At 46.9% G+C, this 54666-nt stretch overlaps 3 protein-coding genes across 3 annotated transcripts; 1 reads left to right on the top strand and 2 right to left on the bottom strand.

Annotated features, from left to right (window-relative positions):
- The first annotated feature begins 6500 nt into the window (after window positions 1-6500).
- On the top strand, window positions 6501-7453 carry LOC135400535 (metalloendopeptidase OMA1, mitochondrial-like). Its single transcript, XM_064632367.1, has 2 exons — window positions 6501-7331; window positions 7427-7453. Exons 1-2 carry the CDS (start codon window positions 6501-6503, stop codon window positions 7451-7453), a joined length of 858 nt encoding a protein of 285 aa, XP_064488437.1.
- Window positions 7454-24018: 16565 nt separating this feature from the next.
- LOC135400534 (glucose dehydrogenase [FAD, quinone]-like) lies at window positions 24019-37005 on the bottom strand. The gene is made up of 4 exons (XM_064632366.1): window positions 36859-37005; window positions 35744-35921; window positions 33078-33297; window positions 24019-24163 (listed from the first exon to the last, which is right to left on the bottom strand). The coding sequence occupies exons 1-4, from the start codon at window positions 37003-37005 to the stop codon at window positions 24019-24021; spliced, it is 690 nt and encodes a 229-aa protein (XP_064488436.1).
- A 1050-nt stretch (window positions 37006-38055) lies between these two features.
- On the bottom strand, window positions 38056-54036 carry LOC135400533 (oxygen-dependent choline dehydrogenase-like; the record flags this gene model as incomplete). The annotated part of the gene is made up of 6 exons (XM_064632365.1): window positions 54025-54036; window positions 49012-49201; window positions 46654-46785; window positions 45806-45930; window positions 44165-44332; window positions 38056-38118 (listed from the first exon to the last, which is right to left on the bottom strand). Coding segments are annotated over exons 1-6 (690 nt in total), but the record flags the coding sequence as incomplete, so codon positions are not given.
- Window positions 54037-54666: the final 630 nt, after the last annotated feature.

Raw genomic sequence — 54666 nt, 5'->3', positions numbered from 1 at the left:
GCATAGAAAAATGAGACGTTGTTAGTATTGCGAGGAAAATGCGTACTGTATTGCGAGATACAGTTGGGGCCGACGACGAATCTTCGATACACGGTTCATAGCGGCTGACATGTTAGTCCTAAGCTTTAGTGCGGTAGTTTAGGGTGCTCCTAGGACCCTTGGCCAGCGTCCTAAATTGCGCGGAGCGAGCGCCACCACTTTAGTGTTGTAAAAGTTTCGTGCAAGCCACTTACGGCTCCGGCACTACACTAAGTGGGAACTCGTTAAGTTTTACACTCAGTTCGTTTCGTGCAAGCGGGCCCTGGCTGGCAGGCACAGTAGGTGCATTCTTTTCGCTTGCACCTCCTGCACCAGATCTGAACTGGGTTATTTGCGTGCTGCACTTTCCTGTTGAAAAGAAAGGCATTACTAATAAAGTTCCTTTCAGCTGGAAAGTGCAGCTCCCGGAAACCGGTCTCGCGTGGAATCCAAGGTAGTGCAGTCCAGTGCAAGTGAAAAGAATGGGCTTAGTGGCGCGCGCCAGCTGAGGCACGTCTTCGTCATCGCGTACGGGTCGTCACATCACTGCCCCCCTCAGACGCGGAGCGGTGTAGAGCTAGCGGTTGAGGTCCGCGTCGATACGTGAAGAGGGGGAAGACGGGCGACACGTGGAACAGGGAGGGCTGGTCTTGCGTCTTGTGCTGAATTGGCAGAAGTGGCGGGATCAATGGTGCGGACAAGAGCTGGCCGGGAGTGTTCCAGGGGCGGGCGGGCCGAACCGGAGAACAGGCAGGTTAGCCGATGTGATGCAGAGAGGGCGGCGACAGAACCGCGACCGGTTCCTGAACAGTGAGCTAATGTCGCCAAGGAGAGTGCCGGGGAGGACCATCGCGAAGCACGGGGAGACCGGGAGTAGAACTCAGTGGCCTCCGTGCGGGTCCCCGGTGGAATGGTGGTCCCGTGCCTCTTGACAGCAATTGGAGGGGCTGCCAGCATCTTGTACAGAAGCCTGGTGGGAAGGCGAGGCGGGCAGGGTTCTTTGACCGCTGGCGTAGCAGATGCGGGTGGTGCGGTCGACAGCGACGTACCGCGACCGGTCAAGGAGCGTGATGCTCGGGAAGGTGCCGCTGGTGGTAGTCCGAGAAGTGCCATCGCGAAGCGTGTGGCGACGTGACGCAGAGTGCGAGACCATGGCGACGTGAGCTGTGTAGATGGGTAAGGTGGGTAGAACCATGGTGTTGCGCGGTCGGGCGTTGCGATGAGTGGAGCCGCGGTGAATTGACGTCGTCGTCTAGTGGTTCCTCGGTAGAACGATGCACCGTACGTTCGGAGATGGCTTCGGAGGTGGGCTTGAAGAAATTTGGGATGGTATTGCGCCGAATTGCGCCGAACATGGTGTTCGTTGTTCGGGTCACCAAATGTAGAGGACGATGGTATTCCTCTACATGAGTCCTGACCGGCGATGATGGAATGTCCCAGCGGGAAGGTGGACGTGGCCTCACGCTAGGCCGATGCCGGTAGAACTGGCTGGCAAGCGCAGTGGCGCGCGCCAGCGGAGGCACGTCTTCGTCATCGCCCACGGGCCGTTAAGTCCCCACAAGTCCATTAAATTGTTGAAAGTGAGTGCTCTGTGTTGTTTCGTCTGTGTTCGTCAGCGCTTTTACCGTCAAAGGTACCACCAAGAAATAAGTAGACCTCATAGCGTCAGAGAAATAATGGAGGAAGGCATTGACGTTACAAAGTATTCATATTATAAATAACGAATGTAAATATTATGAGTGCAAATAAAACAAACATGAATATATTGATAATAAATGTAGATAAAAGTAAACAATAAAGTGTAAAGATGTGAACGTTACAAACTTGAGGGTAACCATAATGCTGAATATGCTACACATATTTCAATAAAACGTTCTGCGATGGATTGAGGCCAACAGTCACTTCACACATGTCACTTACGTTCGGGTTATCCCTCGTTGTAGTTATTCAATACTGAGTACTCTGTCTTCTGTGCAGCTGTTGTGCACTCCAAGCAAATTGAGAAAAATGCTATTAGAAAACGTGCCAGATCTATATATAGGGCAAACCAATTTAGCCTTATTTCACATCTGTTGCTCACCCCAGGTTAACGACCTTAGGTGACATGGGGCATGCATCTGGATATGTACAGCTTCCATCAAAGTTAATAACAACACTGAAAAAATGTGGTCTCGTTCCCGAGCGCGATTACAGCAACCATGAGAAAATCTTAATTGAAGAAAACTATCCTTGTTAGTTTAACGCAAGGATTTTGTTCATTTAACATTCCTGAAGTGCCCCCAGGGTGGCTGTTATCACACTCAGAAATGAGACTTTTTTTTAAGGTTTATTATTAATAACAAAGACGGTTAAGAGCATCAACTGTTTACTATATACATAAAAACAAGACTTTCGTGCAGTAGGCTGCACTTCTTCAGGTTTGAGGACCTGTTACAACAGGTTGTTGTAACAGGAACAGCGGTTTGCAACTTGTTGACATGTCGTCTGCCTTATTGTTGCTCATGTTACACCGTGACCCCATACTGGCTCAGATTTTGATTCGATATCAGGTGTTGCACACTGGATGTCCAGCATGTTGAATATAAAAGATATGGAAATGTTTGAGAAATTTCAAAAATAGGGAGGCGTACGCATTTTTGTGACACTTATGCAGTTATCTTAATGGTCACAAAGCGGTGTACGCTCCCTCGCTTTCCACAAATGGGGAGTGAAAACGGTATCATTATGTGCAATCGTGCCTTCCCCGCGCTACACTCTTAGAAACTAACTTCACCGCATAGCACGCTCCTAGCCGACCATCTCGAATGATATCGTTATCAGCCCCGATTTGTTGAAAGCGGGAGGCGTTGTCCTCTTTTGTGACAATTATGAACAGCACAAGTGTCACAAAAAAAGGCGTACGCCTTCCGTTTTCAACAAATCAGGGCAGATAACGATATCATTCGAGGTGATGGTTGGCTAGGAGCGTGCTATGCGCTGAAATTCATTTTTAAGGGTGTAGCGCTTACTGGCCACCAGGAGAAGCATGGACAATCGTGGCTGCCCTTTTCCGCCCATCCAGCTATCGAAACGATCTTGCCTTTGTAGTACAGATCATATCCGCAGTACGCAACAGTATTGAATTAAACGGGATGTTCCGTACTCTATAGATGGCAATGGTTCCTACTTGCGCGCGTTAGGTCACTTACGTCCGTGTTGTCCCTCTTCTTCAATCCTGGGTCCGATTTGTTGTGTGCCGCTCTTCCGCACTGCAAGCAACCACAACGCGTACAGTTTGGAAAGCGATACAACATGTGACATCCATGTGCGCGCAACAGCTAACCTTATCACACATCTAACCTCATTTAACAGCTGTCACGTACTCCATGGGTAACAGCCTTAGGGGGCGTTCACACGGGCCGATTTTCAGCACCAACTCAGACCAACTCGAAGCAACGTCTTTGGACGAACTTCAAGACGGTACCGTCTCCACGTTCACACGTACCAACTCGTTAGCTCCGCCCACAACCACACTCTTAAAAATGAGTTTCACCGCATAGCACGTTCTTAGCCAACCATTATCTCGAATGATATCGTTATCTGCCCTGATTTGTTGAAAACGGTAGGCGTACGCCTTTTCTGTGACACTTATGCTGTTCATAATTGTCACAGAAAAGGCGTACGCCTCCCGTTTTCGACAAATCAGGGCACATAACGATATCATTCGAGATTATGGTTGGCTAAGATCGTGCTATGCGGTGAAACTCATTTTTAAGAGTGCAACCTTACGGCAATCGAGGTGTATGGGTTCAAGTCAAAAGTCAAAGTCAAAGTAAAAAAAAACAGAGGTTCCGTAAGTGTGCGAAGTAAAAGTTAAAAGTTAAGATGCTTATCTAATTAGTGAGCGTGTGCAAATGAGCCGCTCACTACTCAGTTCATGATCGATGTCCCAAGGATCTTTACCGAAAAGAAATTTCTTCGATAGCGCCACCTGTTCACGAATAATTCAGCCGGGGGATTGTCGTGAAACACCCTGTATAGGTGTCACCAACTAAGCACCTAGATTAGAGGGAACACAGTGCGCAACCGCTTTGGCGGTGTATACTGGTGGCAGTACAGAAGCTTGTAGCAACACTGCGGAGCTCGTTATACATCGAACTTTTTTTCAAATTCGTTCCATTTTTAGGGGTGCGCATTATACACCGGAGAATACGGTAGTTCTACGTCAACGTGTCGTTAACGTCCAATAATTTTTTTCACTCACTATGAATAGGTAACGAAATAATGAAAATAGACTCAAATAGACGCGGCAAATAGGACGCAAGTCCTTGCGCATTGCGGCATGCCTTGAAGTGGCATAGCCTTATCACACGGGCAGTCTTCAATTATAATTGAAATCAACGGCCACTGACCATACGCGGTGCGGCATCAAGCGTGCACACGTTTTGACACCAACCGTGGACACGTTAGACGCTAGATAGCGCTACGCTGATTTTCAGTGGTCATGGGTTTCAATGTTCATTGAAGTCGGCTGGTGTGGCGATCGCGAGGGTATTAGCACAGTCGTAGTCCGTCGCGAAATACTCACATTCTATAACGTAACGAGAGATTCTTCATCAGGTTCAGGAGAAAAGGGGAGACAAAAAAAAAAAAAAGGCGTGGAAAAGAAGATCGAACAAGAAAAAGGAGAAGGGTGAAAAGAAAGTGCCACGGCGGACTTGTTACTGTTTCGCTGATGTGGTTCATTTATTGAGAGGTTGTTTGTCTGTATCCCATACCAACTATTTGCATTGTCATCTGTATAGGATGGGACAGGCTAGAGTCACTAAATAAGCTACGCTTCAGCAGCAGGAAGAAGTAGGGGTAAGAGAAACTGTGCCGACATTCGTCTGCAAAGTCGTCGGAAAACCCAGGGAAAACCTCAGACAGCACAGCCGGCGGTAGGATTCGAACCCACCACCTCCCAGTCAGCACGACACTAACGAGCGAGACGCCTTAACCCACTCGGCCATGCCGCTGGTGTAGTGTTTAGTGATCCACCTTGAGCAAAAGCGATGCTAAGTAGTTAACTACGGTAGTTAGATTACTGAAGGCTCCAACTACTTCCGATTTTGCCGCAAGCTTTACGGCACGATTGTGCTTCCGACTTTTACCTTGAGCTACTTGTTTGATGAGAACGGAGATGCAGAGCAATTGTGTCGTGCTTGTGTACTAAATCTTCACTTTTAATGCTTGTCTAGTGAAGCCTCATTTGCTGTGAAATAATTCTGCAACTTAGTTTATCGCGTAGGCACAGAAAGAATCCCGCCGCAAGCTTTGTATTTGACGAGCGTAGCAATAGCTTGAGCCAAAGTTTATCATTGCTTGTTATTGATATTTAGGTGTCCAAGAACACTACAAGGGATTGGTATCGATGGACAACGTTAAGCAGTTATAGATGTAGTTAAACTACATTGCAGTAGTTAAAGAAGTAGTTTTAACTACTCCCCTGAAAAGTAGTTGAACTACTAGTTAAACTACTGTAGAAGTAGTTAGTGGCCATCACTGGTTGCCACAAATATAGAAACGTCGCATCTGTGGTTTATAGAAGCCAACAAGGTTTACAGAAGCCGCGCTTGTAGACGAGTCAACTTACCGCCGAGGCACCAGCGCGACTATTTCCGTGCAAGCCGGAGAACCTATTGAACCTATACGCTGCTGCCCGAGGCCAGAAGCTGCTTGTGTTGGTCAATTTTCATTGTATGCTGATGAAAGCAATAAACCGGAAGAGCTCCTATACGTATACAGTGAACCCTCGTTAATATGACCCCGATAATCTGACATACGCGCTTTACGACCATACTCCTGTGGAACAATGCAGTGAAACCTCTGCAAATACCCCCCGTTAATATGACAATTCCGCATTATGATTAAAATTTTTGGGAACGACCATGGTCATAATAACGAGGGTTCACTGTAGATGTGGTTCACGGTGCGTTTCTTCATTCGCCGCAGGGGAAAGAAGAAAACCTAATATGTTCGTGTGTCATCTCAAATCATTAACTTAATTTCGGCTTCCGTTGTGCTACTGGGTATTGTCGATTCAAGTTTCGGAACGCCATGGTGATGTAAAATCAGCTTGAAGAAGCTGAAAGGAGTTGCAGAACGAGTCCGCTGACTGCGCCGTTGCGACGGCTCCCCTCTACGCAATAGTGTACGTCACTTCATCAGCGCACCGTTTCTAATCTTTAATTTCATCAATCACGCTAAGTGCTGCCAATACTTCACGTAATGGTCACTGGGCAATTGTCCTCCCCTGGCTATCTGCTACATGATTTATGCCGAAAAGAAGAAGCCTCAGCCAACATGAAGAAGGAAGAAGAGCAGTCAGCCGGTTAACGTCGTTGCAGCGTAACACCACAGCTGCACTGTGGTGCATCGGAACAGCTGTACTCTGCAGCGCGATAGTGCAACGTCGATGTAGCCCACGGAGTATTACATGACGCTGAAAGCATGCGGAACAAATGCAACCTGCCACTCTGGTCTTCTACTGGCTTCGATATGTGTTTTACGTCCTAAGTGAGCCTGACTGCATCCTCCTGTGGCTTCCTTTCGCACTGGGATACCGCTTTATTCACTGCTTTCGTCTTAGGCGTCGCAAAATTTCCTCCAAGAGGATACTTATCTTACCTGTTGCCACGGTGGGTTTGTTCGTCTGCTACTATGTGTCGCATCTGGAGTGGTGTCCCATCGCTAACCGTTCGCGTTTCATCGCGTTCACGCCACGGGAATTCCTGGAGAGGATCTCGGGAGACGTCTCTGCAATTCAGAAATACTTCTGGAAGGCGGCGAGCAGACCCGGGCATCAGAGAAATTATCGTAGGCTGTATCGTACTGCCAGGAAGATTCTCCGAGCAAACAGGCACCTACCAGGAGTGAAGAACAAGACGTGGTCTTTCACAATCGTTCGTTCCGTGACGCCTAGTGCGTTTGTGCTCCCAAACTGCAAGACGTACGTTTTCGACGCTATCTTCGACGTGTGTGACACCGACGACAGTTTGTCGTTCGTATTGGCGCACGAACTGACGCACTGCCTCCTGGAGCACACGCTAGAAAAGGAGAGCTTATCCCTCCTCTTGGATAAAATCACCTCCTCCTTGTGGGCAATCAGCTTTCTGGTCGTCAGGGACGACGCACTCGCGCTTATAATTCCCTGGGTTCTTCAAAAGGCCACACACTATGGGGTCTTCTTACCGCACAGCCGCTTCATGGAACTCGAATCGGACAAGTTGGCGTTGCAGATGACCGCTCGTTCCTGCTACGATTTTCGCTATAGCGTCGTGTACTTCGACAGGGTATCTAATTTTACCAAACAAGCACCTGCTCAAAAGACTATGAAGATATTTTCCACGCATCCATCAAGGAACGAAAGAGTTCGTTCTCTTTACAGACACATGAATTCCTCTCTAAGGCTTAGGCAATCGTATGGGTGTACGTTGCTCCCACCGATGCGACGGGGTGTAAGGGACAGACTGAAGGCCTTCCTAAATAGCTCTCTCTGGAACACGTAGAAAGTCATCCCTATTTGACCAAATTAAGTAATTTATTCGTCAATGGGCGAGGAAAATAATGCAGAACTGTCTTCGTATTCAGAATTGAAGTCAATGTCATCATAAAGGTCAGGTCGATGTGGAGATTCCAGCTCTTGGTAGAAGGACGACGCGACACAGACGAAGTAGACCTGAGAAGGGACATATTTATATCTAAGAATCTCGACGGGAGCAATGTCTACAGCGTACTTGAAAGAGTGCAGCCAGTGTGAAGATCGTCCCCACTGTGACTTGCTCTCCTCTCTGCATGAATGCACAAAAGAAGAAATAAATTGTTACTTATTTAATCGTGCGGTCCGTGCAGTTAACGCAGTCTGTATTTCACCCCTTCTGCACCACAAGTTTACAAGTGGATACTGGACTGTGCAGAAACCCTCGCCATTTTCTACGTGATAAAAGATACGGGAAACATGTTCGTGTGTGCACGCTTTTTTGTTTTGTGGGAGACAGAAGACGATCAGGCTAATCTCGGAACCAGCTTCTCCACACAGTTTTCTGTCACTCTTCCCCTCTCCCCACTCACTGTAGTACTTCGGTGCTGTGGCGGTTCTTTTTTTTTTTTTTTGATTGGGTGTTAGCGCCGCGAAGAAACTGTGGCTATGAGCGACGTACAGATGTGGTGAGACGGAGAGAGGATAGCAGGAAGGAGTGGGGGACAGGGGGGTTAGTATGCGTCCTGGGCCGACTTCAGGGGGAACTGTGCCGACATTCGTCTGGAAAGTCTTCGGAAAACCCAGGGAAAACCTCAGACAGCACAGCCGGCGGTAGGATTCGAACCCACCACCTCCCAGTCTTCAGCACGACCTTGGTTACCACCAACGCGCGGACGCCTTAGCCCACTCGGCCATGCCGCTGGTGCTGTGGCGGTTCGAAGAGGCAGATTTATCAAGGAAATGAGGAGATGAGGATGCGGGTGTTTGGTCGCTGTCCGTGAGGGTGCGTGTAATCGCACCGAACAGGCGAGGCGTAGCGACCGGCCCTCAACCTTTCCTCTATGTGCGGTTGGTCATCCGCACTCACTGACAGCGACCAAACATTTTTATGCAGTTGCGAAAATACTGACTTTATACTTGCGCGAATGCTCCGCAGCTCACCACCTACGTTGTAACTCTGTGGTGTCCATGTAGCCTCCCACGTGCACTCCCAGCCGTGGACAGCTGATTCGTTCTACTTGGAACTCGTCAGCCCGTCTTCGCAGGGAAGTGACACGATCTTCTAGCGGTGCTAACAATGTCTCTCAGCGAGACAGAGATCAACTTATAAACATATGCTCAACGTGCAGTCACAGACCTTCGGCTATTTTTCCTTTGTATATGTACTTGCTGCCTTGCACTCCGGCCTCCACCGTGGAACACTGATGACTCGCTGAGACACAATTTTAGCGCCGACCCAAGATCTTGTCACTTCTCTGCGCCGGGCTGACGAGTTCCACGTAGAGCCAAACAGCTGTCTGCTGAGAGTGCACGATAAACAAATGCTCAACATGCAGTCACAGAGCTTCGGCTATTTTCCCTGTATATTGTGGGAGGTGTGGCTCCGTCACGTCGCCGTGAAACCTGTTGATAGCACCGAAGCGATAAGCAATTACGCTGGGAGCAAACGTGTGCTCACCCGTGCGCATTAGGGGAAGCCCGCTGCGTGGGCTTAGTTGGTGGCGGAACTCGGAAGGGTCGCGCTGACGGTTGCACGTGAGCAGCATATGTTTCATGTAAGCAAATAAACCTTGTTCTTCGTTGATTAGTTTCTGTGTTCGTGTTGTTCAGGGTTACGGCGGGTCGGATTCGGAACCACCCCGGGTTTGTGGGCCGCGGTTCCCACAGTATATGTGCTTGCTGGCTTGCAGTGCGGCCTCCACACGTGGCGCCGTCACCGTGGAACACTGATGTCTCGCTGAGACACACTGTTAGCGCCGACACGAGATCTTGTCACTTCCCTGCGCCGGGCTGACGAGTTCAAAGTTTAACACGAAAGAGCTGTCCTCCGCTGGGAGCGCACGATCAAGTTATAAACATGTGCTTAACGTGTAGTCACAGAGCTTCGGCTATTTTTCCTTATACAGGGTGTCCCAGAAAACGTGTCACTGAATAAAATAAACTACGCCACCTAAAATCCTGCGGTCAACGGCATTTGTTCTTACTAGGTTTTTGCCAACTCCTGATGTGAATGTCATGTATCGTAAGTTTAATTATGTAAATATTTGAGAACTGAACTTAGAAATTTGCCAAGTAAAGGTTACTTTTTTACCCCACCAATACGAAGAGCGTGCCGAATTCACTCGGCATGCTCGGCACTCGGTGTAGTTTTTTAATTATAATTCAATTACACGTTTTCTGGGACACCCTGTATACGATGTTTGTAAGTGCTCAAACGTCGCCATGCCAGTACTGGACAGCTGTTTCGGCGTTATTGGGCCATCGTCAGCAGTACGCAGGCAGGCAACGTTTGAGCGGATGGCATCAAAAGGTATATGTATTCGCATCATGGTGGAAGACGAGCCATTCTCTTGGCTGGCTCCCTTTAACGCAACAAACGCACTAGTCTACAACCATGGCAACTTCAAAGTGTGCTAACTCATCACTGAAAGCCCAGTGCTATATGTATATAAGGGCCCAGTGCCCAATATACAGGGTGTTTGCTCTAACGTGTCTAGAAATTACTTTTGTGCTACTTGAGTAAGAAACAGGTACCGCTTTACTGGTAGCACCTGTTTCCGAGTCAAGTAGCTGGAAAGTAGCGCTGGTTTCTCTTTTATCGCTCGCTTTAAATAAAATTTCTGGACACGTTAGAGCGTTAGTTTGCTCTGGGATTTAGGTGCCCGGGGATTTAACTGAGACACCCAGTACATATATATTCTCGAAGAGAAAGAGAAGGCGAAAAGAGGAAGCGTGGGTCAGACGCTACAGGTAGATTTGCTATACCATTCGTAACCGTGCAGATCCCAACGTTTCGGATCCAGTTGCACTTCTTCTTCAAGGGTGGTCACGTACGTCCCAGATAGGCGCCTGGCTCCCATTTTCAACAAATCGTGATACAGAATGATATCATTCGAAATGATGGTTGGCTTGGAGCGTGCTATGTGGTGAAGTTCAGTTTTAACAGTGTCCTGGCGGTCCATTGTTGGGTCGCGTGGCGAAGGCCGTGGACGTATAGGTGATGTACGATGTTTCCTGAGATTTATGTTTTCTGTGTGAACTGAATGCGCTAGGAGTGCAGGTACAACCATCTTGTGGGGCTACCTTGATGTCGATGATTTGAGCCTCCCCAAAATCGATGACGTCTTTTTGGATTTGCAGTGTTCTGTGTGCCAGCGCACTGTGTACCTGGTCACCCTTCGGGGCATGTCTTTTTTTAAACATTTTATTTGGTATTCCTGAACGATGTCCTGGAACGCAGCGCGCACGTGGCCGCGCGCTAGCGGAGAACTACCATATTTCGAGAAGGCCGAAGTCATCGACCGCGAGATAAACCCCACAAGAAGACTATCGAGTCCTGGTAAATTCAGTCCACACTCGGAAACATAAACCGGTCTACGGGAACATTGCCCAGCGCCTACATCAATGGCGTCCGACACGCGGCCAAAGAAAGATCGCTAGTGTAAAAGCCGTTACACCTGACATTAGTCACCCCTGAAGGAGGAGCGCAGCTGTCTTCGAAAAGTCGGGACCCGCAATTTCTCGGAAAGTGCTTTGCCGGAGCTATCACAGTGCATTGTTACCCATTGTTGCCTCATGACTCTGAGGGTATTGTAAATAAATAAATAAACCAGACACAGTTCGGTCAAAGATGTTCACGTCAAAATATTTAGTACATTGGTTGGATAACAGGTTGGTCCAAAGATTATCGATATCCAAAGGCACGATCACTAACATCATCATGACACTTACTTGCCCTTCGCTGAGCTTTTAACGTACAATCAAACAGAATAAAAGATAAATATATTATGCTTTTTACATTCTGCAAGCAACCCAGACTTTCCTGAGATGTAGTGCCCCGATTGACAGTCCGAGACTCGTCTATTTCTGTCGGACACGGTTTTAAACTGGATAGTCCTTGTGCGACACATCTAGAGCAAAAACTTAAAGCTTGTAAACTTACATCGAGTTCTTGGTGGTGTGTAAGAATGGCAAGACAGGTAACGCTGACGACGAGCACACCAGCGGTGTTCCACATTAGCCAGGGCAGGATAAGGAACCGATTCATCTGCACGGAATGAAAGAGTGTCTCAGTTTCGCCAAGAGTATCCCGCCTTGTTGGCAACATTCTCTTCAGTATGTGGAGAAGACAGGGATACAAGAGACACGAAGGGACGAACTCAAACCCTTCGTGTCTTCTCTTCATACTCAAGGAAATGTTACCCACATGTTCATTACACCAGCTCCTTTGTCTCTTACTTCTTTGCTCAACGTATCCCACCTGTTCGTTTCCCCCGAGACACTGTATATTCAACGCTAAAGAGTCCTGTCAACAATACACCCTTCACCTTCTGACCCTTACAAGATGATGTAGCTGTATTGTTGCGAACACGTCGCTGGCACAGGCGATTTCAATCAATAATAAACGCTGTTAGCGTGTTGTCAACTTGGAACCGGTTACGTTACGGCAGCCTCCAATATCGGAGCACAACCGATAGCGAAGGAGTTAACAGAATGTAAGCTGGAGGCCGGACGCTCGCAACATTTTCAGATATCAAGGTAGTGCATAACACGACAAGTCATAGCCAAGCATCTCGGTGTTACGTGGAGGGAAGATCGAATTGCAACATCCAGGACCTTTCATGGGCTGTACAGGTCCCGACAAAAGTTTACAGAACACGTGAGCGGTGTATTTTCTCCTCGTTGCGACACCCTACCGGCGAGCGGAAACGCGCTCGTTAAGTCGTTCAGAGGGGTGGGCGAGTGCGCTGGTAGCTACACATCACGGTAGTTTCGGTATCGCTTGAATGTGCTCGAAACGTGGTTTGAATTGGTGTCGCTGGCGGCGCACCCCGCCGCCCTTTCCCCCCTCTGAACAAGGGAGCAAGCCCGCTTCCGCTTGCCCTTAAGGTGTCGCACCGAGGGGAAAATGCACCGCTCCCTTGTTCCGTAACTGTTGTCGGGACCTGTACACTGTATTGTTCGCCGCTATGCTGCCTGATCGTAGAGATTACTTGAAGCGTCCAGAAATGTAATCGGCAAATTGCATGGTGCTCCCCGCAGCCCAATTAGCGCGTCTTACGAGGAAATGGACTCCAATTACATTTTGTACCAATAAGCGCGCTCCGCTCACCTTTCTCGACTCGTCAAGTTATCTCGACAGTAAGCGAGCATATACAAACAAACTACGTACACACAAACACCAATGCTTCGATATTTACCATAGAGAAATTCATTCTTCTCCGAAACGGTCGAATCCTCAAACAAGGAATACGGTGGAACTTACCTTGACTGTTGCTATGAAAAGCAAGCCGCTGATGACAATATTCACGGCACATTCAGATGCCAGGATGACGATCACATTGTAAAATACTGGAATGAAAATAGTCGTGGGTACGTATGCCGTAGGTTAATCGTACCTGCAGTATGTAAGATAGGTCTTGATTGGATTTCTTCTCTCCCACCTTCTACCTTCCCCGTGAAGGTATCTTCGAAAACTTTCTTATCTTTCAGTGAAGTGATGTAAAGGAGAAGCATGAAAGTCCTCGTCGCCTGTTGATATAAGAAAAAGTACTGTATTTACACAAAGCAGGCCCATATAAGGTGTGGATATTCACGAATTGAATGCGTACTGGAAAAGAGAGGAACGAAAAGCGCACGTGTCGTTCCTAAATCGAGACAGTGTAAACAGGCCTTGTCTTACGGCCGGTCCACCTGGTGCGTGTTTCTGTGAATATCGCGCTGCGTAAAAACTCTGCACGGCCCGCACCGTGAAAAAATACGTCCGCCAAAGCGCATGGGGCGCAAACCCCGCTGCTGCGTGCACATCGGCTTTCCCGTATGTGCTTTACGAAATGTTGGCAACATTCTCCTCTCCTTCCTGTTCCGTCCTGAAATGGTTGCTATTATGCACGTTCCTTTGTAATTGATTCGCATTTGGTAAAATGGACCCCCACGAGCAAAAGTTGTTGTACTTGGAGATGTCCTTCTGGAGCTTTTTCGTAAGAGCGGCCATTGCTAAAAAGGAAGTAGGATGCTGGACGGGAACCAGAAGTGACTTGCTCCGCCGTGACTTGCTCCACCGTGATTGGTTGGTATGAACGCCCGTGAACTGACTGCTGCGTGAAATATCAAACCTCCTCTGACGCAGTGGATCACGCGCTACGAGCAGCTGCGACGTACAGAATTTCGCGCTGGGCGTGAAAACTCAGCTTTTACGCAAGAAAAACGCACCATGCGGACCGGCCTTTATGGAATGAATATACGCGCATGAACAATTGAAGTGTCGTTGAAGGTGGTCAGTTCAGTTTTCTTACTATAAACATGATGGCGACATAGCGCGTTCCCGTCCTTAGTGAGCATGCGCAGCAGGAGCGCTCGAGAAGAACCATTGTGCTTGAACAGGCGTTGCTACTGCATGCGATATCAACTGCAGGTGTCCTGGCTACGTGACGATTGAGAGTGTTTCAACGTCCTGGAAGAGGAGAATGTGTCTCTAACGTCAGCGTGCCAGATAAGGCTATATTTTTTCACCACCGAATAGGCTCGCATCGTGCCACTTCCCATTGCACATTTGCAGCGTCATTCCATCATGTTACTGCACTCCTAAAACAGTGGTGGTGGTGGTGCTGGTGAAAGGACTCCCACAGGTGGGAACAGGGACAATTTGCTAATTTGTGCTAAACTCTAAAACAGAACTTCGCCCAATAACAAGCTCCTATGGGAAACCATCTTCCCGTATGACATCGCTCGCTCCACCATTTCTAGGAAAGGAGAAGCACACGCCTTTTGTGACACTGGCGTAGTCACGTTAATTACGACAAAAAGGCGTACGTCTCGCACTGTCCGCAAATCTGGTATCGATAACATATCTTGATCACGATATCTAGGGCGATGACGGTATCACTCTGTGCAAGGGTTGGCCTGTTATGCCGTGATGTTCTGCTTTCTTCTTCTTCTGCGTGTGTATTTACCCCAAGGGTGCTGGGTGGTGGTGGTGGTGGTGGTAGTGCTGAAAGACCCTACTGTTGGTGGTAGTAGCGAACCGCGCTCTCCCCCAATCAGTAGCGATAACTGTAATATGCTGTGCATTACACTCGTGGAACAATACTTCACCACATAACACCATTGCGCAGAATGATATTGTCGTCACTGCTGATTTGTGGAAAGAGCAGGACGTACGACTTTTTGCGGCAATTAAATCACTGAATCAGTGTCAACATGGCGCATGGCTCCCGTTTTCAATAAATCAGGTGAGAGAACGGTGTCATTCGGGAGGATGGTTGGCTAGGACCGCGTCACATGGTGAACGGCTAACACAGAGCGTGTGGCGAAGTGAAGTTTTCGTGTTAAACTCTGTGCGCGATAAACACCACAAGTGCAAAGAGAGAGAGAGAGAAATAGAGAGAGACAGGTAAATACACAGCCCGTTTCTCTTCTTCGCAAGGACTCCCCAAATCAATTCCCCCCCAGATTCCACAAGGAATTTCTAGTAAGCTTGCTGCTTGGCACTGCTACATTATCGCAGTTCGTACGCACTGAAAACCGAACTTCACCGCATAGCAGGCTGTGCACCAATCATTGTCGCGAGTGATAGGGTAATAACCTGTCACTGGAAGACCAGAGGGGGGCGTACGCCACCCTGTGTCTTCCAATCACAAGCGACAACCCTGTCATTCTTGGCAATGGTTGTCGCACTGCGTGCTGTTCGGTGATGTTCTGTGTTTAGAGTGTAGAGTAAGCGCGAAGAAGTACTCACAGTCATTCCCTCCGGTGCACCAAGGCGTCACTTTGCCCGATGGCGATCGGTGGACGCACATGAGCGTTGTGGGGACGGAAGCGGATTCGCACCTGGCTACCGAATCGAAACACCCACGCTGACCGAACCGCAGGAACGAAAATAGCCCTGAAAGTGAAAGTCGCCCCCGAACATCGATCGTTCCACGACTTTCTAACGATGGTCCACTTACTGAGTTTGTTTTCTCTGACTGGTGGTGGGGATGCTGTATTGACTTCCCGAAGTTGGCCTCTTATTAGTGGGCAATACGTATACACGTATACAATAATAATAAGAGAGTGGAGTAGGTACACCTTTTAGGCGGTAATAGCTGTCGCATAGGTTGTGTCTAAAATGTTGCAAAGTTCTACAGTCTGCTACCTCGCTCTCAAAACAGAACTTCACCGCATAGCACGTTGTCCGCAGGCCATTGCCACGAATGATAGCATCACCGCTTCTGATTCGGTGAGCGACGGGGGCGTACGCCTTTTTGTAGACATTTTGGATATATCATACTTGCTTCTACCACCCTTTTACACCCTTTATCAAACGCTATGTTGACTTAGGTGGTAAGTGATGAAGTTACCACCTTCTCATACCCCTTTTTTCTCAGAGTGTATACGCTCCGCAAGTACGTTTCTGCGCAGCAGATGAGGGCAAGGGGTAAAAATGACGTGCGCGGTGGCGTGCCGCTCTTCCATTCGCCAAAGCCCCTGTCGCCTCCACACTCTACGAAAAACAAGGAGTGAAACGGGGAGTAATTGCACCTTCTACTCCCCTAGATTGCAATTACTTCCTATTTTAGTCCCCTAACCCGACAGTTAGTCCCGACATTTACTCCTCAGGACTGCAAATTGTCACTGAACTTCGCGAACGGTCTCCCGCGCGTGCAATAGTCTACGTAAATATGTGTCCTTGGCCAATTTCATGGCATACGGCTGTGTAACTGAGCCAACGTAGCAATTTTCAAGCCACACAGAGTAAGAAACAGTTAGCGCATATTTCTTCGCAAATTGTGCACTATGTATGGCGCAAGATTTTATATAACTCGATATATCACGGTTGACGGTTTGCTTCAAGGTATTTTCATGCATGCACACGAATTACGTACCTGGGACTCTTACAACAGCGCGTGAAATGCAGTCTCCACTCTGTAACATTCATTTACTCCCGTGCGTTTGTTCCCGAAAGGGACTATTTTTTTGTGGCAATGCATTTAGTCCCCAAAAGGAGTAAAAGTACTCCTTTTTTCTTAGAGTGCACGTGCGCACCAAAGAAAGGTAAACAGTAGGGAACCCGCCACACGTTTCGTGTGTTTCCCGTTATGCTATGTGATACGGTGTTAAATACCTGCTGTATTTGTGACTGTACTTCGTCGTATTTAGATGTAGTGTCACTTTTTTATTTCCAAAGCGCACACAGCTTCGGTGACGGTGGGGAGAACGCGATTAACTGTTGCTGCTGCTGGCGGGTCTAAACTAACGGCATTCTACGGCTGGGAGAGTGTTTGTGTGTTGTGTTTTACGGTGGCTACAGAAACAGTCAAAACACGGTGCACTACCAAGGCTCTGCCTTCGCGGCGGAAACGAAGATCACCACGGCAGGTCACAGTTTAATGTGCTGTTTTGAGTCGTCCCATAGAAGTTCTAACGTCTAATAACAGTGGAGTCTCACACTTTACCATGAACGAGCTTGATCACTGTACGTTCGGGTACCGCCGCCTCAGTATCAGGCTCCAGTTGCCTCACAGTGGAAGATGCAAATTCCTACGCGTGCTGAGGCATGGTTGTAGTCTTCCTGCCGTTCACGGCAGGCTAGACCATTAGAGCTTCCATGTGACTAAATTTACTATTTCTACGAGGACACTCGCAGTTCGGCCTAAATAGTTGCCTACTCCGCGAGACCGTAATTTGAACACAATTAGAAAAATGTTTGCAGGATGCTCGCGCTAGCGAACTTATACGAGAGCCGAATGGTTCAAACTTCGGCAAACATATTGCACAACACTTCCGTTTGTCTTTCGTCGATAAACCAAGATTATCCCCAGCGAAAAGTGGGACCTCTAAAACGGAAATCGGAGTTGTTTTAGCCCTTCCGGGGCCACTCCGTGCATCGAATGCTCCTTTGTTTACCTTCTTGAAGTGCGCACATGGTTCCCCCGGCCAGTCAGGAGCGTCTTAAAAACGTCACCGTGACGTCATGCGTCATAGGTGTACTCGTGCGAAGGCAGACGTGATAGAATATACTAGACAGGAAGGGTAAGGCTAGGATGAGGACGACACTCTCGCTCTAGACTGTCAATGCGACCGTATTACTCATTGTTTACTGCCCCCACGCTTTATGGAAATGGATTTTTCCTTTCTATATGCTTCTTATGTACTGTTTATCTCGTACATTGACAGTCTGTTGACCTTGACGTCTTGTTGTTGAAGTCAACAGGAATTTATGTTGACACCGTGTACAAAGTTTGTGGACTACAATTTTATGTACTTTCTCTAGACAGATTATACAGGAGGTTTTGTTGAAATTCTCTTGACTTCCTGTTGGATTATCCAGCAAAGCTAGGGTTGCCCCGGTTGCGTTCTTGTTCTCGGTCAACAAGGCCAGAGCCAACAGAAGAACAGATTTCCTTTAGACTTTTAGTTAGTACCCCTGTCACACAGCAAACCGAATGGCATTCCCAGCGAATGACAGTCGCACCGAATGTCATTCGTCTGTCTTACATGGAGCAGAATGTCATTCGCAGATGTCAGTGTCGATATAATTAAGACACCAGGGCCGAACATATGAACCATTATACAGGTCCATTAGTTATATTCTTATTAATTTTGCTCGGAACTAGCGAAACTTTAGATTATTTCGCAAAATCGTTTCTTTTTTAAATACACTTAATTGGTTAAGTACCACAAACAAAGACAGTTAAGAAGTCTATCTGCCCTGCGCTTGGCAACGTGGCGACTGGGAACGGGAGTAGTTCTCCGAAAAACAGTGATTAGCCTTCCTTCCTTCGTGACGAAAGTTTTCAAATTCGTGATAAAATATTGGAGTACAACTTTTCATTCGTCTTTCATTCCTTCGAACGGTTTATCGTTGATGTTTTTGCTGCCTCTCTACTGCGAGGGTACGCTGTCGGTGCGAGAGGGAAAAACGAATGAGTTCCCCGAACTCATTCGCATGTATTGCCACTTGGTTTCACCGCGTGACACGAAACGAATGTCATGCAGTGCGAATGTCATTCGCTGGGAATGACATTCAATTTGCCGTGTGACAGGGGTATAACTTTCTGCTGGCATATCATACGTTTACTTTCTATTGACTTATGGCGTTTAGCTTTCTGTAGACTACTCACAATAGAAAGACAACATGTTTTTCTTTTGAACTTGGCAGGGAACACATAGGGAACAACATGAAATGAAACCTGTTTGATTTCCTGTTGTAGAAGTTCATTTATGCATTGGCATCGAGGCGATCAAATCCACTTTGTGTCAGGAGTGCCTTTCAGAGAGCAAGAACCTGCACACATATTTTATGAAAATGAATTTTGGCGATTTGTTGACATTTTTGGATACCCTTTGGCCCCTTTTTCTTCTTTCCCACTTTGATTTCCTGTAGGCTATTGTAAAACAAAACGGCTATAAACGCATTTTCCATTTTATTTTTTTTTAAACGTCAAAATTGGTCGACGATAAGAAGTATCTAAACTTTATCTGGATTTCATTTTTCTTCACTTTCAAAAGACATAATCAAATAGAAAATCAAAAGACGTGCCTTGAAATATGACAATTGGCCATCCGTGTACCTCTTGGAATTCTGTTGTGTTCCTGTTGTCTGAAGGTGTATTGTTTGTTAGTTTGTCTATTTATTTATTTAAACTATTTAACATAACCTCAAGGCCTGAGGGCATTACGTGAGGGGTGGGCATACAGCCAGAAAATTGTTTCGCTGGCTAAAAAAATATAGTAAAGACAAGAGACTTAATAATCGAATAGTGCTGCGGATGGAATGGAATACATTCGCACAAGACAGCAACGTGACAGTGCCAAAGTATACAGAACCAAAAATCAAGTATAGGCGACACAAAAATCAAACAACAAATCACACGTCGTCCCGTGAATCAAAACAATCCAGTTGTTTACGAAAAGAGTCCGAGTTAAATACGCTAACGAATGCATGAATGCCACCGATGGTGAGTGCGACATGTGATTTAATTGTTTTATTTTATAAGGATGATAGACTCGGTCTGACATGTAGTAAGGGGAATTAAGTAAGTTGTTATGGAGAGTATGATGATTGTAAACATAATGCAGAAGACAGAGCCTTGCGGTTCGTCTTCTATTGCACAAAAGGGGAAAGTTTAAATTAGTTTTCAAGCTAGAAACACTGACGTTTCGAGAGTACGTAGATGAGATGAAGTGCGCTTCTCTGTTTTGAATGGCCCCAAGAGAGTACTGCTGGTGCGGACTCCAGATGGTAGAAGCGTACTCTAATTTTGGTCTGACAAAGGTGGGGTACGCGTGTTGACGGGCACTGGGTGTAGGAAGACGAAGACAACATCTCATATAGCCGAAAGTACGCGGTTTGCCTCCGCGATGACACGTTTTACATTGTGGGTCCGATTACGGTGAGTAGAGATTGTAATGCCAAGGTACTTATAAGTTTCAATGAAGCATAACAGGCAGGTTAAAGCACACTTGCGTCTCTGTGGTACAGTGCTCGAAGTGAACTGGAAGGTGTGAACGGTCTTTCAAGATTTTGAAATGTTTTGGCGCGATATTAAAGACAACATTAGTAGTGATTACGGCAGGAGCATAACCATGAATTAGCGGTTTGGGTTGACTGCCCCAGCACGTAGCTCATGTAGCGGTGGTTAGCTAACCCACCGGGTTGTTCACAGAATCTCAGCAGGAATATAACAGTTAACCAAGCCTCCTACCTTAGCCTGTAATTTAATTATGGCATTGAAAGTATTGATTACCAGTCAGTAGACGCGAATACACAAGCACATTAAGCAACGAACAAATATTCATGGTAGTTGGATTGGCTGCTTTGAGCGCCGGGGCGCTGGGGGCTTTAGCACTTGATCGGAACGGTGTGAATCTGAGTCCCGGGTCTTTATGTAAAAGGCGCGTCATCGTTTTATCACCGACCGCGCCATGCGACCATTGCGCGGTAGAATGAAGTGTCTGTCAAACAAACAGCTCGGAAACGCCAAGTGCAGACAGAGAGTTCGACTATTTTCGACCTATTTTCGACTCATTGTTGTTTCATGACATTTTTGACTTATGTTCTTTTCATAATGACAAGCACGAGGACGGCTTGCACTTTACTTTGTAAGGGGAGGGGTATATGTTTATTAAGAAAAATAAGAAAGGAAAGGTTAGCCAGGCAAAGAGCCGGCTTGCTGTTCCAAAAAAAAAGAAACACAGAAAAACGGAAAAGTAAAAGAAGGAATAGGAAAGATAGAAAGAAAGAAAGCAGAGAACAAACACTATAACAACGTCACATGCAGTTCACGAGTCCTGAGACTCGGAGAAAACCGAGGAGGAGCGGCAGTAACAGCCTTACTGGTTGGGGTGCAGGACGGGACCAAGGAGAGCGGCCGACGAAAAGTCGTTACAGCCAATCTGGATTCTGGAGCAGACGGCAACCCAGGGTGTTCCTATGGTGAAGGTGCTTATATAAGCTCACACGCGCTGTGTCAGCGATGAGATCTGCAGTTAGGGTGGACACCCTAAAGACGATGACTGGTATATTATTCTAATATATGTCACTTCGTGAATGTACCCAAAGCTGTCGTTGATCCGTAATCCTTATATATATATAACTCTCGCGAGCCGGTAACTCGATGTGCATGGGGATGGGGATGTGATGTGGATGTGGACGGAGTGAGACACATGAGTGGTTGAATGATGAGAGCACTACTAGTTTACTATTTACGATCGATACAAGCTATACAACGGAAATGAACTAAAATCCAGAGCATTCCTGCAGGGCACGATTTTTTCCGAAAGCAACAGGAAGGCTACGAAGCTAATAAAACATGAAAAAAGACCAAAAAACACATTTACATGATCATGCACAACATGCAAAATTCCGCCTTAGTTCTGTGTGAACCGTTATTTTAACCAGTTACCGATATTTTGTAACGGTTCAGCTCGAAATGGCTTCGACTATTTCGGTTCGGTTCAGTTCCGGTTCGACCAAAATTAACAGTTAATAACGCTTTTCGGTTAGGGTTCGGTTCGCATCTCTGCGAGGGACAGAGTACACCGAGCACGTTGGCTAGAGCCGCTGCTCAACGAGCCCTACGCCTACAGATTTCAATGTCCCGGTCACCCTGTACCCGTAGAGCCCTGTATAAAAACGAGAGCCTGGACGTTAGGAGGAGCCTATAAAGAGGCTGGATATGCCTATCAAACGTGAGCGCATTTCGTTGGTTGCCGTTTTCTACGGGGCGCCATGACACCGAAATGGCTCAGTGGTTAGCGTGCTGGCCATGTCACGTCGAGACTGGGAGGTACCCGGGTTCGAATCCCGGTGCCGGCTGTGCTGTCTGGGGTTTTTCCTGGGTTTTCCTCAGACGCTTTCAGACATATGTCGGCACAGCTCCCTTAGAAGTCGGCCCAGGACGCGCATTCCCCCAGGGCGTGAGTCGTGACGTTGCCCACATACGTGAGGCCGACAACGGCAAGCCCTATCACCACCACCGAAATTTCCCCAACATGAAGGTCTTGCTCGGATCGGCGAAGCGGGGACTTAGATTTTTCACAAATTGCTTTAATTTCATCTTGTGACTCTATGTCCTCACGTTTCTACCTGCAAAACCAGCTTCAACTTTCGCTTACGCTGTCATGAATTGCGCGAAAACAATACGTTTCGTCGCTGACGTTATGCCTTTTGAGGACCGCGATCCGATAAAATAAAGACGCCTCTGAAACTTAAAATTTCACGTGTTGTCATATGTTATACGTTATTTATGTATACATCTTTGTCCATTTCTCATTCCATCTGCTTATGGCACGTAGTTAAAAGCTCATAGAGACAGCCGTCTGCGTACAAAGAAGTGGTTTCTACAGTTCTGCGTCTTCCCGACATGCCTCCGTGCAGATGACGTTGATAAAAGTGGCAGCAAAATCCTCAGTTTTTGTATGTCACTAGGGCCGTTTCAATCCAAACCAATTCAATTTCCCCAAGACGGTGTCGGGTAGTAAGTATGGGCTAAGTATAACTTCGGATAGCCTGTAATGACATCGAACTGCATTTCGAAGTTCCAACGCTGATTGGCCAGACACATCGAAAAGTGGGTTGAGCTCCAGGTATACACAGGTCCCATCTGTCTGGGTTTTTTCCTGGGTTTTCCTCAGACGCTTTCAGACATATGTCGGCACGGTTCCCTTAGAAGTCGGCCCAGGACGCACATTCCCCCAGGGCGTGAGTCGTGACGTTGCCCACATACGTGAGGCCGACAACGGCAAGCCCTATCACCACCACCACCACCACTACCACCACCACCACCACCACCACCACCACAGGTCCCATTAATGGACCGACTCCCTTTTTTATACATGGCTCTGGCGGTACCGAGACTAGAGTTCCTTCTCTCCTCAAATGGCATTTTATTGTTACGCCACATCACATATTCATGTTACATGGCCGTTGAGATTGAGTTCCACTCAGGTGACTACACACAGGTTAATGTCGAGAAGGACTAGATGAAAAGGTTTTCGCAAGCACCATCCAAAATGCTTGCGACAAACGTCAGAGAAGCCCGAAAACCAAGCAGACATCGGGGTTCCCTATTGCTGACAGTTGCGGCGCAATACACAAAGGACGAGACAGACGGTGTCGCACCACATGGGGGTACCAGTCAGCACTACATAATCCACTTAGCTTTATTTACCTAAGGGTCGATTCACACGATGCAACTTTAGTTGCGCCACCAAGTTGCACCGTGTGAACGCGAAGCTCTGGTTGCGCAACTCGAGTTGCAGGAGTTGCAGAGCCGATCGCTTCACGAGCGATTTCTCCTGCAACTCTAGCTGCAACCTGTCAATCACACGGCTCCGCATTGCAAGCGCGACCAATCAGGAAGACTTCCATGTGTCAGTTATTGAAGCGGCAGTACGCGAGACGATGAAATTATCACTAACCAGTGGAGATTATGCAAAATTATCAAACTCGCAACGGATTGAACTCGTAGCGAGCAGAAGTCGCAGTGCGATTGGATGAAAATGATGACAATGATGTTTTTCGCGCCATCTGACGAGCTCGGTGACAACTACGGCATTCCGAGTTGCTCGCCGTATGAAAGGGACCTTTTTGGTGCAACTTCGGTTGCGTGCAACTATAGCGGAACCCGAGTTGCAGCAAAAAGTTGCATCGTGTGAATCGACCCTAACTGAGAGAACCCTCGGTAAATAAATAAATAAACCTATACCCTGTCCAGGAGACTCGACCAATATCGTTGAGCACATTTGTGCGCACATCTGCAGAGTGTCTTGGAACGTTAGTCCACCAGTATACCTCATCCTCTCTTGGCATAGTAGTCTTCCAGGATCATCGCGGCTCCTTTCATGGCAATCATCTGAACTGGAATGTTTGTGTTCGCAGACACAATCTCGGGCATCACTGAAGCATCCACCACACGTAGACCACGAATAGAACGAACCCTGCGTATGAACAGTAATTGTTTGATATTTAGGAATTATTCCAGACGACGTACAGAGTCGTCTAAAAGAGTCAACGCAAAAGAACCGTAACACCCCCGTGTTATGTGCAGGTGAAGCACTTTATTATGGGTGTCAGGATGCAACAGGCACTTCAACAAAATTGTTGACATTTTGTGCATAGAGCTTCATCCTTAACTTATAATAACCCAAACGCGCTGTCGCGCACAACCCTGGTCGTTGCATTCCTCCAGGTTATCCGCGTTTTCATTTGGCGTCTGGCGAGAGTTTCGTACAATACCCACTAAGGTTTCAGATAAAAAGAAAATATTGATCCTAACGTCTACCTGAAAGAAATTCACATTAATGCAAATGCTATTTCAGCTATTTCGGCGTCTGTCCATCAGGCGCGGATCTAGGGCGAGGGCGGTGTCCAGGGGTCCGGACCCGCCCTCAATTCCAGGCTTGAACATAGGGTTCAATGGACCAATCACAGCATGCATGTGGCACTTGTCCATAGACCACTCCCCCCCCCCCCCCGGGAAAACCCTAGATCCGCCCTTGTTGTCCATGTTGTTTTCTGCGTGCAGCGGGCCGCTGCCATCGGCGCCCTCCTGCCTGCGCGGAACCGGCAGTGCGAGTAGGGAGAAGAAGTGAAAGGTAGCCACTGCGCCCAGGTCCCCCAAACTCACCTCGGAAAAGCGTGCAACGAAGAAGGCCGCCACTAGATACCCCACTGTTGCCGTTCCGGATCACTTCAGCGCGCTAAGTTTAGCGGCAAAATGTTTTTGTTGTTTCTGCGAGTGAATCTAGTCTTTATATGTCCAAATAAAACGCGTATAACAACTTTTTCTGTCGTGTTTCACTTTTTGGTCCCGTTTTTAAACGTGTTGAGCGACCGGAAGAATCTAGTGCACGGCTGCGTGCATCACATAGCGTACCTGACGTCCATTTCTCCTTTGGTGACTTGGCCTGGCTTGGATTGTGCTTCAACTGGATCTTTAGCGCGCTACAATCCACGCAAGCCAACGTCTGGTAACAATGGGGTATCTAAGGGCGGCCTCCGGCATTGCACGCATCGGGATAGGAACAAATACATGGGAAAATGGCGACCTTGGGGGACCTGACTGCGCCTGCACCAACCCTCCTTGAGGTGTGTAATCACGTTCGCGAGCGGGGGACAAGTGTCCGCGTTGTCGATCTCTGTCGCCGAGACTCACTTTGTTCGCACCACCGAACAAACGCGCAAAGAGCCAAGTGTTAACACAACCGTAACTAAACAGCTGCAGATAGGAGTTCTTACCTCCTTTAATCGGTTTTCGTTTCTCAACTTGCAACACATTACGACGTTACTAGTAATAATGCAAAGAAAACGCGTAAAGTTGGCGGAGCGAGAGCGGACGACAGTCCCCAGGAAAGAACGGGGAGGAGGCTATGAGAGTAAGTCGGTCTACGCATGCGCTCTTCACTCCCGCGCTGGATCCGAGAAGCGCTGTGAATTGCTTCTGGGGTCACGTGGTTTGAAGGTCCACCATTTTCCCTGGGCCCGGTTATGGGAGCCTCCGGCAGTGGCTGAACGGTGAGTGAAGGGCATGAAGGAAGGGCATGAAGGAAGGCCAGGAACGGCCCACGAACGGCCCTTCGAACTTCTTTCATTGGGACGGCGTGCCAGCCTTCGCATTGTATTCTGGGATGCTCGTGTCTACAACGTAACCGCTCACGTGACCCCAAGTGCATGAGCAAGCCTGCTGCCACAGCAGACGGGACGGGAGTCGTGGTTGTCTTACAGTTCAGATATCTGCATTGTGATGACCGCGCGCGTTCAGTTTTATTTCTGTCTGTTCGGAGGTGTACTCTTGGTTCACTATTCTACTACAAGACCAGTCACGGCCTGCAGGACTAGAAACATCATGCGTGGCAGCGACGTTTGTATGACGACGTGGCCACGTTCTGTGTGTTTGTTGCCCAGTGATGAAGAATGCCATTAATAAAGCCTGTACAACAATGGAGGAAATGAAATCAATTTGCAGCACAGCACCAGTTCGCAAACGAACGATTCAAGATGACTCTCACACACACAAGGGCACGAAACAACCGATCAAGTACCGAACGAAACGTTATTCCCGCGATAAAGCTGTTTTTCGATGAACGACAGCCGCAGCAGTGGTAAGAACACGTTAACATGACGTTATTTCCGCAATGGTGCTAACATTTTAAGAGTAAATGACTTTGAAAAAGCATAACAGCACGGAAAGCAGCGCGAGCAACAAAGCGTTGCCAAACCGAAACTTTAGAGAGGATCACGTGGTGGACAGGAAATAATGGCGTTTTGACACGAGCGACCGCCAGAGGGCCCCACAGAAATCTGTGCGAAACTACCGCTCCCGTGTTTCCTTCCTCAATGGTGAAAGGACAGAGTCACTCCGGAAGCCTCTTTGTCACGGAGACCTGTGCGCATGCGCAGTCACACTGCCTTCGTTGTCTTTGGAGCGCAGCGGGACGTAAGCGTAAGCGCACCTGTGGCGGATTCGACTGGCTATCCTATAGCGGCTTTCCTCCTCTACGGCAGAGAATGCGTGCGTCACTCCTATATCCCAATATGACTCCAATGTTTCATTAGTCGTGTGGGATCAAGCTGCGGTTGTGTATGTACCGTGATCGTCGACTTTGCCTAGGCCAAGGAGACAACGAGGCCAACAAAGAAAGGGCACGAGGGTGGCGTACTACGTGATGTCGTCACTGAACTTACGGCGACTTGTCATTGGGCCCTGGAACCCGCGCGCGACACTACGCAACACCGATCCGCCACGAAGAGTCGGCTGCGCTCTACCAGCTCCCGTGGCTCAGTGGTTAGCGTGCTGGCCATGTCACGTCGAGACTGGGAGGTACCCGGGTTCGAATCCCGGTGCCGGCTGTGCTGTCTGGGGTTTTTCCTGGGTTTTCCTCAGACGCTTTCAAACATATGTCGGCACAGTTCCCTTCGAAGTCGGCCCAGGACGCACATTCCCCCAGGGCGTCAGTCGTGACGTTGCCCACATACGTGAGGCCGACAACGGCAAGCGCTTTCACCACAACCACCACCACCGGCTGCGCTCTAAGACAAACTCTCGAGTAGGAGTTGCCAAGGTGGAAAAATACCTGCAAGTGATTACTTGCAGGTATTTTCCTTTAGGAAAATACTTGGCAGTAGTCCACTTAAAAAAAGAAAAAAAAAACAAGCTCTGTTCTGCTTTGGATACCCATTTGCAAGTGAGTCCACTTCAGTTGAAAATTACAGTCAGTCATAGACATGTATTTTACAGTGTAGTACTTTTATTTCAGGTTCTTACACTCGCACAGCTACACTTTTAAAAATGAACTTCACTGCATAGCACGCTCCTAGCCAACCATCATCTCCAATGATATCGTTATCTGCCCTGATTTGTTGAAAACGGGAGGCGTAGGCCTATTTTGTGACAATTATGAACAGCATAAGTGTCACAAAAAAGGCGTAAGTTCTTTTTTAAGAGTGTAGTTTAGCAGCAATGCAAGGCAGTAAGGTTCCGCGTTTGCGGCATCTGCTCTTCGGGAGATTCGGCGGGTGTTCTTCGGCTTTGGTATGTTTTGCACAATTCGGATATTTTCGGCATTTTAAAACGTTCATGCCAAAAATAGATATGCGTAAAAACGTTGTGCACCAACCACTGCCAGAACGATAGGGTTATCGCTTCTGATTTGAGGAGAGGGGGGAGGGGCATGCACCTTTTTGTAGCAATTATCATATATCCAAATTGCTACAAAAAGGCGTGCGCTACCTCGCACCTCAAATGAGAAGCGGTAACCTTATCATTCGGGGCAATGGTTGGCGGACAACGTGCTATGCAGTGAAGCTCTGTTCTGAAAGTGTGTGACGGTGTTGAGTTTGGGGTCATCTGAGTGTGTTTGTGAAGCATTCACGCCACGAATTAGAGATGTTCACCGCGTATTTCGAGAAACGCTAGTGCTGTTCTGGTCCGCAGCCAGCTCTAAAACGCAGAGAAGCAGCTTGCGACCTTAACGTGCAACAAGCACATGTGTGTTGTGTGCATGGTTCCGCACATACTCGTCTGAATAAAAATAAAAATAAAAATGTGGTCGTAAAAACAACACTGGAATTCGAAGGCGTCCTCCGTGATACAGCCGGAACGAGCAGCAGAAATAGCAGACGGTAACTCTGACTTCACTTCTCTTAGCTGCCCCCACACTCTAAGAAATAAGGGTGTCATTGGGGTGTAACCTCCAGCACATACACCCCAGAACACCTATGTACACCCCAGCCTGAGTGAGCGGTGTTACAGAACGCCCTTACACACCCCGCGACTGCCCTGTACACCCCATCTTGAGTGAGCGGTGTTACAGAGCGCCCTTGGACACCTCGCTACCGCAATGTACACCCCAGCTCGAGTGAACGGTGTTACAGAACACCCTTGTACACCTCGCCGCCACAATGTACACCATAGCTCGAGTGAGCGGTGTTACAGAACGCCTTTTTTTTCTCGAAGTCACCTGAAGTTAATCAAAGTGATGTTTTATTGTAATTATACCATGCAGAATAACTGCTTATGAAACATTTTATTATGCATGTGATAACAAATTACGAAGGGTGCATTACCATCCATTGCCAAACCTGGCGCAGCGCGAGAAGTTATGTAATTTCACAGCGAGGCATCACCTCGCACCCACAAGTCCAGTCGTTGTTTGGAGGCCTCCTGGCCAGGGTGGCTTACCCAAAATTTATCAGTTTTCGATAACTCTGTATGAATGTCTGTGCCTCCGAAATTAATCAACACAAAGATCACATAAAAGCAGGAAGAGTTTGCCGGGTTCTGATGTACAAAGCCACCACTTGGGAGAACTCTGGACTTTCTCCTTTCTTCATGATCAGAATGTCATCCATATAATATGCTATGTTTCCTACACTTGCCTCCAATACTGGGCACTCCTCCGTTAACAGCACACATGGCTTAAGTGTGGACAGGTCTGCTTGCTAAGCCCTGTGGTAGTAAGGTTATGGTCGGCGGAGTGTGCGTGAAAACTATAGCTTTGCAACAGCTGGTGCATGGATACAAATATCGTACATATGTTCTTGTAGTTCTTTGCCCTTGAGTGAATCCTCTTGAAGTATTGGTGTTTTGCCTCAAACCGCATGCACCAGTATTGTCGCAAGGGTCCCAGTGTCGATAATGAACCCTCAGCTATCGCTGCGCCATTAAACTCACAATCAAATCAAATCAAACCGATAATGAACCTTTGGTAATGTATAAGATAGTTCAACTTGGAGTAAACCGCGCTGAAGGATGCATTTCCTGGAACGAATGCAGAAATCCCTGGATTTTGACGTCTACATGCGGAGAGCTCCTCAGCGAGCACAACATCCACTATCTCGCGAAATGCTCACATGCAGCGCTTCGGCTTTAAGTTTTCATGTACGCCATCACGAACGGTCATAACCGGGAACGTCACCTCGCCAAGGCAAGCAATAGGCACTCAAAAGCCGTGCTAAAAACGCGCGCTTCTCGGAAAAACTCCCGACCGCTGACCACGCATGCGCAGAAGCTAGTTTCTGCTGTCGCTCAGTGCTGTATACCTCGGTCCATCGGCTTCGTGCGTGGGCGCAAAGTTTGAAACTTGGATAACAAAGCACCCGCTACTTTCTATCGGACCTTCTATTACGCTGGGCTCATCACGTTCTTCTTATGGCAGGTGAGTCCACTGACGTTTGCAACTTGATTGTAACTACAGTATCACAATATATGATGAAAACCCGCTGTTCGTTTAACTGAGCTGTTAACGCTGCTTGCGACTGTAATGCTTGTCGTTACATAAAGTGTTTCTGTTTGTAGATATTTCAGGCGTTGTTGCAGTGGACACTGTTTATCTCGCAACACATGGCACGTCAAGAAAGAAAATTACTGTTCGTGGTGAACGCAAGCTGGCGACGTGCTGCTGGCACTTAGGGAATCTCCCTTTCGGGACTTGGTGAACGAGAGCCTTCTTGTGCAGGTATTGTAAAGAATTCGTTACGGTATACGGTCCGCAATGCGGACAGCATAACACGTCTCACGAGTGAAGCTGGCGCATATATCACGGTGAAAAAAAAATGATTTGTGCGATGCCTCTGCAGAATATGTTAAAGTCCGATTAATTTCTGAACTGGACTGCATCGTCGATTTTATTGTATTCTGTGGTGCTATCAACAGTTAAATTACGGTAAACAGTAATATGATTCAGTTCAACGTCAAACTTGTACATAGGCCGATGTGTGTGTGTGTGTAATTTTAGCTCTTGCCTCTTTCCCCTGGTGTAACGCAACCCACGAAGAGGGACAGGGTCATAAAATACAAATGGGGATCTTGAGCAACAGGAAGCAATAAACGTTCCTTCTTTGAGCGACATGTTCAACACAGAAGGAGGTAGGGCCCCATGCATTTCTGCTGTCGTTTTCCTTTTCCTCCCCTTTTCCTTTTTTTGTGATGACAAGCCGGTTCCCTCGTTTGGCATGACAGCACTAGTCAGATCATTATTATAAGTTCTCCATTTGCTTCAAATATATTATTTCTTTTCCGCCCTTTCTGCTTGTCTTTTAATTCTTATTCTACACTTTAAGCATACTTTTATCCCACGTTGTAGTCTGAGGTACAGTAGAAGTGATAAAAATACTAAGTTGGTACTAAATTCCTTGGAGGTTAGAGAAGATATATCTATGAGCATAGCCTATACTCTCTACTCTAGGTCCATGTGTCTGAAATACGTACTCCTATGCCAGTGAACCTGACAGCTGGTTTCATTTATGTTACAGGATCCCAATCAGGCGCATGCAAACCCGAAATAACATATGCTTGCAAAGACCCACTGACAACAGACAGCGTCAGTGTCACCGCAGAAGGGCTCAACATCGATGTCGTCGATGTGACATCATCGGTGTCACTCTTGTTCTGCAGCTACTGGACATTTAACATTCAGTATACATCTAAGCTGAAGAACGAACACACTCTGTATGTGCTTGAAAGGATGATGGGTGTGGAGTACACTCAGGAAACGTCCCTCCAACTATGTATCATTCATAACGGCACTCAGTCCGTAAGTGCCTCATACTTTTTTCTCTCTCTTTTGTATGTATGTGTGTGCCCATAATCATTTTTGTTATTGTTCAGAGAACATTTTACTGTACCATGTTAGCTAGCTTCTTATCTTACCATCTACCATCACTTAGATACAGAAGGCCCCTCTACTAGTTATGATACACAATAGGTATCACTCCAGAAGTCTTAAAACTGCAATAGTTAATATTACCAATATTATTAGGAAGTGTACATGTCCGATAAAATGTATTAGTATTATTCCTGTTTTCATGCACACTCAAAAACTAGGTTCACCACAAAGCATGGTTACAAACAACCATAACTGAGTATGGAAAAGTTATATTTTTTATTTCTTGAGAACAGAGGAAACTATTATTTATTATGCAAAGTGATACAGAATATCTGTTCCATATCCAAACAAATCAAAATAGGTAACGTTATTATTCCCAATGACGGTTAATTCTGAGCATGTTCCGTGGTGAAGATTTTTTAAACGTGTACTTATGCAATATGTGTTATTATTCCAGCGGATATACATGTGCAATAAGTCTTATTGTTATTAATGTTGTTGTTATTAATATTATTGTGCATTATTCTGCAGTTATAGGTATGTGTAAATAAATATGTGCATAATAAATTCTTGTTAATCTGCATAAACTGTGGTATGTCGTTCAATACGATATTTTGCGTGTTCCCTCAGGCAGTGTGATTACTCGGTTGACTATAGAAAACTGCAGGCGCAAAATGTCCTGAGAAAGAGTTTCTGTATAATTTGCAGAAACCAGGCAGTGTAGTATCACTCTTTACTTTGCCGAGGTGTACTAGTACACTCTATGCCGGGGTGTACTAGTACACTCTATGCCGGGTGTACTAGTACACTCTATGCCGGGGTGTACTAGTACACTCTATGCCGAGGTGTACTAGTACACTCTATGCCGAGGTGTACTAGTACACTCTATGCCGGGGTGTACTAGTACACTCTATGCCGGGGTGTACTAGTACACTCTACGCCAGGGTGTACTAGTACACTCTACGCCAGGGTGTACTAGTACACTCCACGCCAGGGTGTACTAGAACACCCTTGTGGCGTGGTGTACTAGTACACTCCCAGGGGTGTCATATGTGCGACATCCAAGTACACCCCAAAAGGGTGTTAGAGGACACCCTTATTTCAGACAGGGAGTCGCGCCACAACCCAGGCTGTGGACGACCGCTTCGAGCTCGAGCAGCTGGAAACGGCCATCCACATGTGAGATTGTGCCACGGGACATTCGCTCATTTCTCTATTTGTATCTGTACTTGCTGACTTTGCACTGCGACTTCCAGAGGTGCTACTAACACCCTGGAACATTGATATGTCGCAGAGACACACTGTTCGTGTCTACGACCCTAGAGCGTGTCACACCCCTACGCTGTGCCCAAGGCCGGCGTGTACGGGGGCAGGGTGGGGTGGGGGTGCAATTGCCCCTCCAGATGTCCGCCGAGGAGGCGCATAAATAACGGCCGGATGGCTGGGAGTTCACGGTGTTTGTCATGCCACAAGCCGATGACAGTGGATCATCAACTTTTTATTCATTTCGTTGTGCCGTGTCTCGTTTCGGGGGGTCATGTGCTTAGGGATGTCCCTGGAACGCACGGCCAAAGGAGTTGTGTGGAATGGGCGGGGGAGGGGCGCAAATCTCGGGGTGTGCCCCCCCCGGCGGCCCTGGCTGTGCCGACGAGAGCCAACAAGCTCGAAACGACCGTCCACATCTGGGATTGTAGCACGCTTGACTTATAAACATATACATATATCTATATTTATATTTATATCCTACCTGAGACGGGGCGACACGACAGCCTCCGTTCCATTCCCCATTCGACAGGTTCCGGAGTAGTGCCACACAGTGATCGTGAAGTGGATGCACAGGCACGCAATGTATTCCTCAGACCACAGACTGTGGCGTTTGCAAGCAGGGAAAGGAATGTCCCATATTTTAGTTCCGAGATCTTCCTTCAGGGCTTTCGCCGTCACCAAGTCGAGGGCAAATTTCGTGGCTGGAAAACAGGGGAAAGGTTTAAAGTTGACAGACGGCCCGACACAAAGGCCATTTGAATGGCGGGAGTTGTGAAAAGATGATGAAGGAGCTGATAGCGCGCGCCGGTAGCGCGTCTTGGGATTCTGTTTGCTTGTTTTGTTGTCACTAAAACGTTTGAAGGCGGTTTGGCTCGGTCGTCTCTTCCCTTTCGTAACAGCGGGAATAATAGGGGGCTTTAGTGCAGGTGGAAAGCAGTCCCCGAAAACTATACGATAGGGCTGCCATATCAAAGATCAGCCATGTGACGTGTGCCACTTTAAGACAACAAAGCGAACCGTTATTGCGATTACGTTTCTAAGCGCTATAACTCGCTAATCAGAGAGTCGAACCGAAGCGTTAATCGGTTCAGTGCGGGTTGTGGTTCGACGATAAGCGTTCAGTTCTGGTCCAGTTCCGGAAGGAAACTAGGCAACGGGACAGACGACACTCATTGCTCAAATGGAAAGTGTACAAAACCGCCAAAAACAGGTTCATTCCTGGTAATTATGCCACGACAGCCAGTGTTACATCCATGAAGGCTAGTCTTAACCTATCTCAACTCTCATTTCGACGCAGTGTTACTAATCTTTGTCTATTTATTTATTTATTTATTTTTTATCGTGACGATATCCTCCGACACTCGTTAATTTTTCGTCCGTCACATATCTCTTCACGTCTGAATCACGCATAGAAGGTTGGCATTCCCTTTTGCACTACTAATATATACTTTCAGTCATTTCTGCCCAAAACTTCATTCGAGTGGAACCACTTTCCCGGCTCTACTTCATCCCATACTGACGCTTCATAATTTAAGAATGCTCCTTGTGATCATCTGAACGCCACATAGTGATTCTTTTTGCCAACTTTTTCATTGTTTATTTTGATTCTTCTGTATGCATTCACTTATATTTGAACTTGCTGTTACTGCCCCTCCGCTCTCTAATGTTAATAAGCCCTGAGGGTATCATAAATATATAAACTATAATGGTTGCAACGGGTTCAGGGGCCACGTGTGGGAATGAAGCACAACAAGCAGGTACAGTGCTTGAAGTGGGAAGGAAAGCGTCAGTGGTCGTTCAAGACTTTGAAATATTTTGTGCGATATGAAGGACAACGGACAACATTAGTAGTGGTTACGACAGGGGCCTAAACATGAGTTACCTGTTTGGGTTGACTGCCCAAGCAGGTAGGTCACGTCGCGGTTGTTAATTAACCGACCGGGTTGTTCGAGGAATCCCGGCATGAACATGACAGTCAACCATGCCTGCTGCCTAAGTCATTTATGTGACTGAAATTATTGGTCGCCAGTCAGTAGACGTGAATACACGTTAAGCAGCAAACGACGCTTCATTTATAGATTGGCTCATTTTAGCTCCCCGGCGATCTTTCTCCAGGTGGCGGATTTCTACGCTTATGCCACGTCAACTGATCTCATTACGTGACGCCAGGATATTGGACCGGGCCTCCGGGGTCATGTGGCAACGCTCACTGCAGGCTTTAGATGTCGTTCTTTTTTTCTTTTCCATTTATGTAGTGAACAGACACCGTTCTGCGTAAATGTTTTGGATGGCTTCTGATAGATTGCTTGATGAATTTCATGGCTTCCTTAAAAGAGGTAAGAACTCCTATCTGCAGGTTCTACCTATTGCCTGCTACCCTTCCTAATTGTATTTACAATTTATTGTTCATACTTCTCCTGCATAACGTGTGCAGCGTTAATACAACAATGCACTTTTTTTTTCGGATGCGGGCGAGTATACGTACCGCCATCCAGATACCTCTATCCACTGTTACGTCATCTGAAGAATTGTAGCAACCAATCAGGCACCAACGCGGAGGTGCACATAACGTTCTGCTCTACACTCTTAAAAATGAGGTGCTAGTGAAAAGGTTCGCCGTTGTCGGCCTCACAGGGGTGGCCTCCTAGAAGTGAACTTCATCACATATGGCACGCTCCAAGACAACCATCATCCCGAATGAAAACGTTCTCGTTCCCGATTTGTTGAAAATGGGAGGTGCAGCCTGTTTTGAAGCCATAATTCCATAGTGCCATAATTCATGTCATAGTCCATAATAGTGCCATAGTCCATAATTCCATGCCATAGTTCCATAATAGGCTCCGCATCCCGTTAGCAACAAATCAGGAGCGAGAACGTTGTCATTGGAGATGATGGCTGGCTAGCAGCGCGCTTTAGGCCGTTCCAGTTATACGAAGAAGAAGCAGAAGAAGAAGTGATGATACGGACCTATCAGATTCTATAGAAAAGGTTCACAGCTAACAAGTTAAAATCGCCGTTTGGAGCAGACACAGTCGGCGGGCTAGCTTGGTGGAGTTGATAGCCACTTTAATGTCCTCGTGCATGACGCCCTGCCAAACATCAGTACGGGTGGTTCTAAGGGAACACATGGTACGTGTTGGCCTATACCTGCGACGCAGACTTTCACGTCTTCGGGATGAGAGAAGTAGCGTGGGTCCATGAGTGGAAAATCGTGGACGTCCCGGCTGGCCAGCCTTAGTACTCCCCTTGATTTTGGTTTAAGCAGCGCTGGCAACAACTGGAAGGCTGGTTCCTCGTGGTGCGGACCAAAGTACGAGTCGTACACCTGAATGGAGAAAAAGAGGCCTTTCGGGAAAAGCAACACAGCGAAGGAGATGGGGGGTTCACATCTACAGCCCAGCCTGGCTAACTTGCGGTTCGTGCGGGCCCCTCAAGTGGTGAGCTCGTTCTTCGGAAGTTGCCTCGCTCCATTGTTGAGGAAAGTTATCCCTAAGGGGCGTCAGAAGTCCATCGCAAGAAGGAAAGCGAACTCAAGTTCAAACGACTGGTACACTAAGGACTTCCTGTGTGCACGAAGATACCGTAATGGAAGGATGCATATGTAACGCGCACTGTAGAATGACTCCAAATATACACTGAAGACTTCCACTTACAAACATTCGGTTATTTAGAAAAGGGGTAGTCTCGCCCTACATGTAAATAACAGATATGGACATGTGTAGTATGTCAGTATATGGTACCACCAGTGAATATGTTTACGCGAAATAAGAGATTTTACTAATTTAATTTGGAAGACGATACTGCAGAAAGCAAAGTTCCTACAAGGGAGTATTTAGATCCTGTAATAATCTACCTGTAAAAAAAAAAAAGAAAATAGTAGGGACAGGTGTGTCCTACGCATTGTGTACGTACCGTATTTTAACACGATTCTTTCTCACGTGTTTGTGAGTGCTTAACGTATGTTAGTATGTCGAAAGTATCTGTTACAAATACATTGCAACTCGAACAACTCTGTTCAGACATTAGGGAATCTTTAAAAGCATGCGAAACGCCTGATACCCTGTGCTTTTCACTCCCACCACCTGCATCAATAAATATCACGTTATACCCAAGGGCGCATCAGTGCCGCCTGCGCAGTGCGCTTCTTCCGTAACTCACTGCGCGTATATAGCTATAGCAACTCCTCGTATATAGCTGTCGCTGTGAAAATTCGAGACGCACTGCCTCACCTCTATGCTGCGGTGTCCTTACAGAGTGCGTACAGGCGGGGCCGGATGCCCTCCACCCCCCTGCTCCCACGCTCCGACGCCCTTGTTGTCCATGTCTCCCGTGATGAGCACTACAACGTTCGATACCCCTTTGCACCTCCACTGTATCCAGCGTACCTGTTCCGGGAGTCCAAGGTCCATGTACAGTCTCTTGGCCTCTGGTATGGTCCCTCTAACCGAAAGCATAGCCAACTCCACATCCGCGTGACCGGGAGTGGCGCCATATTGAGTCCGCGGGAAGAGGATGGATTCTACTGCTCCTCCGACAGTGTATGGACCTGCGTGGGCAGGATGTACGTGCACGATTAATATACGCGTTTCGAGTATCTGCGGCCAGTAGGAAAAAGCTTTACAGGAACCCGACCTACCCAAAGAGAAAGATAACTGTCGCCCCCTAGAACACTCGCGATCCTCAGGACGTCCTCAAAGTGTCATCGCGTTCAGGGAAAATAGAAACTAGACAGGTGTCGACTGGATGGCCTAAGTCTAGCGGAACACAAGCGCGTACCCCGAATAAGGTGCGACTAATACCGTTCCAAATTCAAGCAGACTTCACGGCAATAGCATCATCACCAACCAAAACCAACAGCTCCAAGCTTTCGTGAAAGGCAGGCGATCTCGTACGTGAATATGCGGTTAAGGCAATTTAGTTCCTGTATTTTTTTACATATAATGAGAGTCTGTCCACATCTAGCTTCTAGCTTTTTTCTAGCTCTAGTTCTTCTAGTTCCAGCTTATTTCTAAAGATTTCTCGATACTGAATCAAAGAACTTGGCTGGAAGGTTGTACGTTAATGTGAGGCAACTAAGGAGCAGATATGTCACCGGACGTTTTTGTGCAGTAGAGACATCTTGCCTCTCCATAGTTGATGCAGGGCGAAGATTCAGAGAAAGAACATGGATACCCCTCAAAGCACAGGGTGGAGCTATACTGACATCACCTCGAGGTTCCAATTCGTCCTGCATCGCCATCTTTGGGACATGACTTAACGCGAAATATGACTCAGTGTGACGAAGCGCCAACAAAAACACGACGGATTGGGATAGACATAGAAAGCCATAGCCATAGCCATAGAAAGCCATAGCCATAGCCATAGAAAGCCATCTCACCAGTACTCCTGAGCCCGTAATCAAAGGCGGCGGAGACATCTGTGGCACCCAAATCGGCGTCAACCCCCATGGTGGCCGCGACTCCTCCAACAGTAACGTGGTCCATAAGGTTTTCCCCTACTGGTAGGTCAGCTATGACCGGAATCTAAGAAATTTACCAAAATGCATAACTTTTACGGAATGTTGTTGCTCACTATCATATGATACAACATAGAGCAAACTTTTTTATCTCACAATGCACCGGAAATGTCATTGGCGGAAAGAAAGCTACACGTCTCGCAACAGTGGGCAGTGGATGCTGCCATCTCGTTTACTTTGTGCTATACATGTGCACCGATGAAACTGTGGTCGACGACGGCGTCATACTGGTTTTGCCTCGTGCAGCTGCGGCGCGAACATTGAAAGATCTGCTATACTGCGATGAGGACGATCTAAGCCCGTTATCTAACCACACTAAGCACATGTGATATGCAAACAGGATAAGAATGTTTCAAAATAATCTCGAGCAGTGATGTGCAAGTCAGTTCGCTTTGACGCACTAATTCATTTCGTATTCATTCAGTTCACTTCACTTCACTAAACGGTTTAAAGGAGTAGTTCATTCGTTCACTTGTTCGCGATTTCACAGTATCCCGTGATACAGAGACGTCACAGGACCAGAAAATGGCTCGACCAAGAGAGCTTGCAATGTGGTTATCCAAAGGCTCGAACACATCAACATAGGAAACGTCATTTTGACGTCGGTTGTCACGTGGGCAGTAGGTTCTTTTAACGAGAAAAGTAATGCACAGATCAACAGTAATGCAAGGTGCCGTCGTTGTTCACTGTTATGATCACGTTTTTCTTATCACATATGTCTGCATGCTGCGAGCTTGAGAACATAGGACAGCGACAGAGTGTAACTGCAGTTTCAACTCAATCCACCCATGTTGTTTCGCAGTGCCTACAAGCGAGCTCACTGATACCTACTGCCTGTCATTACACTTCGCATCACGCGCATTACACTTCAGATATCACTCTAAACAATGACGCACGTGCTCACTTGACAATACATGAGTGAGTTCAAATAAAAAGTACAACGTGTAGCGTTGTGGAGAAAAATTGTGAGGCTTGCAGTGCCGCGAGTATAGCGTGCCCGCCCCACGGCGTGCCAGCCACGAGCTGCCCAGAAGTCAGAGCAGAACGGCGCGAGCAGTTCACAACTTTGAGGAGCAGTTCAGAACGATCTCAGCGCAAACAAACAGTTCTGAACGACTGTCACCCTTGTTGAGCGTTCGTCGTTCATATAGTTTACTTGCTCAAAGTGGTTCACACGGCGTCCAAGGCCGCTGGCTCTCCCCGCGCCTCTCGCCCTTTCCCTTGCGCGCATGCGCTGAGGACGAGCAACTGCTCAGACGAGTAGCGGCAGGCCCCACAAGCAGTTCAGAACGACCCGCGGAGTCGTTTAGTTCATCCACACTGTTAAACCAGAACTTCACCACATAGCACGCTCCTAGCCAACCATCATTCCGAATAATATCATTCTGTGTCCTGATTTGTTCAAAACAGGGGGGAGGCGCATATCTGGGACAAGATAATGTGTTCCAGATAGGCGCCTCCTCCCATTTTCAACGAACCAATAAACAGAATGATATCATTCGGAATGATGGTTGGCTATGAGCGTGCTATGTGGTGAAGTTCTGTTTTAACAGTGCAGGTCAATGCCTTCACACAGTTTACAGGTTCACCACAGCGTTCCGCCCAATACGCGTATGAGCCGCGGTGTCCTCCCGCCCCTCTACTTGCGCACATGCGCCTTATTAGCGTTACGAAACGCTCCATATATGGCGCAGATGTCAGAAGCGTATGGGTTGTGGGGCTTGTAATTTCTCGAGGGTCAACAGCTGAACCCCATGTTTCTTTTAGTTTTTTTTTACACAAAAATACATGTTTCTCGGGAACCAAAGTATACAGGGTGCCCCAGAAAACGTGCCATTGAATTATGATAAAAAAACTACACCACCTAGAGTCATGCGGTCAATGGCATTTGTTCTTACTGAGTTTTTGCCACCTCCTTATGTGAATGTCGTGTAACGCAAGTTTAATTATGTAAATTTTTGCGAGTTTAAGTCGGAAATTTGCCTAGTAAAGGCCACTTTTTTACCCCACCAATGTGAAGAGCGCGTCTAATTTAGTCAAATTAATGATAATTGACAGGGATACTCAGGAGCTATCCCATCGGAAAAAATAGCCGAACATCATGCTCTACGGAGGTCGCACAGAATAGCGCACGATGAATTTTTCTGAGCAATCTTTGTCAGTCCGACGAAAGGAGGTTGAAAACCCAGCCCTCCCCGACATCGCAGAAAGAGATAAAACAGGCACGGCTTATCACGTCCAACTTTCTCTGGGATAATGCTTTCCCTCTCCCAATTTTAGGAACTGTTACTTTTTCTACTATCACTCTGTGGGCTGGCTTCGGAACCTTCCTTTCGTCGCACTGAGAGCGATTGCGCTCAAAAAGTCATCGCGCGCTATGGCCCGGTGCTCCGAAAAGCATGATATTCGGCTATTTTTTCCGATGGGATAGCTCGTGAATATCGCTGTGAATTATTATGAATTTGAGTGAATTCGGCACGCTCTTCATATTGCTGGGGTAAAAAGGTGACCTTTACTTGGCAGATTTCCGAGTTCAGTCCGCAAATATTTACATAATTAAACTTGGAGTACATGACATTCACATTAGGAGGTGGCAAAAACGTAATAAGAACAAATGCTGTTGACCACATGATTCTAGGTGGCGTAGTTTTTTTATTATAATCCAATGACACGTTTTCTGGGACACCCTGTAAATGGATGGTGATATTAAGAAGCACACGAACCACTCACGGCGTAATGAAAGACCATCACGGTAAATAATCGAGCTAAATTGAAGCCCATTGGTATATCAATAAACCAATGAAAAGCGGTGTCTCTGACACTTTGTAATCGCTAGTAATCGTTCTACCTCACTTCATTTTTTGCGCCCAAAGGCCTTGTTTTCATGTTGTCTCGTAGCACGCAGAGGAACTCGTCGCAAAGCAAATCATAGCAATTTTTTTTTGCGTGTTTAGGGAATGTCGTAAAAATACGCCAAAGTAATGCCACGCTAGGCTCGTTTTGGCTCGACAATGTGAAGTCTTATATCTATAGGAAACAAGCACATCCTTTACACAAACGGAGACTACCTGTGCGATAACATGGTCAGTAGGTAGCATAACAGCAGGTACCACTCAACGTCATACGGCACAGTGGGATGGAGGGACGACTACGACGCGCCACTAGATACATGCGGCATGGCACACGCCACTGAGTTCCATGGGCAACGTCCTCGAGTGAGGACACAGGTGGAGAAGCACTCTAGCACATCCCACCCTCCAGGACATTACATCATCGCAGATCAGGACTCGCGTAGAGGAACACCATCTCATCTACAGGCTCTTTAAAGGGACAATCTGGACCCCAGATGTGAAGTAAACAGTCCTTATCAGATGATTCCTTACATCGTTCCGAGCCGCCATGCAAAATATTACGTTTATATTCGGCTCCGAGAATTTGTAATGCAATTTTCAACTTGCATCACTTGACCCAGACTGAAAGCCGCACTTCGAACTAGAGCCCTGCACGGGCCGACTTTTCCGGGCCCGACCCGGCCCGGGCGCATCGAAAAATTGCCCGGCTCGACCCAGGCCCGGACCTTCATTTTTTTATGAGGCCCGACCCGGCTCGGCCCGATGACCCAGTGACTAGAGCCCGGTCCGGCCCGGAGTCCAAGCAAATAGAGCCCGGCCCGGCCCGGTGACCCGGCAAGTAGATCCCGGCATAGTATTTCCAGCCGCGACGTACGCGTTTCTGGCGATTATCAAACAAATTTATCAGTAAATTTATCAGGAGAGAAGACAAACATACAAGTGATGGCGGTTTTACACCATAACCGCACCAGACCAAATTAAATCCAGAACGTACGCGGGCATGGGCTTTATCGTTACACTGTCAAGATTTTGCGGAGGTAGAGGATGCTGCCGACAAACTCCTTCTCCCAGTCCATACCCCTCTCACCAAGCTTTGCCAAGTGATTGTGAAATACGTGAGGAGTGAGGAGCAATGTAAAGTGGATTTCAGTATGTTCCAGAGGGTCGAATCATATGCCTAATGCAGTATCCCTTGCTTGTCTTTGCAAAATATGCACAGGAATGACGCAAGCGCATGATGACATGAACTAACGCATCTCCATTGTGTGGAATTAGCTGCGTGGCCCGGCCGGACCTGACTCTCGGAAACATATTTGTCGGCCCGGGCCCGGCCCGGCCCGCTGTGCTAGCGTATTTTGTCGGCCTGGGCTCGGCACGGCCCGGAGCACACAGCCAATAACAAGCCCGGCTCGGCCCGCGGGTCAGGTCGGGCCCGGGCCAGGTCGGGGGCCCGTGCCCGTGCAGGGCTCTACTTCGAACAGTCGTGACGGCAGGAGCGTTCTCTTCCGGCCGTTGTGGCGTCGGCGCGCCAGCTGCTTGGCTGGCTCGGCTCCTCTTGGCGGGCTATGTGTTGTGCTTTGTGCGCTGCTGGTTGCCGTACTTTCTATGTGCATGGCATTCGTGCTTTTTATTAGCAGTGGCTCGTTACTGCATATGTGACGGTGTTGACCGATGAGGCATAGTGCATCGTGAGAACAAAACGAAAACACAACGTGAGTGTCGTTTTTCGGGTTTGCGGAGACCGAATCCCTAAAACAGTTGCGGATAGCTAGTATTCACCGTCCTGGAAAAAAGGTCGGTTCAGTGCAAATGCCTTTTTAAAGATACAAGTAAGTGTTTATTAAGTGTCGACCTCGTTCTTGTCACAGATTTGGCCTACGTAGCATAAACATTTGTCAGGCGGGTCTGAGCTACGCAGGAACATCTGGAAAGCGGATGTCACACACTACACATTTCGTTATAACATGAGTTATTAAACCAACTGGTCAAATCTCACTTGAAAACCTCACTCTGCGCCTCAACCAAGTGCCGATGGTTGTCCTGTGGTCTTGCAGTGACGTCACCAAGAAACCGAAACCGGATATGGGTTAACCATTGGATTTAATTCATTTTCTCTAAAACGGGGAAGTTTTCACCGTTGCTATTTTACGGGGATGATATACGTGTAGAGGACAATCGAATGCAGTCGCGATCACAGTATCCACCGGAAGTCCGGACTGTCGCTTTAAGCCCTTAGCGTAACTACAACGAGAAATGTCTGACCTGCATGCGTCGTTGCAGCGAAGAGGCAATACCATATTAAAGGGGCACTAAAATGCAAAAACAAGTTTACTTCAAATCACGTTCTACGCTATGTTCATTTCGTACTTGTTATGATAATTCAAAACTTTGATTCCGTTATGAAGCTACAATAAAAAATATACGGGACTCTTTCTTGCTTCAGCGCTAGGCAGTGAATGTCGTTTCAGCTCGTGCATCGGTATATTTAGTCCATGCTGCGCGTGCACGCGCGCGCCACGCCATGGAGCAGGCCCGGCGAGAAACATAGTGCGCGTTGCGAAGTCGACTGGCATCGCTGTCCAAAGGACGTGAAAATAAATGTGGTCAGTGGAGCATCTGCGAGAGCTGTTGTAAGTTACAACGAGTCGGTATTGAAAAATGAAGCAGTGCGCATCATGCCGCGCATATACGGAACACTACGATCAGACCCGTTCCAAATCCCCACGGCCACGATGTGTAAGCGCGCGCTTCTCCTGCTGTCTCATTGGCCAATCGTCGCTTCCCGTGGACACTATTCGTTGCCGCCAAAGACGGCTCTGTTTTCACTGCGTTTTTCTTCTAAACGCTGTGTGAACTAATTTTGCGGGTACTGTACTAATTGAAACACGGACTTTCATTTGAGAGCAAGTCGTTTTTGCATTTTAGTGCCCCTTTAAGTAATTTTCATGTGTTCGGTACCATGAATACGACTTTGTGCATGGAATAGATTACGTTTGTAATAGTGTCTTGAAGTTGACTCTACGTCTCTGGTTCCTCAAAGATGTAAGCATACCGTCGGCTATGTCTGCAGAATTGCAACATTTGCGCTATTCTAAATGTCATGAAGCTCGCACGTCAACCAAATTTGCCTGTTGGCTTTCTCTTTTTTTTTCTTTTTCTTTCAATTTTTGTCTATTTTTTCAATAACATTTTCCAACCTACCTTTAAGCTTTTGAGGTGTTTCCTTGGGCCGATGCCGGACACCATCAGTAATTGTGGCGACCTCAATGCACCAGCAGACAGGACAACCTCTTGGTTAGCTTTCACGGTGTAACGCTGCCCATCCTTTTCAAACATAACGCCAACGGCAGTCTTTCCATCCAGGATTATCTATAAACACGGATTACACGAGTAACGAGTACTTAACGAGAATTACATGAGGAATGAACGAGACACTTTACGAAGGACTTATGAGAGGAAGCCTACAGCTCTACAAGGCAAGGACACAGGGAAGCCTCTGTACTAGTCAGTTCTCTGTGGCATCACTACCTTCATGACCTGTACGCCGAGACGAAGCAGATCATTGCCACATACCAGTCTCACACTCTTAGAAATGAACTTCACCGCATAGCATGCTCCTAGCCAACCATAATTTCGATTCATATCGTTATCTGCCGTGATTTGTTGAAAACGGGAGGCGTACGCCTTTTCTGTTACGTTTATGCTGTTCATAATTGTCACAGAAAAGGCGTACGCCTCCCGTTTTAAAAAAATCAGGGGTGTGAGCAGAGGTGGGCACCCTCACAAGGGCGTGCGAGGGTGAGGGTTCCCTCACTGAGGAAATTCTTCAAAAATTTTTTTGAGGTGAGGTGAGGTGAGGAAATTTTTTTAGGTGAGGTGAGGAAAACTATGGGAAATTTTTTTGTGGTGAAAATTTATGAACGCAAACTTTAAGAAAACTTTTCCCACGCGTACACGGGACATCTTTCCTTCTTTCCACAGCTTCTGTCTCTCATCTGGGCGGGGACTGCCCCCCTCTCTCGCCGCTGATCTGACGCCCGACTTTGCGCGCCATTCGCATACCCGCAATTGAACCTCAATTTCCGCGCAACTTTTATTGGTATAACAATCGTTCCACGAAGCGTTTTTTGTGATTGACTAGGCCAAATCCTCCAGCAAGAAGAAGAAGAAGGAAAAAAAAAAAAAAAGAAGGTTACATTGACTAAGCAATTTAATGAGTTAAATTTTGAAAATGTATCTCAATGGCAAATTGATGAAACTATTTGTATTTGGTGACAAACTAAATGTCCGGAAGAAAGTTGTTTACCCCATATTTTTCCGTTAAGCCGTTTTCTTATAATGGTCAAATGACACGTTTCGTGCCGCACCCTGTATGCCCTCACGCTTGAGGTATATGCATCTACATTGGTAGTCACTCAAAGCCAACGCGCATCGAATACACAATCTTCACATCCAATACACAAATAGCTTTAAAAAATGAGGTGAGGTGATGTGTGGAAAATTTCGAAAAAAAATTGAGGTGAGGTGAGGAAAAATTTTCAAAACAATTTTGAGATGAGGTGAGGTGAGGAAAAATTTGAAAAACATTTTTGAGGTGAGGAAAAATTTTCAATAAAAAATTGAGGTGAGGTGAGGAAAAATTGTAAGAAAAATTTTGAGGTGAGGTGAGGAAAATTTTTCTCTCAGAAAATTGAGGTGAGGGCGAGGCTAGTGAGGACAAATGCCCACCTCTGGCTATGAGCGATGTCACTCGGGATGATGGCTGGCTAGGAGCGTGCTATGAGGTGAAGTTCATTTTTAAGAGTAATATTGCACTTGCTCCAAATGACCGAGTATGCTTACTTTCGTTGCGAAGCTGTTCAATGTGATGTGAAGGTTCGGCCTTTCGTCAATGATAGGTAGAATCCAGGCCTTGCTTGCACTCACACGTCGTCCGTTAAAAATATTGTTCTGGACATGGGAATAGCCTGAGGAAGCAACAGAGCGTTAGAGCTGTACAGCAGTGCAAGATCCAAGTGTTTATGCCTGGGACCTGCAACTGCAGGTTTCAGCGCACGTGGGTGACGTTCACCTTTGCAAAAAAAGATGCAGTGGAACACTCCCAGAGCGGTGAACCGCCATTTCTGACCTGCCTACGTTGCGTGGGCCGATGAAACTTGGGCTACACTGAATGGAAATGAGCCCGACTTATGCCCGTATTGCATACAGAGGTTTAGTTGTGGCCGGATTCATTTTTGAAATCTATTCCCCATCATTATTAATTATGAGAAGGGGAGCGTGCGCAAAAACGCTCCAGCCACGTGAGACAACCAGCATTTTGGGTTGTGTTAGTCTATCGGACTCGAGCATTGGACACTTGGTTCGCGATACCGTGGCGCAGCTATCGTGACGTGATACATGTGGCAGTGACTTCGATTCTAATATTCGAGGATTCAACGCAGGTTGATGCTCCAGAGTCGACCTCCAACTTCCCTCTTCTCAATGTAGGCCGCTGGAGTCGATGACGTAGGATGAGTCTCCCAAAATCACGACTCCGACTCTCGGGCTGCGCGGGTTGCATGAACGAATCCAAGACTGGTCACGCTGGAGGTTAGAGCTACTAACCAATTCACTGTCTACTATGTTTTATTTATTTTTACGAATACTGAAGCTCGGACTATGCGGCGAGAAGTGAAAAGATGCTGTGATACCTTCCTGAGTGGCTCCATTGTAATCGATCCGTTTATATCCTTTCTGTGCGCAGGCTTCCAAGAACTTTTCGCTCAGTAAGGACTGGAACGAATTCATTGTAACAGGAACGTTCCCCTCTGTGCTGTGATAACCTGTTGATAAAATGCACTATAATCAGAGACGGACACTTTTGATCACTGATGGTTAGTCTTTTCACTCATTTCGGGGCGATATGTCACTCCCTCCCTAAGATGCTTTCACAGAACACCAACGAACACACGGTGGTGACGACGATATGGGGTGGTTCGCCGCTGAAATGCAGTGTCCTCAACCATTATGTGTGGGATGTTAGATGAGTAATGTGAGAATCCAGTAGAAGTGAGCAAAGTATAGTTCACTGAACAATCCATCACCTCCTAACAGTCTCGGTTTCGTATAGCCCACATATTAACATTGCAGCATCCAGGAACATGCAGGAGCAAGCGGACACAAAATCAGACGCACGTATTTTATGTTGCAAAAATATGGTGACATATGATATGGTGTTATGATGAAGTAGGACGAGAGAATGTTTTCTTCGTGTATTAGCTTAGTACATTCGATAAGAACATGCGCAACATGTTCCTATCTTAGATCAGTCAGCATGTGCAATGCCGCGTACCTACATGTCAGGTAGACCCTGTCTTGTACAGGCATAGGTCGGCGCGATCATGATTGCGGCAGTCGTGGCAGTGCTTCGTGATCGCACTCATGATCGCGATCACCAGGCTTTGATAAGGCATTGCGATCATGATTGCGCCGACCTATGTGTACAGGTCGCGACAAAAGTTTACGGAACACCACGATGGGCGTATATCGTCATCGGAGTGACGCCCTTGCAGCAAACGGGAACTGACAGATTTACAGACGTTTGGCTGGGTATCCCGTGCGTCTCTCAGTAGTTGTGTTCACCTCTGTGCCCTGCTGGTGTCGCTCCGATCAAGGAGTATTGGGTGGTGCTGGAGCTGATTGAAGAGCTAACCGTTGTCGGCCTCACGGAGATGGGCAACGTAATGACTAACGCTCTGGGGGAATGTGCGTCCTGTACCGACTTCTAACGGAACTGTGCCGACATACATATGTCTGACAGCATCTGAGGAAATCCCAGGAAAAACCCCAGACAGCACAGTCAGCACCGGGATTCACCCGGGTACCTCGCAGTCTCGACGTGACATGCCCAGCACGCTAACTAGAGAGCCACACGAGCTTGCAAGAAGTATGTCGCTCTGATGTTTTCTAAACTTTCGTTGGGATTTGTGCCAATGTTTTGGGCTTTTGGGACGCGACGTGATCTCTACATGATGTGAGCCCCAAATATTTATGTAGTCCAGGTTGGTCCCGTTATTTAACGGCAGCGCATGAAAAAATGCTATGAGTGTAGCATGAATACTGTCTTAAGAGACTGTAGGTTATACGGCCATGCAGACGTTCGCTCAATGATAATCCGTACCCACTACACACGCTCATCACCCAAACATAATTAATTAGATCCGTCATATTAGACTCGGAGTGCGTGTAAAGGGGTCTACCTCCCTATGTAGGCTACCTACTTGGTGACAGTACACACGATAGAGAACATACAAGCTGAGTTGGTCCAGTACAAACTAATTCGCAGGGGTCTTATTTTCAAGGGTTTGCACCCTCGTACATTTTTACAATTCTTCGCCACAGGTTGGATTTTGGAAGCCCAGTATCACTGCCGTTGGATGGCGGCGGTGGTAGCGTGCTATTTCCGAGCGATCTGCCTGTCTGCATATTGCTCAGTGGGATCGTGCGTCCTGGGCCCACTTCACAGAGAACTGTGCCGACATTTGTCTTGAACCTTCTGACGAAACCCCAGAGAAAACACTCAGACAGCATAGCCGGCGCCGGGGTTGGAACCCGGGTCACCTCCCAGTTTCAACGTGGAATATGCCATCACCACGTATGGATTGGGGAGAGGTGTTACCGGAGACGGGGCACCGTCGTTTTCTTTTACTTCCTCGTTCTTTACCATCGGTGATGCTTCTTGATGTCCCATTGCTTAAAATTATCAGCAATTCAATTTGAAATGACGATGATGACGATGGTGATTCTGCCTCGGTGGATGATTTGGTAACGTCGCCGCCTGCTGGCCGCAAGGTTGCGTGCCCACATGGCCGAGGACGGCAGCAACCGCAACTACCACGTGGGACGTTAAATATGGTTTGTCGTGTGCTGAGTATCTTTGCACTCGTTGAAGAACTGTTACGAAAGACAAAATCGATCCACAGACTGACCACTGTGATGTGTCTCGTGATCAGTTGACTCCAGAGATTATCAATATTATGAAAAGGATTATGATGGTAGTGCTCACTTACCGTTGTTGACGTATTCTGGGATCATGAAGTTTTCTATGTCCTTGAAGAATGGCAACACGTCCTTGTATGACCATCCGGTTGCACCTAGCTCTTCCCAGCGGTCGTAGTCTTCGGAGTTGCCGCGAATGTAAATCATAAAGTTGATAACACTGCCTCCTCCGAGCGCTTTGCCACTAGCCCAGGGACATACCTGAAATATATGCTCTAAAGTGTTATTTGTTACGATGAGTGGGGCTCCTTAACTCGGATCAGCATGACTACCAGACCGTAGAAGAAATCGCATTTTTCTCGTTCTGATCTTATCTGTCTACATAGCTGCCATTCGCCAGGTGTCAACACTAGGAACGTGCTAACTGAGTAACAAACGCAAAGATGCGATACATACAGGATAAAGATACAGGATAAACATACAGGATCTCCGTAGCATACAGGACCTCCATACCGTCACATACAGGATCTCCAAGCTTCCATACGAAAATATACCATAAATGGTATATTTTCGTATGGAAGCTTCTGGTCTGTCACGGGAAGGATATTGTCCTTCTATCCATTCACGATGCATTAGACATCAGTATGCATACGAATGTCGAAAATGTATTCAGGGCATAAGACTACCTACCGACATTTACTCCCCGGGACTGCAAATTGTCACTAAACTTCGCGAATGGTCTCCTGAATGCAACAGTCTACGTAAATATGTGCCCCTGGTCAATTTGAACGACATAAGGTTGTATAACTCAGACAATGTAGCAATTTTCCAGCCACACAGAGTAAGAAACAGTTAGCGCATCTTTCTTCGCAAATTGTGCCCCAGTATGGCGCAAAGTTTTATATCACTCGATATATCACGGTTGACGGTTTGCTTCAAAGTATCTTCGTGCATGCGCACCAATTATGTACCTGGGAGTCTTACAACAGCGCGTGAAATGCGGTCTTCACTCTGTGACATTCATTTACTCCCGTGCATTTACTCCCGAAAGGGACTATTTTCTGTGGCAATGCAATTACTCCCCAAAAGGAGTAAAAGTACTCCTTTTTTTCTTAGAGTGCACTGCGGTGCTGTTGAAGATCTCTAGCACATTCTTCTGCATTGCCCACACTACCAACCTTCCCGATCCGTACTTCTCCGCATCCCTCAACGAGCTAGACTCCCGCCCCCTCTCTCACAAAATTGCTTGGTCCCTCCTAATTCCTGTGAGACCTAAGCTTTGATGTAGTATGCCAACAGCACTCAGAAGGCTGTCTATTCCATTGATCTCTATGCATAAAGGCTGGATCGCGCATGTGAGAGGGGCTCGTGGAGGAGAGGCACGCATTCGGGCCGCCATGTTGGAGGGCCCTAAAGCGCTGCGTGTGCCCATATAGAAAACAATGGGAGGCAACAGAGATTGTGAGTATTTATTGCGCTGCAAGCGTTGATCGTTGTTTGTTATCACACAATTTGGTAAGGTAGCAGTACACTGATGTATCCTAATTCAGTGTTTCACGGGTGTCCTGCGGTTCGATTCTTAATTACGTTATGTTTTGTATTACGACTTAGACCGTCGCTGCAGTGCAGAGCTCGGGGTTGTGCTACAGCACGTTTCAATAAGGAGCGATGTGAGTTTAAAAACAACCATGCTGCGTTCTGAACATAACCTCCCATGCTGCGTTGTGAACAAAAATTATTCGAGAAAGAACGGTCCCAGAAAGGATATACTCGCCCCGTAGAATTACAGCCGTTCTTTTAGACATGCGTTTAGATATGCGTTCAGTATGACTTATATCAAGCATCGCCGCAGAAAGGGTGTTTTCGTGAACGACAGTGGTGTCTTCGGCGTAATGCCTCGCAAATATGCATGGACACACCGAAGCATCCCAAGCAATTACTTCACGCAATTAGATCACGCTTAGGCCAGTTAATCTAGGTATTGATGTAAACTTAATCATGTTACTTAGTAGGTGGTAACACCTCCTTGAGACACAAGACTTATCTCCTTTTGAAGTACAGCACTTCTTTTTTTGTTTGTTTCTTCCTTCATTTGCTCTGATTATTTGCAGGTGAAATTGAATGTACTTCTCGCGTATTTACATGCTGTTGCTGAATAGAACTACAGCGTAAACAAAGCTGCATAGGGACGGGGGCCTGCCATTTACTGCTGACTTTGTCTGTCGTGTTTGTTATGTGGAGCACGTTGCAAAAAATGCAGCTGCATGTCTGAAACTCCAATCATTATCATCGTCATCTAAAAGGGAGCGTCGTGGCACTGCTATGAAACCAGGCACGATTTCTGAAGATCTTCTATGACACTTTCCACAGTTAGCACACTTTTCTTCAGCGTCGGAGTCTCTCATAGGAGTCACTTTGCATTAACAGTGACTCCCATCTTATATTTTAACGTGCGAGGGCTCTCTTGCATTACACATGTACGGTCTGCAAAATGCACCATGACGATTTGGAGCCTGAAACCGTTGTGATTATGGCTCTGGTGTACTCTGTCTATGAAATGATACCAACTGGATCACGTGAAACGTGCTGTTTAGTGGAAGATGGCTTTCTTGGTTGTGCATTCTGCGTGACAAAGATGTAACACGATATGCTTTTGTAAAGAAGATAAATGATCTTATGCTCTATGAATTAAGAGAATATACATTTTTCAAGTTCAACATTTATTCTTGCATATATGCATTTCAAGATATGAATGTGCAGGGAGGTGGCAAAACAATACGTTTGTTTTGTGACCCACCCGCAATGACAATATATATTTCAGGGAGTCAATCAGGCCGGTAGTTTCCTGGAATTTGATGAAGGGTCGCAAGACGGACATCTGCTTTCGTGTGTCCCATGGTCCCAAAATGAGTCTGAGGTCAAGGGGTCGGCTGTCAATCCGCGCAAAGTCGTTTGGTAACAAGTGACGCTCCCCCCTATATGTGCCACATGCGATGATCACATGGTCCGCGGTCGCTGGCACGCCACACTCCGGGCACAGGGGGCCACTGGCACAGCCTATCTCGTAACGGTAGTACGGCGTAAAGGCAACATTCGGCCGTAAGCGATGTAGGAGGGACTTAATGACGCGCGGTAAAGATGTCGGTAAGCGACACGAGAATGTTGGGTCCACAATTCCCAGTATGTTACTGATAGGGACATCCCGACGTCATTGTCCGACCAAGCTGGTAGAACGACAGTTTCTGCTCTGTAGTTTGCTTCTACTCTGCAGTTATACCCAAAAGGTAAAACTGGTTGGAGTAGAAATGCGGTTGCAATGCAGCTCTACCGAAATGCGTAGAAAATCATACCTTTTTTTCTTAGAGTGTAAGGCAACTACAGAGAGTTCCAAGGGGCCGAGGGTAAACTTACAGCTGCATGAATGTGATCAACACTAGTGCATTCTCTAGAAATAATTTTCTTCTTATGGCATAGATGTGCATGCATATTAAGTGAAACAATGATCACAGTTTACTAACAAGTTTTAATTCCTGAGGGTGAATACTATAGAGGTGGGTTAAATCAACAACACAGTTAATACAAGGTTGTACTATGAATTCCTTTAAAAACCTCATGTGACACATATGCTTTTACTTTTTGGGGGTGCTGCGGTGATCGAAGTTTCTGGGCACTGCTCAGGTTCTGCACCCATTTCTTGAGTATGTCGAGGAAGCTATGAACGAGAGAACATTGGTTAGGCTGCAACTAGTTAAAAATAAATATGTTGTTTAGTAAAAGCATTCCAATTTAAAACAAGAGTTTAAAATAGGGTTCACAATCCCGATATCCTTTAAAATTTAAGCGCAGAAAGAATCCCACCGCAAGCTTTGTATTTGACGATCGCAGCGGCCTGCGTAATACCTTGGTTACCGTCCTGGTGCGCACATAACCGCATAGGATGGCTACGTGATCGATCATCGTGACTAAGCGAAAATATTTTACGGTCCACAGTGGCGCAATCGGCAGCCACCACAATATTTGTGCGTGGCGCATTGATCTGTGACGAAGGAGCCTATGTGTAAATGTCGTACATGGCCCGTCGTATGCTGCACATATGTACCTTGATAGCGGAAGCTTTCACTCCATAGAAAATATTTGCGCAACCAGCTCTTTTGTCAGTGCGTAATATACAAGGGACAGGCAGGATTTTACGACAGTACGTGAATTAAGCTACGTAGGCAGAAGAGTATATTTTAAATATCATCGTCACTGCTTGTGATTCATATTTAGGTGGCCAACAACACTACAGATATTGGTGTTGATGGACAACGTTAAGTAGTTATAAGTGTAGTTAAAATACATTGCAGTAGTTAAAGAAGTAGTTTTAACTACCTCCCACGAAAAGTAGTTGTACTACTAGTTAAACTACTCCATCGCAAATTAGTTAGTAGTTATAGTTAAACTACTGTAGAAGTAGTTAGTGGCCATCACTGGATGGTAGCGTAAAAGTAGCGGCATAGTATTTACGATACTTTTAGTTGGTAGCGGCAACGGTACCGCGTAACTTTTGCAAAATTGCAACGACGCTAGTATTGCGCTATTTTTTTGTGGAGTAGAGTGTTTTGGTAGCGGATACAACACTACACAACGCGGAATGAACGCATAAAAGCAGCCGACGGGATGAAGCTATCCACTCTACGGTAGTCCATCGTTTCTATCCAGCGCGCCAACAATGTTCGATCTGTATTCAGATTATATCTTAGTGGATTTTATCTTAGATCTTCTCACTTATCTTATCACTAGATTCTCCAGCACTGGCGAAATAAATTTCTATTTCGGAAATTTGGCAACGCTTCGGGAAGACCCGAGATGCAAAGAATAATAGAAGAAAGTCTCGTCAACTGGAAACACGAAAGAAATGATATCCTTTCGCTCAGGGAGGTGTTAAGAGCCATGCCTGATGAAATATGCCGGCAGTTTCTGTTAGCCCAGCAGTGTAAGGATTGCGATCATCTCCTTGATCATCACCTTGATATCTATTGACAAAGTGTCCGAGGACACTCAAACATCCTCGGTGCAAGCTTGACAACACCATCAACACTCACCTTGTCTACCATTGAAAGACAGCTTGTTTTCTGGGGTATTGTCTTGTATTTCCAGTCGAAATCCTCGTTGAACTGCAAAGTGGCAAGCAAGGGAATTTCTGTTGTCGCGTCCTCGGCCTTTCCAGCTTCTATTACAAGCACTGTGATCTTTGGGTCTTCGGACAATTTATTGGCCAAGACACATCCTGCAGTTCCTCCTCCCACTGCAAATAACGTCAGCGTGCAACGAAATAATAAATGCAAAATAACTATAGTGGTCTGGCAATAATTAGCTTCTTGTTTTAAGATTTCGTTCATTGTGAATCGCCAAACCGTGAGCCGAGTACACGATTCTTCAAAAGACTCGTAAAGTTTCTTTACCTATAATAGCGCGGACATTACCATTGACTGGCACGATTGTCGTGAAATGAGTCTCGGGGACAGAGACGGGAGACCCATTTTTACCCATTGCCAGGCCGACCTGCTCATAAGTGCTCAGCACGAGGCTTCTCTGATCACGAAGGACCGCTCCCGCTAAAAACGCAATTGAATGAAACCGGGCCTCGATGAATTCTTCAACTCCTGTGATTTATCCAGACCACGGTGTAAGATAAAGATAAGAGGTGATGACACTCTCTTGTCTCGCCATGCGAAGGCGGCGTC

This window comes from Ornithodoros turicata, chromosome 7 (assembly GCF_037126465.1).
Source record: "Ornithodoros turicata isolate Travis chromosome 7, ASM3712646v1, whole genome shotgun sequence".
Classification (NCBI taxonomy): Eukaryota; Metazoa; Arthropoda; class Arachnida; order Ixodida; family Argasidae; genus Ornithodoros; species Ornithodoros turicata.
Note: the sequence above shows the minus strand (reverse complement) of the source record. Positions and strands in the feature narration are given on the sequence as shown.

What these genes read in the sequence shown, in the direction of transcription:
- LOC135400535 (XM_064632367.1), top strand. Translation starts at nt 6,501, where the DNA reads ATGCAACCTGCCACTCTGGTCTTCTACTGGCTTCGATATGTGTTTTAC. An exon ending in GCGTCGTGTACTTCGACAGG is followed by an intron (nt 7,332 to 7,426) that starts GTATCTAATTTT and finishes TTCTCTTTACAG; the next exon opens with ACACATGAATTCCTCTCTAA.
- LOC135400534 (XM_064632366.1), bottom strand. Translation starts at nt 37,005, where the DNA reads ATGGACCTTGGACTCCCGGAACAGGTACGCTGGATACAGTGGAGGTGC. An exon ending in GAGGGCATCCGGCCCCGCCT is followed by an intron (nt 35,922 to 36,858) that starts GTACGCACTCTG and finishes TTCTCCATTCAG; the next exon opens with GTGTACGACTCGTACTTTGG. An exon ending in CGTGAAAGTCTGCGTCGCAG is followed by an intron (nt 33,298 to 35,743) that starts GTATAGGCCAAC and finishes CCTGTTTTCCAG; the next exon opens with CCACGAAATTTGCCCTCGAC.